Source organism: Balearica regulorum, chromosome 5 (assembly GCF_011004875.1).
Source record: "Balearica regulorum gibbericeps isolate bBalReg1 chromosome 5, bBalReg1.pri, whole genome shotgun sequence".
NCBI lineage: Eukaryota > Metazoa > Chordata > Aves > Gruiformes > Gruidae > Balearica > Balearica regulorum.
Window position 1 is genome coordinate 5143481 of NC_046188.1, and position 70739 is coordinate 5214219.

Below are 70739 nucleotides of genomic sequence, written 5' to 3' on the forward strand. Positions count from 1 at the left end.
TGCTACAAGTTCCAGGGATATTTTTTTAATAAATCAATATGTGTAGCACAAGGCCATCTTTCAAAAGCTTTCCACTTACTTACCCTAGTGTGCTGGGTTTTTTCTAAGCAATACTTTTTTATTATTGCTGTTGAACCCATCCTCAAGGCTTTGAGAAAGCCCGGAGGGTCGCTGCGCTGCTCTGCGGCGAGGTGAATCTAACTTGGATTTGGACAACTCAAAACTTCCAGATTACGAATGAAAAGAGTCAAAAAAATATCTGCCTGGCTCTGACAAAAACAACCAGGGTGTGCATGTCCTTCTTGTTTTGGTCAGACCCCTGGGTCATGCCTGGCGACGAAGGGGGAGTCAAATCTCATGAATTAATAGATTTCTGCTTACAGAAGAAACATGTAAATGCACTTTCCAAAGCGTTTGTGCCGACATAAAGTGTGTTTGTAATCCTGGCCTTTGAAATGGTGGTAGTTATTCAGTAAGATAAAGGCTGTTGTGAGCCTGCCCTACCATATTACAGCAAAGTACTTTGTCACTGGCACCCTAAAAGTTCCAGTTTCTGCATGACAAAGATATAAAACAACTTGCAGGACAATTAAAGAATAGTTTGTCCCTACCATATTATTACCAGCCATTCTTCCACATTTCGATATTCGCCTTTAAATTGCTACCGCCCCCATCAATATAATTGTAATCAGTCATGGTTAACATTTGTCTTTGGATGCCTTTTCCAAGTTAAATACAAAGAAAGAAAAATACTGCAAAGAAAAAAGCCACGCTTCGGATAAAGAGCCTCGCCACCAGCCTGCATTCACACACAGACTGCGCACTTTGCTGCTAAAATTACATTTTAGCAGCCCCAACGGGTGCGGGAACAATGACCCCTCTCACTACCATAGTGACAATGGGCTGGCGAAGGATTGCAACGTATCTTTTTTTTCTCCCCGATGAACCTCAGCCAACAACGGCAGAAACCTGCCAACAAGTTGAATATGTTGAAGCTCACTTGATCACCACAGAGCCAAGGGGTTGCCTTCTGGATGGAAGGCAGCCACAGGGCCCTAGCAGCCGCTCAGCTGGCGTTTATACCCTCACACACCAGTCCCTTCAGGCAACCCCATGAACTTCTGAGCGGGTCGCAACTTCAGCTTCTTCTGCCAGAGTGTTTAAAAAGACCGTCCCTAAATTCCCTTAATACCTTTCTCAGTTTTGGCTTGTGCCCTTTCGGTGTTTTTGTGCCGGCTGTTTCATACAGGGTCCTCCTGCACTAGCTTCTGCAGTCCCCAGAACACGACGCGCGGTTTTTCAGGCGTGTCAATCCTTAACCCTTTTTTTTAATAACGCAAACCTAATTTTCTAACGTCTCCACTTAGATCTAATCCATAAGGCTGTTTATTATCCTAGTTACCCTCTTCTACACCTTTTTCATTTGTATTCAAAAGCCTCTCTTTAATCTGTCTCAATTCTCCAGGTATGGCCTCGCCGCTCTTTTGTACAATCCGATAATGATTTCTATGGATGTGTTTTAGTCTTCTATTGATAAGTCTCAGGATGCTATTTGCCTTAACTACTCCTGCAGCAGGAATTGCTGCTTTTAATACTCTATGTGCTGACACCTTCGATCCTTCCCTTCGCCGGCGTCTCGCGTAACCCTGTTCAGGCCATAAATCTTTATTACCTGTGTCCTGCACACCTGTACACCTGTACGTGGAGGCAGGCCGCGGCCTGGGCCCTGGGCCCTGGGCCCTGGGGCTGGGCCTCGCACCGCCCCGCTGCCTCCAGCTCCAGCAGCACAAGAGGAGCCGCTGGGCTGGGCCTGTGGTGGCCGAGAGCGGGCAGAAGCCGCTGAGCCAGGCTGGGAGCGCGGTAGTTAAATACATTTCAAAGCTGGGCGTTCAGGAGGCCTCGGAGCGGCCCAGGTCCGGGTCCGGGTCCGGCCCATGGGCACTGAGGCACCGTCACCGTGGGCAAACCCCGCCGTGCCCCCTCCTCGGCGCGCCCGGCCCGGCACAGGGCCGGGGTCCCGCTCGGCCACGAAGGGGCCGGTACCGGGAGGCCGCGGGGCCGGTCCCGCTGAGGGAGCGACCGCGGGCGGGCGGGCGGGGAAGGCCGCGGCCCCTGTTCCTCCCCCCCCGCCGCTCCGTGGTGGTTCCGTCCGTGTCGCCCCCCCGCCCCCGCGCAGTGGTCCCGCCCTGCCGCCCTCACCGCGGGGCGCTCCTCCGCCCCGCCCTCTCCGGCTGTACCAACTCCTCTCGGCGAGGGGAGGGCTGAGGAAGAAGGCGGGAGGCCGCGCTGAATCGCCCCAGCGGGCCCGCAGCCGATGTCTGTTCCCTATCCGAGCGTCGCTGATGCCGGATGCTCTGGGGAGGAGGCCCGAGGGGAACGGGAAGGCGGGCGGGGCGGGGCTTCTCCGACACCACCCCCCCCCCCCCCGTGGGGCGGTGGAGTGGCACGGCCCGCCCGCCCCGCGAGGCCGAACCCGGAAGGCGCGGGCCCGGCGGCCCCCATGGGCGCGGGGGCTCGGGCCGGGGCCGGGGCCGGGGCCGGGGCCGGGGCCGGGGCGGGCGGTGCCGCCGGGGCGCTGGGCGCTGCCGTGGCGGCTCTCTACACGGCCACGCTGCCGCCCGCCCTGCCCGGCGGGGATGCGGGTAACGTACCCAGCGCCGCCAGCCCGCCCGCGAGCCGGGGAGGGGCGGCGGGGCATCCCGTGGGGCCGGGGCGTGGGGTCGCCCCAGCGGGGAGGTGGCAGCGTAGGGACGCTCGGCCCGTAGGGGCTGGTGCATCGCAGTTACTGTGTAGGGATGCTCATCCTATAGGGGCTGGTGCATTGCGCCCCATAGGGTTGCATCACTATATAGGGTGCGTGCCCCCACAGGGGCTGGTGCATTGCCAGCACCCCACAGGGTCCCTGTCACCCCACAGGGGCTGGTGCATGGCTGTCACCCCATAGGGTCCCTGTCACCCCATAGGGGCTGGTGCATTGCCAGCACCCCATAGGGTCCCTGTCACCCCATAGGGTCCCTGTCACCCCATAGGGGCTGGTGCATGGCTGTCACCCCATTAGGGTCCCTGTCACCCCATAGGGGCTGGTGCATGGCTGTCACCCCATTAGGGTCCCTGTCACCCCATAGGGGCTGGTGCATTGCCATCGCCACATAGGGTCCCTGTCACCCCATAGGGTCCCTGTCACCCCACAGGGGCTGGTGCATCGCTGTCACCCCATAGGGTCCCTGTCACCCCACAGGATCGCTTGCCCCGTCGGAGCCGGTACATTTTGGTTGCTCGCCCCACTGGGGTTGGTGCATTGTGACCTCCCCACGGGGGCCCGCACCCCGCAGGCGGGTGCGTCACACCCTGCGTCGGACGGCACACCCCCAGAGCTGGGCCGTGGCCATCCCCACCCGTGGGGTGCTCGCCCCACCGAGCCTGGTGCACCGCCGTCACGCCTTGGGGGGCTCATCCCCTTGGGGTCAGTGCAGTGTGGTCACCCCGTGGGGCTGGTGCCCTCTGGCCACCCGGTGCTGAGCCGACCCTCTCCCCCCGCCTCTCCGAGCCTTTCAGCGAAGGATTTAGTCAGGAGCCCCGGGGACAGCTGGTGGCGTCAGAAGGCAGATGTGCTGTCCTGCCAGATGTGGTATGGCTTTCTCTGGCACGTGGAGCCGCAGCCAGCGCAGCAGTGAAATCTCTGGATCTGCCTATCTGGAAGGGACAAACTGTCCGACATTTTGTGTTCTGCGCTGCCGATCCCACCAGACGGGACAAAATTCTCCTGTTTGGTCCTTCTGTGGTTTTGCTGGTTTAGTCTGGTCTCGCTTTAAAAGCGCCTTCCTTCTGTAGTGCGCAGCTGTGATTTGGGAATGGGAGGGCTTGGATTTTCTTGGGAGTGCTTTGATTTTATTTTGATGGAGTAAGTACCCAGAATATTTTCCTCTTTCGTATCCCAGAAGAGCGTTGAGTGGGTCTGTTTAACTCTGTGCCTCTTGGCCATCGCTGGTTCTAAAATTTCCTAGAAATAAACGGGCTTTTAATGGGTACTTATATTTTACAGCTGCAGTATGTGTGGAGAGATATGTTTTAACTACAGTTCTTTGAAATTTGCTGTTATTTCTCCTTTAAAGTTACGTGAAAGACAGTGCTGCTTGGTGAAAGCGGGCTGGTTATGTCTAGCGGGGTTTAAGGCAGCGTGTGTTCAGCGTAGCTCTTCACACACAAATGTAAAGGTGAGCGGGGATTTAAAGATAACGGGACGGAGCTGCGTTTTCATTACACCAAGCTCATCCTGGTTAGCCAGCTCTCAGAGCAGGGATTTTCCCGTGGAGATGGGCACCGGTGCAACCTTGCGTTGTCCGTTTTCCCCGTTCCCGTGTTTGGATCGGAGGCACCTTGTTGTCAGAGCTGTATTAAAAGAATTTCTTTTTAAATCCCTTCTCCATAGAGCCTGCATCCCACATTTCGGACGAGGCGTGCCTTGGCCAGGCTGGCCGGTGTGTTGTCCCTCGTGGCTTTTGCTTCCGCTCCCAAGTTTGTGAAAGGGGCCGGCTTTGCTCCTTCTGGTCGTATCAGTTAATACGTGATCGTCGACATATTTACAGTTGGTACAATTTTGTCTTTTAAGGTGCTCCCTGATGGGAAACACGTGTCTGTACGTACGCAGGGTGCCTGTGCTCCGAGCTGTTCGTGCTGCGCGAAACCTCGGGAACCTGGTTTTTAATTGTGCTCGAGCTTGAGTTTTGCCTCTGGGATGCAAATAACCATTAGCACCCTTTACAAAGCGGGATGCGGGCTCTCCCGATGAGGTGGTGGATCGATGCTGGGATTCGTTCCTTGCTTGACGTGAATTATCCCGGAAAGTAGAGCAAGCAGCCATGGGCTTCCCCCCGCTTTCCCCAGGTTATCGCGGTTATTTCATCGCGTTTTGGAGGCAGGAGGGGGATTGCTCTTTCCCTAATTTCCGAAGGCATCCTGATTCTTCCTAGCGCAGCTGCTGTGCGTATAGAAATGCACATATATACGTGCAGCGTGCATCACTTCTCTGCTAATGACTTTTGTCAGAGGTATCAAGGAGGCTGACTGCGTGTGCGCTGCTAACAGGGGCACAGCAGAGAGGTGCCCCGGGACTGGGGCTTTAACCCGCTTTAGAGGGAATTATATTGGAGGAAGTCTCTTGGCACAGTGTCCCCCAGCTAGCCCGCAACCTCGTTCCCCATGTCCCCTTATTTTATTTTAATTTTTTTTGCATTTTCTTCTAAACCCGCCGCCTGAATTGCACGTGCTTACTGGAGCTGAACAGAGACGGGCTCGTCCCCGCTGTCCTCTCGTGCCTCTCCCAGCCGGCAGCCACCCCAACGCGTTGCGTTAAGACTTTTTGGGTTATTCCCCTGGTTTTTTGTGGCCCGCGGGATGCTCCACCGCTGCCGCCTGGCCGGAGTCCCCTCGAAGGTCTCTGCACGTCCCCGCTCGAGGCGATTAAATTGCCTGTGCCTGAGCACGGGGCTCAAACTTGTGCCATCAAAAGCACTGAAGCTACTTGTGTGAGTAAAGAGGTGCTTAAGGATTTGCTGTATCTGCTTTCAGGCAGGGAGCCTATTATTATATTATTTTTTTTTTTAAGCTATCGGTATATTTTTAATTGTTCCTGAAGTTTGCGGTAATCCTAAAACGTAAAAAGCAATAGGTATTTTCATTGGCAGCTTTCTCGTGTTAGTGTTATAATAAAGAAATGAGAGAATGAATTGTAGAGCTAATGCGGAAACATCCGCAGATGTTAAAACAGCTTAAAAAGGGATCAAATAAACTCGAGTTAAAAGAAAAAAAAAACCCAAACCCCACAACTCAAACCTTCCCTCTGATGTTTCAGACATCAGCTCCCAACCTTGCTGGGGATAAACCCATTTTCAGGCAGCGTTGGGCCCGTTGCCTGAACCCCTTTATTGGGGAATCAAGCCGGACGGTCAGAAACGTATTTACACCACGATTACGCGGGAATAAACTCTTCACGTTGAGCCGGCGGCTGAAGGTGCCGCAGGTCGTTTTCTCCCGCGAGAAATACATTGACATCAAGTTTGTGGCAAAACGGGGATGCTGTAGTCTTCCTGGGTGTGTTTCGCCATTTAGTAGCAGTACTCCGCCCTTACACAGCCCGTATCTTCGCTCGTAAAGCCCAGAGAGACCCTAAGTGGGGCCCAGGCCCGTGGGTGGGAGATGGAGAATTAACCTGTCTGAAGTGTCGGGTGTTAGCTGCGCGTTTTGGTTTTCCCAGTGGAAGTCAACGAGCCTGCAGCCTGGGATTTTATTTTTGCAAGTTTTCTTTTTTTTTTTTTTTTTTACCTTAATTCTTATGAGGCAAAGTTGTGCTGTTGGCTTTCAAAGCTTGGCGATGGCATCCACCAGTATTTTATTCCTTTGTTGTTTTTTTTTTTTTCAGCTTGCTGGTTGGTTTGTGTCTGTTGCTTTGGGGTTATTCTTGCCCACGATCTGAACCAATATCACAGCAACGTGCGTGAACTTAATCTTAATCTTTAGCCGGTTTAGATGCACGTATTGCCGTATCCCAGAAGGACTTTAATGAAGGTGAAGCCATGCCTGGCTCAGGACCAGCATCCCCACGATGGGCGATGGACGTCCGCCGTTAGCCGCTGCGCAGAGCAGCACGTGCTGGGGAACCCCCGCGACGCCGAATTTAGGGATTCCTTTATTAGCATCGTCTTTTGCTGCGTGCAGGGAGGGTCGATTGCTTCCCAACCTCGCCATGCCCTGGAAACATCGGAGCTGCCGACCGCCAGCGGGCTCAGCTCGGGATACGTGGTTTTCCCATTGCATCCGCTTTTTTTTGGGGGGGGGCCGTCTTGCAATAGGTTGAAACTTTCTTAAAATAGAGTAGCAATAAAAATAGCCAGCGTTTTGCAAGCACAGTAAAATCCCCATCTGAGGGGGGGTTTTGTGCAGAAAGCCGCAGGGCTGATCCCAGGCGTCGCGCGGGGCGATAGCTGTGATTTTACAGCGGTTGCCAGCACCAGTAGCGGGTTGACTTGCATCTTCCTTTTAAAATCTGTTGTTGACTGTAATGTCCGTATTTAAAGGTGCCTTTTTTACAACCCTCCTCCTTTGCGTTGGGTGGTAAGGGCGTAATAACCAGCAGAAATTTAAAATACTGTTAATTTAGCATTTAAAGCCAGCAGCGCCCTTCGTTTTGCGTCTTTACCATCTAACGATGGGACAAAGCCACCGTGACTTTGGCACTTGCAAAATTAGCAGGACCACTAAGACCAAGCTCTGCAAAATTGGATCGCAAAATTTGAGGGAAAGAAGGAAAACCAGCCGTAATTCTTCGTTTTGTCGCCCCTTGGTTGTGCCCTTCATCCCTGAATGCATTGTGCCTATTGAATGTATTTAATATACGCCGTTCGGGAGTGTTGCAAAATGCTTCAGTGTCAAGTGCTCTAAAAACGTCAAGTATTATTAACTATGATGCTAACGTGGATCTTTTTGCGGCAGTTATTTGTCTTGGCGTAAAATACAAATGAAATGCAAAATCTAACCGGTGTTTCTAATGGGAGCGGCAGCTGGATGCAGGTAAAAGAGTTACTTGCGGAGCAGATGCTGCAAGAATTGCTTTAGCATCAAGGGAGAGCAGCGTTCCCAAATACGTGGATGCAGATTTGCACGATCGATGATTCTCTTTTCCCTCTTTTAAAACTATAGAGCTTGGGCGGGGGGGGGGGTGGTGGTTAATGAGAAATAACCGGGTTATTTAAGAGACAATGCAGCTTAGGCGTTGCAAGCTGTACTGCTTGAAAGTTATTGAGTCAGTTGGTTTTAAATTAAAAATACGCACGCACAAATGTCTGCATTTTGAATATCTCGGGCCGTTCTTTACCCGAGCCTACCTATACTTTCACTTATCTGTTCATAAAAGTCTCGCGAAAACACACAAAAGATATTTTGTGCAATGACATCAGAGGGAGAAAATATTCTTAGAAAATTTCATGCTGTTAAATCTCTACAGATTTACAGTTTTATCCAGTCAAATTAATGCAAAACCCCAATGCAAGCATTTGGATTTTGAAAACTTTGGAGGAGTGTCATTTCCTAATAGTAATTATTGGTTTTACATTATTTTTTCACAGGGGAGCTGATCACAGCCGCATATGAGCTTGGAGTAAGTATTAGTTTTATTGTTTAATCAATGCTCTCATTAACAGTTTTAGGAATTAAGGAAGTTTAATTAAGCATGGAGTAAAGTAGATTAATTTATTTTCAAACCACAGTTTTTACTAACTTATAAGTACAGCACGCGACAATTTACTTCAAGTTTTAAATCCAATTAAACTAAATTATAAAGCAAAGCCTTTACTGTATATACAGTAGCTGGCTTATTATCAACCCAAATTTTGTATAAGCTGGGGAGAATAAAATAAATCGGGTTAACAATTTTAATAAGTTTTATTATTTAATAAACTTTATTATGGTGCATGATCCCTTTAGGCAAGACCTTAGGACTGTCAGCGCGGTGGTAATCCGATAGCAGTGTGGTCTTTCAACTTGCTAACCAATAAAATAGTTGAGAAGCTGCTTTTTTTTAAAAAAAAAAAAAAAAAAAAAAGAAAAAACAGCCTTTTGAATGACCCTAATATACTGTGAACCCAAACAAGGAGCCCTTTAAGGCACGCTAATGAAAGGTGGCACCTCCTTTTCTCGCCGCCTCATTATTATGGGCGAGGCGTGGAGCCAAATCCACTAAGGAAAAATATTTGCGGAGTTAAAAATTGGTACTAAAGGATGGGTCGGGGAGAGGCGCCGCTCGGAGACACCCCCCCGGCTCCTGCCGCTGGAGCCCGGCGTGCTGCTCTCTTTTTCGATTTCATAGAATTTCACCCCTTTTCAACCCCGTATCGATCTGTCCGTAGGTCGCCCACCCTCCCGGCTACCCCCTGTTCACGCTGCTGGCCAAACTGGCGACGGGGCTGCTGCCCCTCGGCTCCCCCGCCTACCGAGTCAATCTCCTCTGCGGCTTGGTGGGAGCAGCTGCCGCCTCTTTGCTTTTTTACACGGTTTTCAGGTAAAGTCATTGGCGTGATGCCGGCGGGGCTTTTCCCCGTCGGCTCGGGATGTTTCCGAAGGTTCCCTCTGTTCCCCTCTGGCCTTCGGACCGGTGTTCCCCCCTCCCTTTCCGGCTGTAATTAGTTCCTCTGATTAACCTAACAGCGGTTTAATCTGAATTTGACCTTCTTTCCTGCACAAAAGGTCCCTCTTTTTTTTTTTTTTCCTCCCCCTCCCTTTCTGTTAAATAATAATAGTAATAATAAAAAGTGCTCCCTTTCCCTTACACAGACGTGACAGGTTGTTCAGGCTCATTATCACAAATCACCGCTCGGTTTAACTAACCAGAACTAATGAAGTTTGTCGTTCTCGAAAGATGCAGATGGTCTGTTTAAATTAACAGGATGAGCTTCACCTATCGGGAAACCGTGAACTTGGTTTAATTGCAGCTCCCGGCGGAGGCGGATGGGCAGTTGCCTGCCGGTGGTACCCAAGGACCAGGGCGAGCATCGGTGCCGGCCGCCTGCCCCCGGCGTAGGTGCCGCCGTCTGCGGCAGGGGGGACACGCACACACGGATGGACGGGACCGGCCGGAGCCCATCCGTTTTCTCCGGACTGCTAACCTCGGGAGAAAAGGGAACAATCGGGATGTGCACGTGGTTGGGGGGTTTTGTTAACCCCGCTCGTCTTTGATGTGCAAGTTGTGGCTGCTCTTAACCTCAGCCTGACCCATATTTGAGAGGATTATCGCAACCCGTACAAACAATTTCTGATGTTCTTTTGCAGGGAAAATAGGGCATGTTTTCAGGTTGCAAACAGGAAAATCTGAAATGATAGCGGGGCGTTTCGGGATGAGACGGGACGCTTCCTTACCGAGATTATTTTGACAAAAGCCCTTTTCTCCCACCCGTTCCCAGAGCCGCATCGCCCCTCGGGGAAACCTTCCCAGAGAGCGAGAGCAACCTAGAAATAAAAGCAGGAATAAATTGGGGGGGGCGGGGGGGGGACAGATCCTGCACAGCCCGAGACCTCTGAGCTCACTTGAACTTCGGGGTCCGTCTGTCCGGGTGCATCTTCCTCTGCTGAAGCAGAGTTGCTTTTTGCACATCACCGTTCACGTAGCAGTGCATCAGCTTCAAAGCCCACCTGCTTGAGTAATTCCCAAATATTTCTATAGGCGTTTAAAGTGATTGCTTTTACTGTTGGGTAATACGTGTAATTAAGTCGGCGTTATTTAATTTAATATCCTGTATTTTACAGCGTATTTGGGGAGCTGGAAGTGGCGCTGCCCGCCCGTGCACAGTGCCAGCCGCGGCGTCAGAGCGCGACTCATTTTGATTACATTAAAAACTCCTGCAAGGAGTTGCTAAAGGTTTTGAATAGCGGGTTCTGATTTTTTTTTTTTTATTTTATTACGGTTATTCCCATTATTACAGTTACCGTGAAGATCTGCCCCGCTTTTTAATTTTAACACCAACGCGACAGTTCCTTGCGTGCCCATTTTGTGCGTAGGAAACGATGTGATCATCGCGTTAAAGAAATAAGAATACCAGAGAGAAATGACAGGCTAAATTTGGAAATTATTTTTACACTTCTAGAGGTCTAATGTGTTTTTTTGTTGGATTTGGAAGATGTGGCTTCTGTCAAATTTAAAACTTGCATGAAAGAATGGAAAACCTGGAACTGAGAGATGATAGAAACTGTTAGGACTTATAGAAAATTATTTCATAGATACAGGGTGCTGACAGAATCAATTATTCAGCCTAGCAGCGATTGATTTTTTGGAAATGAATTGTAAGTCAGTTTTATTTCCAAATTACAATGTTGTATTTTTCCTTTTAAGCCCCTGAAAACTGATTTCTTTTTTTACGACATTCATTTAGCAAAAAAAGTTTTTTTTCTTTCTATTGCCATCTACTTAAAAAAAAAAAAAAAATTCTTTCACAAAGTGTTTACTGGCACTGTCTGCGTGAAAGCCGTAGATATCCGAAGGCGGCGTGTTTTGGTTTTAACCGGGCTTGTCCGTACTCACAAAGGATCTAAACCGGTCTATCAAATCCCCCCGCATTTTTGTAGTTTAATTAAAATTTAGCTGATGGGGTGACCCCGCAAGGTACCAGAGGGGAGGAAAGGGAAGAAAAAAAAAAAAAGCGCGCCGTTTCCTCGTGCCGCACGAAATGTGGATGTTAATATGAAAATATGTAGATGTTAGGAATACAAATAATTGATGAAGTACACATCCTTCGGGAGCAACACGGTTCAAGTGGCAAATCTCTCTCCTCAAACAATAGCCACCCTTGGCGGGGAGGAAGCCATCTCTATGGTAATGGGGCTGACGCTGCCCTATTGATCGAGTGGAAGAAGACATTATACAATGTCACTTGGGTTGTTACAATTTCATTTGTCGTCTGACCTGAACTTAACCTCTAAAACCTTTCTTTTCTCCCCACCAGCCAGGCAGGGTTGCTATTTACCCTCGCGGGGTTTTTCTGTGCCTCCCAGCATCCCCGTACAGTAAATCTCTCCCATTTTTTCTTTTTTTTTTTCTCCCCACTTTTTATTTAAGAAGCATATCCTGAGTTTATTCCTTGGCGGGTCGGGACAATTTCTTTTACTGCTTCAGGAAAGAGTTGCGGTTCCCTCCGCGGCTGGGTGGTGGTTGGGATGTTACGGCATGTGCGGGATTAGGATTGAATTTATTCCTTAAAACAGATTTCTCCTCTGCCCTGTGATGGCTGGAGGGATGCTCCGCGCAGGCACTGCTGGGGTCGATAGGAAGCAACCCCATAGTCGTCTTTGTTTATTCATTATATTATATTATTCATGTAATTATTATTTTTTTAAAGCCCAGATTGTTCAAACAAAGTTACGTCGACCCGCGTTGATGCAGAAAGCCCTTTTGTCAGTAATCCAGACTATCGCCAAATGAGCGCTTTACTCCTTTGAATCAGTTCTCAAATATGAGGGCCTCCCCCCCACCCCCGCACAGTCTTAATAAATTGCTTGTAATTATCGTAAAATGGTATTTACAAAGAGTTTTCTCGGACTGCTTGTAACTGAGGCAAATAATTCATCTTTGCTTTGAAAGAGGGGGGAGCTGCTTTATGTTTTTAGGACGCAGCAAGTGCGGCTGTAGGATTGTTTCTTTAAACAACTATTTTATTTGTTTTACTGTGGGAGGCAAAGCATAGCAAGTTTACAAAGTAAACCAATTATCTTCTTATAATATGATTGCCAAAGTGTCATTTTCTGCACAGATGATGCATTCTTTGCATTCTCTGTTGCAAAGAGAAATAGGATGCTTTCCCCTGCTTTAAGTGCGTATTTTTTTTCCTGTGTATACCTTTCATAGCTTGGCCACTTTGCTGTATCTAAATATACAAAGTTAATTTATCGCAGGGGCAGTAGCAGAGTAGAAGGTGTCGGTGCCCAAGTACTTTCGGTAAGTTTTTGCCGGTTTTATTCTGGCCGAATTGTACACAGGTTTTTGAAAAGGGGGAAAACGTTGCATTAAATTAAGCGGGTCACATCTCTTTGGTTTGAAGTTCTGGGTATTATGCTAAGTTTTGGACTTCTATATATATTAATGTATGTATATATGTATTCCCTGCTTCCCAAACCTTCCAAGCAGCACACTATGGATGTATATGAAAACTGGAGCCAACTCTTCTCTCACCGCCAACAAAAAGGAGCGTTACGCATGTTTTATAATGAAATCATCAAAAAATAATTTGATCATTTTGAAATCACCAAGGTGTTTTGGAAATGGCACTTGACCATCCTGACGGCCCTGATGTTTCTTGCTCCGGTGCCGTGTGTCCTGGAGCTCTCGTGGGAAGGTCCCTGAGAAGGACCAGGCGTGTTGGAGCACCAGGAGGGTGGTCACCTTCGTGGTCCTCCCCGGAGGGACCTCATGGCCGATGCTCCCCTAAAACTAATTGGTGCTGGGAAAAGTTGTCTGCTGCCTGCGACGAGTGGGGAAATGCTCCGTGTCCCTCGGGTAGGCGGCTTTGGTGGAGCGGGAGTCATCCCCAGATGGTTTGACTCCTTTTTTTGGGGCATGCTTTGGGGAAGACGGAGGAGCGCTCCCGCCTGGCATGCCGGTGCCCCCTCGACCATTGTGGGAAATTGGGCTTTGGGGCAGGCGGAATCTCCTTACAGGGCATATTTGTATTTTTCCAGATTACAGATTATCATAGATTATCGCCGTTGTAGCACAGCACCAAGATCTTGGCCATTTCAAACGCAGCTACGCTTAGTAACAGGCAGTTACGAAGTTTTAGGAGGGGGAGAAGAAGCGAAGGTACTCAAGCATTAATTTGCTTTTAGAAGAATATCTGCCGTGACCTCTGACTAATGTTCATATACAGGTATATTTATTTTTTTCCCCCCTTGTCCCCCATAATGAACCAGCACTGAGTTCAGTCTGTTTGAAGACGTTACCAAATCCGTTCATTTGCCTTTTGCTCTAAAGTAGGCATTTAGGCTGCAATAACTCTGCTTCGTTTTGAAGCGGGGAGGGGGGGGAAGCAGGGCAAAAAACTCTTTTTTTTTTTTTTTTTTTTAAAGACTGAAGAGTCTTTTCTGACAGCTAGTCAGAGTTAGAATTAGTTCAAGGAAATGTTAATAATGCACTGCCTGGCCTAATCCCTTTGATATCACCAGGTATCCTCCTGTTCATGGGTTAATTGCTTTAAAAGCGGAGGCAATATTCTGAGCGGTGGGCCGCTTCACCTTTTCACAGCTGTTACCATTGAGTGACAACTAAATCCCATGTGTAAGATGAGGAAGAGCTCAATCTCCAATTGGGAGAAAATTTATGTAAACCGCAATCCCTTCAGAATGTGCGGAAGTCACAGACTTTCTTGATTTACTCTGCTTTTCCCAGAAAGCTCCATTGTTCCCTTCCCTAAGTCCCATCAACCCTTTGTAGCGGAATATCACAGCGGCGGCAGATAGCTTGAAATATATAAATGCTATCATAGCTCTGATTAATAGCGGCGCTTATGAGTCAAGTCTGATAACGGAGCAGCTCTCCACTCAATTTCAGATACCGCTAATGGAATCTGTCTCCTGCAATTGTAATGTGAGAAGGGCTAATTTGCCATGGAGCTTGGAGCTGTCACCAGCCGGGGATTGGGGGGTCAGATGGGAGCTGCCAGGTTTTTGCCCTGCAGCTTGTATCTCTCGCTTTGAATAGCGCAGCCCCCTGCCTGCCAGGGAGCTGATAGGCCGCCGGGGGGGTTTATGCCACTCCGTACAATAGCGAAGGGCTGCATGGGCTGACTTGGTAATTGTGAAGCCAGCTCATTTTTATTTTATTTTATATTTTATTCTTTCCACCACCACCACCACCACCCCCCCCTTTTTTTTTTTTTTTTTTTCTCCTGCGGATGCATAATTTCTAATAAGGGGTTTTAACAAATGTCAGATTAGGAAAAGTTTCTGCAATTACCAAAAAAAAAAAAAAAAAAAAAACCCACCCCAACTTATAAAGCATTTAAATAGCTAAAGTCAGTTCCTACCGAGGGTTGGGGTTTTTGGCTGCTGGAAGTAGGCAGGGGTTATTACAGGCGCCCCGGATAAAGGCATACCTATTTTCTAAGGATTGTGAATCACATAATGGGTCCAGCTAATATACCCTTTCTGCTTGCAGAGACACCGGGAGAGAAGTTCTCATTTTTAGTGGCTGGAAGCACAATTTTTACAACTTGTTATTAGAGAGGTGCGACGATGGGGGGGTATTTATTAAATTAGCGCAGCTGTACTTGCGTTTTATCGATCTATCATGAGTCGCGCTACTCACCAAACTGCTGTGGGATAGCTTGGCATGGGACATTGAATTTAATTACCAAACTTGCTTGGGAAGGGGCCGCTGCAGGTGGGCAGGTTCTGCTCCGGCGTGGTGCCGGGTGTCCAGGAGCGTGTGAGGTTTGAGGTTGGGAAGTCCTGTTCCTCGGTCCCCTGCCGAGCCCTCGCGGGGTGGCTCTCTCCATCCCTGGTGTCCAGACCCACCGAGGTTCCTGCCACCGTCCTGGGCCACCCCACCGCAGGGGCAGCTTGGTCCTGCCGGTGAGAGGAGCTGAGATGGCACGGCCCCGGGACCCAAGGGGTGGCATGCAAGATGCTTGCTAGTGCAAGATGCTAGGTTGCACGTGCTAGTGACCTCCATGGGCCCGCATTTAACAAGGGGACAGGCAGAGACTCACTCTGATCCTACAGAGATGGTGTCCTCACTGGACGCGTCCATTGTGGTGTCCTTACTGGACGCATCCAGTCCAGGAGGACGTATGCAAGAGGGTGCAAAGACCAGCTCCCCTTAGCCGAAATCCTCGCTAGCTCAGAAGTCCTTAACCAGGCTGGACCATCCGTTCTTCGACTTGTGGTGTTTCCATAGGAGAGTTTTAAGAGGGGTCAATGAGTGGTGGCAGTCCCTAGCGTGATGCGGGGGTCTGTCGAGCGCTGCCTGCTCGCCCCCACCCCGAGACATTGCGGGTCCGCGGGAGCGCTGAAGTCGCGTGATGCTAAACCCCCGTTTGACGCGCGTGACGACAGTCGGTTATAACCACGGTGCCCATCTGGGGGTTCTGGCTTGTGGTTTTTTATGGTGGTCCTGCCCATTTGCTCAGTTCCTATTCTGTCCTTGCGGCCACGAAGACTCGACGGGGCTGGGCGAGCCAAGCCGCGCTCTCCTACCTCCTCCCCCGGCGCCGGGAGCAGAGGCTGCGGGCAGGGCTTAAGTGGCTATTCAGCTCCAGGTCCTTGAGGAAGAATAAAATCTGGTTTTCTATTCCCTGTAGTACCTGCGCTGGCTCTTCAGCGCTGAGAGCAAGAGAAACCGCCTTTTGTCCATGGAGTGTTTGTGACTAAGAGGCAGGCAAACCCAGAGGGACTGGGGTTTTTTTGGGAGGATAATTATTATTACTTAGGTCCTAAACTCATGTTTGGATTTTTATTTGTGTTTTCTTTTTAAATAGTTTTTCTATTTCAGCAGCAATGCACATGCACATCTAAAATTTATCTGTGCAAAGCCTCGTTGTTGAGTCAAGTCCCATTCTTTTTAGCCTACATCAAAAAAAAATTTTTTTTTTAATAAATTAAACAAGTGAAACCTCTTAAGTTAAATTCAAAATGTTAAATCTTTAATGCAATACTTTGTTATGCCATGAACTAAAAATATATTGAAGGGATATTTCTTTGCTACTGCAAAGCGAAGTCACAGCAGTGCGGAGGCAGAAGTTGCTGGTGATGTACCGGGAGCCTGTACAGGGAACCACCGGCGTCAGGGTCATCATCTGCAGATGCAGGGAGAGACTGAAATTTAAAAAAAAAAAAAAAAAAAAAAAAATTAGTTTAGTGGAGATTTTTAAAAGCGAGAGAGTTTTTTCTTATTCCACTGACTAAAAAAAAAAAAAAAAAGATGTGAGGCTGAGATCTGCTACCTGTAAAGTTTTGGAGGGAACAGAAGGCAGAAATAATCCGCTTATTTCACTAGGTACAGATAGGTGTTTCCAGTGTTTAATACATCAGCTTCAAATATAAAACGTCCCGATTATCTTACTTTTCTTCTTTATGAATCCAGTGCACTGCAGATTGCATTTAACGAATTTTAATTAAATTCCAATTCCCATCCATATATAGCTTTATACCAATCATTTAATAAGTTTTTGCAAAATAGAAACTGTCTGCCATTATTTTCTAAATAAAAAGTAAAAGCGCTGATCGAGTTCTTTGTTAAATGCATATAGCTGTAACCTGTGCTCTCGGCTGACAGAAGGTTTTACCAAACTTAGAGGAGACGCTAAATTTTAAATCGCAAACTGATATGTTTTAGTGATTGCCAACAAATGAGAAGCTAAAAACTATAATTGCAAAACCAGATTAAAATACCAAATTTCACTTTTCCCCATTGTTCCTGCAAACTCTTAACAAAAACATGCAGCTAAAATATTCCTGATTAAAGCAAGTTTCTACTGGGTGCGTCCTTGGAGCTGAGGCCCAGCCACACATTCTTTCACTTGGGTGCCTTTTTCAGGAAAACAAAATAATAATTATTTTTTTTTTTTTAGTCTTTTATGTTTAGGGATGTCATGGGAAAATATTTCTCACAAAGGACTGCGTGACCTCTCCTTTGCTGTTTCTGTCCCTTCTGAGTGAGTTTTCAGATGATGGGAATGATCAAATATTGTAGTTATTGGAGCGATAGGAAGGGACCTTCTTCCCCCTTGTTCTGTTTTGAAAAAGTGCTCCGTGTGCTTTGAGCAAGTCTTGCCCCAAACTAGTTATTTTGCAAAATCAAAAATACAAGCTGTTCCCTTGGTTTTTCCTCCGTGTAAGAAGAACGAGCCTAGAAGGTGGCTTTTATTCAGGCTCGGTGCTTCAGTCCTTCTCGAAGTGGACCTGGTGGTGGTAGCTGTGATACCCCTGGGAGAGGTTATGAAGACTTTCCCACTGTTGCGTGGGCTGCAAATCTTTTCTTCTTTCATGAGCTGATTTCTGTGCGCTGAGGTTGTTCTTACAGCAGGGTGTTACTACTCTGAATGCTTTCTTTTAGGTGACCCAGCTTTCTTCTCCAGGACATAGTCCCTACCTAGCCCAAGCCCAGGATCCGCCCCCATCACTGGCCAGAGCCTTATAGCGGGGCTCTGTCCACCTTTTGCTCTTTGTAAAGCCTCTCTTCTTGAGGGAGTCGTTGCAAGATAGCTTTATGCCTACACTGTGTTAACAGACGAACACCGGATGGTTATAACCACTGCCATGGCTTCATTGTTGGAGACCCCTTGATCCTCTCTCTTGTCCAGTCATCTGTTCCTTCTCATCCCAGTTCCAAAGACTGGGGGAGACATGCTGGCTTTGGGGGAGCAGGAAGCTAACCTCTCTGCTCCCCAGAAGCAATGGGAAAAAGCCCTCCTACGTGTTGGTTTTACATGAGACCAGTCAAGGATCCAGCTGTCACGGGTCTTTGCCATGGTTTTTGTAACACCTCAACTGTATTTGAAAAATGTGTTTGAAGACAGAAGCATGAGTAGAAGTCAAGTCAGGATAAACTTCTGCTGCTCTCTGCTCTGAAGCCCTGATGTACTGTCAAAAGGAGAGATGGTGTTAAGCAACTAAACCCCAACTGTTTCCTTCTCCTGACCACAGTGCACCTACAAGCCTCCAGCCAATGTGGTTGGAATAGTGTGGGTCTCCAGGCTGGGTGGCAGAGACTGAAGCATGCGTGCGTGCTCCTTGTCCAGCAAAGCTTCACTGCAGGAATTATTTGCAATGTTTGTGTCAGACATTGGTGTTTGATTTTGGTGAGGCATGTGTCTATATACCATGAGAACAACCCTTCTTACCTTCCACACAAAAAATGGTCTTGTTCCCTCTCCATCTCGACATAGGTAATTGGGTTGTCGAGCTTTTACTGGAGTTATGGGAAGTCGTCTTCACCTCTTGTGCTAACCTTCCTCCACAACATACTCTGTCTTAACCACAAAAATGCTGTCTGGGCCTGTAATTAAAGCAGCTGTTATCTTCTGGCTTCCTAATGTCCTTATGCAACATGTTGTTGCCAACAGCATCTTCAGTTGTAGGTTGCGCTGTCCTTCTTTGCAGATCTTTTCATCCTCTTTCTTGGCTTCAAGCTTCTTGACCTTGGGTCTAGAGCTCTGCTCCATCCTTTTGTTCTCTCACTTCTTCCCATCTGTTTTACTCTCATCTTTGTGCCTTTTCTGTTCTTCTTTATCTGCCTTACCTGACAAAACACCCACCAGTGTCTTTCCCACCTTGAAACTGCCCTTTGGTTCAAAGTGCTGTAGGTGGCTGACCTGTGTTGTCTGTACCTGAGTTGCTTTGTCACCTCCTTGGACAGTGTGTGGGTTTGGGGGCCGTCTTTATGCTAAGGCAGGAGAGACGCAGCACAGTGTCACTCCGTGCTGGAGAGGACCAAGAGGCTGCCAGATGGCAGAGTGCAGTGGCACATGGAGATCCTCGTGTCGATCAAAATGAGCAGTGTAACCACGTCAGCCCAGCCGTAAGGCAGGGTTGATTTAATTTGGCCCCGGCATCATGCCGACGTAGTTGCATGGGATTCATTTCTGCTTGTCGCTAGTTTGCACTGTGAACCGTTGCATTGGGTGGACCTGCTGGACGTGGTTTTTCTTCTGCCGGGTTGTCTTTATCCTCATCTGGAGATACCTGGACTGATCGCTTCCACTTTCCAGAGTATTTCCTTCTGAATCAGCAAACTTGTAAATCCATCATTTTTACATTGGTGGTAACAGAATCTGGAAAAAACTCTTGTTCTCCAGCTTGCATTCCCCAATGCTACTGTCTTGATGTTCTTCAAGAATACAACATGTTTCCATTTGGTCTTTTAGCATCTAGTATACTTGTAGGAGCTTAGTGCTCCATGCTTTTACACAGTAAGCTTGGCCACCTGGCTTTTCCATGAGTTTCACAAGAAACTAAAGGCAACACCGGCTCTGTTGACAGACCTGTGGACCATGCTCGGTGCTGGATCCTGACCCTGCACTGGACAGTAAGCAGAAGTGTGCCCTGCTCCACATAGCTGGAATAAGTCTTTAAGCTTTGGGTTGAGTAGCTTTTGCTTAAGCCTTATTTCATAAAACTTGAATTGTAGGTTTGTGACTTTTTATCAAGAGGACGGGATTTCTTTCATCTCACTTGAATTCCACTGATACGCTCGAGTCTTTTCTGGGAAAGACAAGGAGAATTGGTAAATGATTGGGACGTTTGCTTCAAATGCTGCTTTCCATCCCAAGGTTTTTGGGAAGGTTGTTTTGCCATTTTTTTCTTTTACATAATTTCCCTGCAAGACTTTCAAAGGGATTTATGAAGTTGTTTCTTTCTAACTGAAAGTTTGTGCTGTTTAAAGAGTTTAGTCAAAACCATTCTATGATCCTATGAAAACTTAAGGATGTTGTGTACTGGGGTTTGTGTATCAGGGGATCTATCGATTTTTAAATACTGATGGCCCCGCTACCCTGTCCTGGTATTTTTCTTTAGGAACAGAAGGCACTCCTAACTTGATTCCTGTAAACTCCGTTGCATCTTTCCTTTCTCAGCTCAGGTGCCACGTCTTTCTAGTGACAGGGAGGAGGAGAGCACAACCAGAGCCCTTGAGGCTGAAAGCCTTGCCAGATGGGTGGTGTGTCTTCCACCTCTTCCTTGGAGGTGACGGACTCAGGGAGCCGTGTTCATGCCTGTGAACAACTTTCTATATGCAATTGTGTGATTTTGGAATATTATGTTAATGCAGTGGGAGATGGGTCTTGCCTTGGACAATTTCATGCCAAATACCCAGACCTGTGTTCAACTGCAGTGAAGTTTAGATGTTGGACAAGTCCACCGTGGTGGCATGCATTAGTGAGCACTACAGTAGATACTTCAAAGCTTGCCTGATTTCCCACAGAAGAGGTTCCACATCACCTTTCTTCAAAAGCTTATAGGCTACTTTGTGGACATGGATTTGGTCGGAAGGAGTCCCACCTGCTGTCAGTTGGGAATTCTCAGACTTCGTTTTCCCTTTCAGTGATTTTTCAAGACCCCTTCCTACAATCTTGATGCTGAAGCTCTGTGTCACCCTGAGCTTATCTCACTTTGGCCTCAGACACCTGAAACTTGGTTTCTTTTTTCCCCAGTGTTACCTGAACTGCCTTGCTTCTCACCCTCCAGCTACCTCCTGTAGCTGCAGATCTGAAAACGCTTTACAAAGGAGATAAAAAAACATTACTCCTATTTTGCAGATACCTGGGGTGACAGCAGCAGAGTGGCTTATCCCAGGCCACCCAGGATATCCAGTGTCGGTGGCAGGAGGAGCAGTAGAGACCTGGTCTTCCCAAGCCCTCATCCCAGTCCTCTCATCCCCATACACCCTACTTCCCATTTTTAATGGATTCAAAATTCCCTTTCTAACTGCGCAAGCCCTTCTTTGACATCTACAGAAATAGGTTGGCTTTTCAGTATTCTGAGGTTGTTTTGGGAAGGTGGAAAGAAAGCGTAACTAAGGAGAGGAGCCCTTGCTAGGGAGTGCAGTGCCAGCAGCTCCCTCATCTCTGTTCGTAGGGGCTGTAGGTTTTGTTGACTTGGTCTCCATTTATCTCAGAGTTATGTGAGGAACCCCATAATCAAGTCCTACATGGACTTCCAGTCTGGTCCCTGATGGGCAGAACAAGCCAACTGGGGACTTTGGCTGTGCTAGAGGATATGGCCGGTATTTAGGAGCAAATTACACAGGTAGCTTGATGATGAAGTTGGCTAGCCTATCATCATTTTGCTTCAAACCTGTTGGAAATGTTAGGACTAAATGGAAGCGTGCGTACCTGGGGTGGGAGGGAAAAAATAACCCAATTTGTGGTAGAGCCTGGCTTAGTCTCGCAGCAGGAGGGTGAATGTCTCGAGAGGAGCTTTGATCGTAGCCGCAGCTGTTTCTGTCTTTGGATAAGGCGTAACTGAGCTGGTTGTGGTGCCCTTTTCGGGGTGACTTCCCGAAGGGGAGACCTTCCAAACAGACAGAGCCGGAGCCACCCCTGACACGACCGCGTGGGAAGAGCCACTATTGCAGAACGGGTGTCATAGGTTTCCTGGGCTAAATCCCACCTCGTGGGCTCCCCATTTTCCTTGCTCCTGATCCTGCCGGGACGCCGGGCGTCACAATCCTCACCCACCCTTGAGACGCTCCAACCTTTCCCCCCAGGAGAGCTCTGCTAATGCTGTCCATCACGAAGAGCTCTAATCCGCTCTTTATTCAGCACCTTGATGAATTTAAGGCTGCACACGGAGAGTATCCCGTTAGAAGCGTGACTCCCTGGCTCGGTGTACCACGACCCGCCGGGCCATCGCTCATCGGGGTTTCTGAACCGGATTCAATACTGGAAGTTTTCATGGCGCTTGCGAGAAGAAACCGAGTCTTTGGTGTTGAGTGGCTTGCAAATAGACGGGCTGGCTAACGCCTGCTCTTCCTAATTGCAATGCAGTGCAAAGAAATTATTAGGAAGATATTAACCATATAATGTTTTGGCAGGGTGCTGGGTGGCAGTCATCATTTCTGCTGCTACAGTATGTTTTAAAAAAAAAAAAGAAGAAGGACAATAAAGTAGGCTTTTTTTGTTGGAAAAGAAGATTTCATGTTATCTGTGTTTGCAGGCTTTCTGGCTCATATGCTGGAGGAATCCTTGCTGCGGGGGTGTTTTCATTTTCTCGTCTAACATGGCAGTGGTCCATCGCGGCGGAGGTTTTTAGCTTAAACAATCTGTTTGTGGGGCTGCTGATGGCTCTCACCGCGCATTTTGAGGAGGCATCCACTGCAAAAGAGAGATCAAAGGTAAAACATCTCAAGCAAAGTGAATAGTTCTTTTTTTTTCCAATTATTTAGCACGTGTCTGTTTAATTTCCTATTCATTTAGCGTTGATTTAGTTTTATTTAAATAAAGAAGGCCAAATTTTGGGACTGGGGTCAGCACCAGTGCTGGGTGATGTCAGTCCCTGCCCTACCTGGATGTTTAAGTGCCAAACATTGAAAAACCTGTCTGCTTTGTTTGAGGGTTGAGTTGGGACCTGTTGGATGGGTTTGGGTTGGTTTGTTTAATACACACAGGGTGGAATCAGGAAAAGCAAAATAATTTTCATCTAAATGTTTTAGTGCAAAGTTTGGTTTCGTGCATCAAAGATTCAAACTAGGCTGTGGGTGTTCAAGTTTTTGTTTTCAGGACTGCTGTTTTTCCTTGGGGTAGATAGATATATTTTACAGAAAACTTCATCTAGTCAGAAACCCAGGTTTCTACTGAAAAAACAGAAATGACCAAATTTTCAATCGGTATTTTTGAAATTAAGCATGCCCCTAAAATAATGGCATTGTTAAATACAGAGACTTCAAATTCCATGCTATATTCTCTACTTTATACACAGACTAGGCAGCCAAGTGATATTTTTACTCAGCAGTCTTGTTCTTTCTACTTCTGTTTGCCTGAACATCTGATCTCTTCTCCTCCGACTGACTTGCCTGCTGTGACTCCTGTAAATTGTGTGAATGAAAGGATTTTTGTCAGGCTAGGCTAGAATTTCAGGAGTCTGCAGTGGTAGTTTACTCAGCTTAACGGGTTCTCAAATAACATGTTTTATCAGTGGTTATAGAGACCTTGTTTCACCACTTTTATTTTTTGTTATTTTCTGATGAGTAGTGTCCCAAGATCCCTTGAACCTGAACTCCACAAAGATGGCGTGGGGCATTTTCCAACCTGCTTCCATGTTTCACGTGCCCAATTTCCAATGGGATTTTCAGATGAGATTTTGAGGAGCACTTAAGGAGCTTGTTTCCATGTTTTTTGGGTGTCTAGCATCCCGTGCCTTGAAGAAGCCAGGCAGCCAACAGCAAGCTCACACAGCGCTTTTCATAAATCAGATGGTCGTGCAAACATCTTCAGGGGCTTGCTTGGAGTTCATCAATATACTTGAAAAATTACTGAAGTTTTTCTGGGTCCCGCAGGGCAGCTCTGAAGCCCACAAGTGTTTTTCAGAAGTTATGGCAGGTGTTTCCACGGCCAGGCAGCCTTCAACGTTGGATGCTGGTCAGTCAATTAAAAATTACCAGGTGATCCCATCACCACACCAAGGCAAGACTTTGCATCTCGCACGCCATCCTCACCGGTGACTGAAATAGTAGAGGCGATGCTTTGATGATAGATGGAAGGTGAAGATGGGTTGTCGGCTCCTGTCCAACAATGTCTGTGGGACTCTGGTGGCTTTTTGCCCCCCCCGAGGAGCTGCCCTGGGGCATGGTGTCAGGTCGTAACGTGGACCAAGTGATGGAGGAGGCAAATTCAGAGGAGGCAGTGGCCCTGGACGGTGCTGCGTAGTCTGGATACGTTACCCATTTTATCAGAAAACTCTTTCAAAGATGCTTGAAAATGAGTTTTTAGACTAATTAGGGATATTGCATTTAACTCCCCTTTGCTCAGGAAGTTTGTGTAGCCCTCGCTTTAGCTCTCTGTGCCTGAAAAAGGGGTAAAAAATAATCCCTGTTCTATCAAATGAGATCTCTGTACATAATGGCATTATTTTAGGGTATGGCTTTTGAAAAAATTACATCTTTTGAAGTTAACTGCGGGGCAGTCTCCCCTGCGCGGCAGGGGTTCAGGAATTGGACCCCATCACATCGTTCTGACGTACGTGATGGTGCGACATAGGATCTCTGTATACATGGGGACATAGCTGTTTAGCTGGACACTTCTTAAAGAATGTTTTCTGTGAAACAACTGAAATCTCCCTGTAAATAATCAAAACCAGCCTGTGTTGTCTGTGTTACACTTGACTGGTGCTCACCGATGTCTTTGCCTTTCTCCTGTAAGCGTGCTGACGCTCTTTTGGTCTCTGGATGTTTTTTGCAAACTGTAAGGAATAATTGTGAATGTGTTTGGTTTTTTTTCCCCCCTTTCAGATCTCTAAACTTGGTGCCTTTTGCTGTGGGCTCAGTTTGTGCAATCAGCACACAATAGTGCTTTATATCGCTTGTATTGTGCCTTGGGTTCTCTCCCGGCTTTTCAGAAAGACGGTACGTATTTTGCTGACCCGTGCCTCTGTTTTTGTAAGGCAGCGAGTAATTCTTCTTTCCAAGCACTTGTGCCACTTTTATGTTGATGTACGAACAGTGACAGTCGATGGTTTGTCTAAACTAGTCGGTCATACCCCTCTGAAGCTACGGTCCAGCAGTCTGACACCAGAGCTGACAGCGATGATGATTCAGAGGCTTTGCTCACACCACCAACCTGTGACCTGCCCCGTGTCCTGGCACAGCAGCGCTCTGCCCCACCTGCTAGCAGATACCCCGTACGCAACTACGAGACCGATACTCAGAGCTAAAAGCTGCTCAGTGTGTAGGAAATAAGAGCACGTTCAATGACCGAGCAAACGGGGAAGCAGGTGAATATCTGTTGGTGAGAAGTCACAGGCACGTGCAGTCTGGGCACGGCTTCTCCTGGCTGAGGGCACTGGCTTTCTCATGCCATCAACTCATTTGGAGATGAGTTTCGGTATGTTGATTCCACAATGAAAGCTGTGTCTGCTGGTTGCAGAGCATCTTGCGACTGCTGTCGATAGTTGAAGGCGCAGCCCGAATAAGCAGCGCAGCAGTAAGGGTGCAGACCCTTCTCTCTAGGGGCGAGTCCTCTTCAGCATCACCTTGGGACGTGCCTCCAGCTCTGGCACAGCCAGGACTTGTGAGTCCTACGAGAGATCAGCTCTTGGGTGAGGAGCGCCTGGCTCGTGCCAGCTGGACAAGACCAAAGGAAGGCTGACCTTCGGTGAAACAGCAAGCCCCTGATCTGGTCAAGTATGTCCCTTTCATCTCCTACCAGAGATCCCATGCTCAAGATGTCCCTCCTTCTACACCTCTTTCATTAAGCTTGCTAGTTGTGTAAGAAGGTGAAAACACCTTTTTGCATGCCTGGCTTGTGAAGGTGATATGCATCCATCTGGATGAGGCTCCCAGATGACGTTCAGGGGCCCTGCGATGCTCTTGTCTTCTGCAGGGGATCTTCTGTGAGTCAGCGCATCAGGCTGGATGTAGATGTGTTCCAGAAATTCTACTTTACCCTGAAACCAGCAGGGCAGATGCTCTCATCACTTTGCATGTGGCCCTGAGAAGGCTCCGTCTGCTCCCCCCCAGCTCTCTTTCGCAGCTGGCAGTTGGGCAGGTTTCTGCTGGGCCGGTCCTACCTGTATTTTTCCACCCTCGACCTGATAAATCAGGTGTGGTCCTGGGTAATGGCGCAGGGTATAACTAAACCTGGAGTGATGCGTGCAAGCTGCGAGAGATAAGATGCAACTCAGACAATCTTGATCCAAAATCTCTTCGATGTCTCCAGCAAACCCCTTCCTGACTGTATATTTCCTTCAACAAAATGATGTTTCACTTCTGCGATATATTTGTACTCTTTAAACAGCCTGGTTTTGTTTTTTGTTTTTTTTTTTAATCAGAGACACCTCTGTGATTTTCAGCAAGGACAAAGCTGTCCCAATAATAATATTCCTGGGAAATACTTTAGACAGCCCAGTAGTGCCTGCTGTAGAAAACCACCTGATAAGAAGGATATTTGGTGGAAAACAGTGCCTTCTTCAGTAAAGAAGAGCCAGCTTTCTTCTGAAGGAACTGTGGCCACCACCGTTACCAAGCTACTTTTTCTGCTCCGTAGAGCATCGCTCTGAATGGTGCCTCTTCCCCATAACCCCAACTGCAGAAGAAGTGCTTTGATTGACAGAGCAGTGGCTAACGATAAAGCGAGCGTGCAATATTCTAGGGTGGGATTTTCCAAAGCACTTAAAGGAGTTAGGCACAGAAGTCCCTTTGAAAGACTTGTCTTCCTGACCCCTTAGGCAGTCTTGAAAATCCCACCCCAAAAGTTGGCCTATCCAATTTAGCCAGTGTAATCACGATAAAGTAAATGGCAAAACTGACTCCTGATGATGGTGATGATGTGTGTAGTTGTACTAGAGCAGCGGGGTTTATTTATTTAATTTTTTTTTTTGCCAGATGGAATACCAGCCAACTCTTAATCGCTGCAAAGTGGGTTATCTCAGCCTTGCAGTGCTTCAGCCATCTATGCATGTCATGCCATGATTTAAATGTGAAAGATGCAATGAGTATGATACTCGTGAGTCCTAGCTAATATTATTTGCTTCACTTAAATTTCACCCTGCCATGCAAAGGAGATCAGTTTGATGCAGTTTCCTAGTAATCCACAAAAATCATAAGGTTTAACATAGCATTTTGTAGGGACTTACTATAAATTGAGAGATCAGCTCTGTGTAAATATATTTGATGTTTTTCTTTATCTGTTCTTGAAGTTCCAGCGTGATTAAACTAAAATAAACATTGTTATGCAATATGACATATTTTGGTGCAGGAATTGTCCCTAGGCCATTTGCTGAAGTTGGGTTTATGCTTCTTGGCTGGTTTGCTGCCTTATCTCTATCTGCCGGCTTCGTCCTACCTCAATCAAGCCCGTTGGACATGGGGAGACCAGACGACTTTTCAAGGATTTTTGACCCACTTTCTCAGGGAAGAATATGGGACGTTCAATCTGGTAAATAAGGGTCATTTTCTAAATTACTTTCTTTTAACTTATGCAATAGCAGAACCTTTCCATTCGTGAGGATTAATGGCTTGCAGGGGAAGAAATTGAAAATGGTTTCTTTTTTAAATAATTATTTCTGATTTTTACCTTCTGATCTGTCAGGTTTCCTGGGAGTGGGTCACATGGCTGGGAAAGCAAAGAAATAATTCTCTTTGCCTTTATGGGGTGAGCCGTATTATTTGCTGGGAGCTGTACAGGTGCCTCATATTTATAAGATCCCAGAGAGCAACCTGTGCTAGAGGGAGATGGTAACACCAGTTTTGTGTTTTTCTTGTTTTCAGACAAATAATTGTCTTATTTTTTTAATTTTGAACTCAGCTATTTAAGGAGGTCGCAAGCAGTTCATTGTACCTTTAAAAAAGATTCCTCTTAACTTACTTCTTACTAATATTGAAATGAGTGGTGGGTTTGGGGGGGTCTCAGAATCCTCGGATCTGAGTTATTGACTGGTCTGTGCTCTTGCAGAGGGAGGGAAGGAGGTGGCACATGGTTGCTTGCAGAGCGTGGGGTTTGCATCTGGCTCCTCCAGCCCTGACTTAGATGCTTGGCTCCGGCCACCCAAGGACAGCGAGTGCCCGACACCCTTCTGTCCTTCCTGCTTCAGAGATTTCAGTGCAGAAGGCTGGGGAATCGCACCACTGGGGGGGGAAAAAAGAGAAAAAGGCATGGTTTACGTAGCATGTCAATCCTTGGGGTCCTGAAGCCCCACGTCCTCAGAAACGAAGCCCCGTGTGTGCAGGAGCCGCACCTGGCCGGTGTGATGCGGCGAGCACCGTTGCCATTCCATTCCATCCTTCTCGGGGAGCTGGGTGGCTGTAAGATGTGAAGCAAAAGACTTGATAATTCCTATTGCTGCTACTTAATCTTTCTGAAACTCCTACAGAGATAAGATCCATCCTCTGAAGGACTTCTGAGTTTTTCCCTGTTGTCCTATTCCCAGCCATCTCCTAAGAATGAGACTCGGTTGGGCAGCGCGATACCAAGGCATGCAAATCCCTTAACTCCTTTCTCCATCAAATGCGATGAATTCAAGTTGATGTTCAGGAGGCTTAGGGATGGACTGCGTGTAATCCTGCACCGCAAATCACATTTACGATGAACTTGTCTGAAGCAGGAGCAATAAATGCAGCAAAATCTAAGCGTTTGGTCCCGACGCCAGTTGGGCTAATGCCAGAGCCCTGCCTGGGTGGACAGACAGCCCTTGCGACCCACGGCTGCGTTTTAAAGGCAGGCAGGGTAAAAAAAAAAAAAAACCCAAAACAACAGAGAAAAGACTCAGGAGAGTGTTCCACCTATAAGTCGAGGATCAGAAATGTCATCTCCTTCAAGGGATGTGTCTGGGGGCAGAAGGTGTCAGGTGCCAGCAAGGTGGGGCTTTGCAAGAAACAGAGTGTTGGCAGTGGTGCTTCAGGAGCTGTGGGCTGGCTCTCCATCCTCTAAGACTTCTTGTTGGTGTTTTTTTTAAATTAAATCTTGAATGCAATTAACTATTCCATTTTTACGGAGATTAAATATTCCTTCCAGACATCCTGCATCCATTTACCTTATCTTTTATCTGGTAGCCACCACTTTTCCAACAAGCACCTACGAAGGTAATTCCTCACCTCCACCGAGCAGGTCTTCTTTCCCAGACTCGTGTCATGGATTGCAATCTCTGCAATAAAAATTCTCGTGTATCTCATCTAAATCTCACACAGCTCTGCCTCCGTCAGGGCAGAGGGGACAGGGGCGAGTCTGGTAAGCAAGCAGGAATTGAGGCTCACGTGCTTGTCTCAGCTTGTGGGGAGATGTCCCCAAAAATAAATGCACCGTGCAGATATAGGACGAGAGGAAACGGCCTCAAGCTGTGCCCGGGGAGGTTTAAATTGGATATTAGGAAAAAAATCTTCACTGAAAGGGTTATCAAACATCAGAACAGGCTACCCAGGAAAGTGGTTGAGTCACCATCCCTGGAGGTATTTAAAAGATGTGTAGATGTGGTGCTTAGGGACGTGGTTTAGTGGTGCACTCGGCAGGGTTAGCTTTATGGTTGGACTCGATCTTAAAGGTCTTTTCCAACCTGAATGATTGTATGATGTAGTGGAAATCATAGCTAAACCATATGATGTGCTGAAGTCACAGGGTAACGGGTTGGTAGCACCTTGAAGAAATGCTTATCCAGGTGGTAAACCCTGCACAGTGGCATAATGGAAAACAAGGATGTGGGAGAAAACCTTGCAGTGAAGGTTTGAATAGAGTTTGCTGTCTTTTTGATCGTTTAAGCCATTCCTGTTCCCTGTGGCCACCTTGGTGTACCGCCTGGAGGAGCGCTCAGGGCTCTGCAAAACACAAAATGGAAAGACTTCTTGCCCCGGTGACGTGGCAATCAGCGTGTGGGTTTCTCAGGGGTTTTCTTTCTTTTTAATCTAGGCCAAGTCCGAGACAGGATCCAGTATGAGAGAGATGCTGCTGTGAGTAAAATCCTCACTGTGCCTTTTAGTGGAGAGAAACCTGTTGGTGCTGCTGTCATTTTGGCCAAAGAGGCTCCTGTCCTGCCTTTCCTCGGCTTGGTCCAGAGCTGGGGCTGTGTGCGTCCGGCGCAGGGACAGCATGGGTGACCGTCCGTCTGTCCTCTCCATTGAAGGAAAAATGCTGGATCCCCCTCCCCAGTCATTTTCCATTCAAAATCCTGATATGTAAACGGAGCTTGTTCCCATTTCTGGGAGACTTAATCACAGCAGAATGGGACTGTGTTATGTTGTGCTTATTCCTGGTTTCTCTTGACACTTTGAGTGCAAGGGATGATTTGGGGATGACGCATCCATGCATTAATTTCTCCGCAGTTTTCAGCTGGCGCAGATGAAGTCGGAGCTCTCCCTTCCCGTCCTCGCCCTGGCACTCGTGGCTTGTGTGAGCACAGCACTGCCGTAAGTTGGAGGAGAGCATTTGCTCCGACGTGCGCTTTCTTGCTGGCTGCATGGGCGGCTTGCTTTGCCTTCTGCTTGCTGCTGCAAAAATTTCAGCAATTGGCTGTGGTCATCTATTAATTAAAAGCAAAATATCCCCGCTCCCGGTAACCCTGTGGCTTTGTAGACGGCAAGCTTAAAACTCTTGAAATCCTGAGGGGTTTGTGCTTTGAAAACAGAAGTTTCATAAATTGCAAAGGTAAAGAAAGGCTCATCGGCTCCTTGTTTTAAATGCATTTAGGTATGCAGAGAGAGAGTTGTTTTTCAAGCGCGTATAACTTTTGTCTCCTTTTTCGTCATGCCGCTGGAGTGCTACATTTTTATTTTTTTTTTAATAGGACAAAGCAGCAGAAATCACCTGTGATCTGGCTCTTCGCCGGAATGCTCTGTCTTTATTCCCTTTTCTTCGCTTGGAGAGCAAATTTGGATATTACAAAACCTCTGTTTCTGGGCGTGGTAAGTTCCACTCCAAAAACCGCTCTGATGCATTAATTTTTTGGAAGAAGCCTTAAAACCACCTAACCAGGAGCAGGTGATTGCCTTGAAGCTGCGTAAGGTGCAAAAATACAACTATTTATTCTGTTTCCTTATAGCTGGGGAAACGGAAATGGGGATCTCTGGGATTTTTTTGTTTCCTAGGTGGAGCGATTCTGGCTGCAGAGCAGCGCCGTGGTGGCTGTGCTGGCGGGGCTGGGGCTGGCCGTGCTCGCCTCCGTCGGAAGCGCCGTGCTGGAGGGCAGCCGGGCGCTGCCGTGGCTGGAGTGGCTTTCTGCTCTCGCTCTCGTCGCTTCTCAAGTTTGGGCAAATTACAGGTAACGAATTCCCGCCCCGCCCCCGGGGGCACGTGTCTTGCCGCGGCCTCGCGGGGCTGCGGGGTGCCGTGCGGTCGGGGTGCTGCTGTAACGCACCCCCCCGCCCCCCAGCCCTGCTCCTGGGGGTTCTGTCCTTGGCTTGAAGTGGGAGAGGCAGTTTTCACATCCCACCTGAGCGTGCGTGGTCACAGCCTGAAGGACGCCCTTGTTTGATCGCCCTCAAAACCGCGAAACACCAACACCAGGCTGTCTACGGGGGTGTCGTGTAGGTTGAAGGAAGAAAACTCTGTAGATACGTCAACTTCTAATGAAAGAAACTCATAAATCTGCATTATTTCCTAAGAAGGTTTGCAGAATTCATTTGACCTGAACAGTCACCTTTTTCTTCCCTCGCTTTGCTTCTGCAAACCTTGTGCCCTGGCATTTTTTCTTAATTTTTTCCCATTTTGAAGACTTAGATCTGTAATGTAGGTCTTCCTTATCCCATAACCATGCTGAAGACTCTCCAGTGGCTTGGGTAGGAATCAGCATAGTACTAGGGATGCTCAGGTAGAGGTTGACCAACTGGTGGAGTATAGAACACGCAGAACTTCATATTTGGGAATCCTTCCTTTGCATACATCTTTTCCCATGTCCTGAGCAATGCCATGGAGTGTCCTCTTCTTGAGTCTGTACCTGGAGTGTGTGCACACACAATTGTGTAACAAAAAGAATCTAATCTTGGGTAATGTAAAGCTACTTCTGCATGATGGTACAAATACTTGGCTTTTTAATCTTTAATTAAAAGCATTAAAAGGGTGGGGAGGATTTCAAATACTTTATAGAACCATCCTTGTGCTGGCACTTCCAGCTCCAACTAGTTAGTCTCTAGGTTTAGCCCAAGAAAAAAATCAGAATTAAGGTGAAGGTGTGCAGTGAGTGTGTATTTTGGCAAAACTCGAGTGGCTCATGTCTCTGGTGCTGATTTCTGGGGGACTGTAGTCTAAATGCTTCATTTCTGTATCTTGGTTTCTCCGTATACGGAGATGATGATTTTCCGCAAGATCTGACCAAGGCAAAGGACTTCACCTATTGCATAAAATTGTTCTGAAGATACGCAAAGCCATGCAAATACCTGTTTTTAAGATACTGTTTTTTATCTGTTCTCTTAAGTGTTTGTGATCAGAGCAACAACTACGTTGTCGATAAGTTTGCAAGGAATCTGCTGTCCTCTATGCCGATGGGTGCAGTGATCTTGCTAAGAGGAGACTTACCCGGGAATGCTCTTCGCTACCTTCATTATTGCGAAGGGATGAGGCCAGATATCACCTTGGTGGACCAGGAGGTAGGTTCAGAAAGTAATATTAAAAGAGGCAACAGGCAGATTTAAAAAGAGGAGGCAAATGTTCAGTTGTTCCTTTCTCTCCTCAAGGGGGTCTCTTTGTTCAAATAAAACTCGTGATGCAGAAAAAAATGGGTGATTTTTTTTTTTTTTTAAGGATTGTGGGTAGCTCTGGGATGGAGTGTGATGTGCAAGCCCCATTCAAGCCCAAAAAGGTGACAGGGAGGCGATAGTGGGTAGAAAGAAGGAGAAGCCCAAGTTCTTCATCGTGGCAGATATCCAGATGTGGCACAGGACTGATATTTGCCTTGCTGAGGAAGCTTTGTCCCTACTGTTTTCTGCAATTGCCCCGAAATACAGCTCATTCCCTGCACCCCCTCTGTTATCTTGGTCCCCCAAAGGTGGTTTTGCAGATTTCTGCCTCTAGTTTTTTTACATTAAAACGGAGGCGCTGTGTGTCCCTGGGTGCTGTTTGCACTTTCCTTTTTTCCTGCGAAATGGAAGAAAAATCCCCCTTACAGACGGGTACACCACCACTTCCAGTGCCACATCAGTCCTTGCACTTGTTTGTGCCAGGGTTTGTGACTTGTTGAGAAACCCAAAACCCAATGCTTCATATTTAACCAACCCAAAACCTTGTTGTGTCTCTTCCCAGCATTTCCTTCACCCCCTCAACAGGGAGGACCGTGTGCCGCTGATCAGAATCCACTGGTGACCTGGTCTGATGGTGTGGTCCCAGGCAATTGCTGAAATGGGGGGTGACCTTACTGAGCCATTCCTCCTGCAGAAACCGTTTTCTGCAGCTTCTAGATGTAAAATGGATGAAAACTTTGTTTCTTGTTTTAATTTTGCTTATATTTTTGGTGATAGATGATGACTTATGAATGGTATTTACCCAAGCTGGCAAAGCATTTACCTGGCGTTTATTTTCCTGGGAACCGGTGGAATCCTGTGGAAGGAGTATTACCCGATGGGACACTTGCTTTTAATCTCCATCATTTCCTCCAAGTAAATAAGCAGTAAGCATTTCTTTCATATGTAACGGCTTTCCTAAAATCTTCAACTTTTTTTTCTTGAAATTGTTTATGGAACAGCTTGGTACTGCATCCAAAGGACCAATTTTCTCCACCGACTTCCTCTCCGGTAGTGAGATTATTTTTGCAATTAAAGCGAATATCTATGCAGAAGTAACTCCATCCAGATATAGTGTTGCTCGTTGTTTTGAGGTTGCTTTGGTTTTTAGGAAGGAAAAATAAGAAGGTGATCAACTGAGAGTATTTCCTGATTATTTTGTTGTTGTTGTTGATACAATTCACCGCAAGAAAGTAACATTCCTGTGTACTCAAAATGATGATGGTTGGAGAGCAAATTGCTGCTGCTTCTCCTTCGTGAACATTGTGGCCAACTGATTAGCATAGAATGAATGTATTCCAGGAATAATCATCATATAAAAATAGCTTAGTAAGAGTGGAGGAAGGATTAGATACTCACATGAATAAGAATAGCATCTGCATTTAGACTAGCCAGGGTGAGCCTTGCGAGTGTGGGTGGGCAGAAGAGCATTGCCAGGTGCCGTCGGGGAGAAATGGGCTTCTCCGACAGCTTCTGGCACGTTTGTGAGGTCCGACGTAGGGCAGAGGATGTGTCTCCTGTGCTGGTCACACAAGATGTGCCAGCTGGAGTATTCGCTCGCAGCGGGAGGGCTGTTTTGCAGACCGACCCGAGGATGTGCCCTTTCTGATGTGAAATGATCCGGACAGGTATCCGTGCTGCAGAAAATGTGCTGCTTAAGACCTGTCTGCTGCACCGGGGTGGGGTGGCCCGGGGTCTCTGGCGTGGCCTCACGGTTGCTCTCTCGGGTTTTTTTTTTGGCAGTAAGGAAGTGTTTGTCTGCATAGGCCTTCATGAAGGGGACTCGACCTGGAGAAGGAGCTATTCGCTCTGGCCATGGGGTACGTGCGAAAAGTTGGTTCCTTCCAACGTTGTCTTTGACCCAGAGGAGTGGATTCATCTTACAAGAAATCTCTATAACTGGACTGAAGACTACGGCAGGTACGAGGCAGAGGTGACTCTGCTCCTTCCTGCTCATCGTTCCTCTGCCAGCAGCATAACCATGTCCGTTGCGGTGTTAGAGAAACTAAACATGAGCCGTAATCATAGTATTTTGTGGTTTGGAATATATATTAAATATGCATGTGGTATTTTTATTAGTATTAAAAACAGAGAGGATGTTCCTAGTCAGATATCAGGTCCAATTCTAATCTTAAAACTTGATCAGGAGCCAAAAAACATTGAGGACTTGGGACATCCAAAGCTTTAAATGTCATAGACTGTACTGTGAGGGATGGTAAAAAGCACCTCTCACTTTTTGAGCATAGCCAGGATGCTGTGAAACACCAGAGGCTCCTTCTATGGAGAGAGGGGAATGAAGTTTTATGAATGACTGAAGATCAGCTGAATTCCTTGCCGTCAGAGCCATAGGCTTCATGATGGGTTTTCTCCTGCCTGGGAGGTCTGTATCTGCTTGGGTTAGAAGGGCTGATTGCACGGTGGGCGAAACACAGGATCTGATGGCTGAATTTTGTTCTCGTTCCCATTTAGTTTCAAGCCCTCTTCCTGGGAAGCTGTCGCCAATGAGGAGATGTGGCAAGCCAGGTGATGCTCCTTTGCTCCCTTCCAACAGCCGGTGGGCGATGCCAACTCACCGGTGTGGAAATACACACCCAAGTGGGCAGCTTGGTGGTGCGTGGCCTCGTTGGAGCTAAATGTGGAAGGAAAAGGTTGGCAGAATGAGATGAAGGGTGCATGGCTTCCGGCAAATCCTTCAGGAAAGCGATGGGTTTGTTCACCAAAAGGTTCTGCTCAGAGTATCTCAAAGGAGCGGAGAGTAGTTTGGGCATAGGGTGAGAAAATATATTGTGGAGAGAAATTTGTGTTGCTGACAATTAAATGGAGAAGCTAGTGTACTGTCCCATACAATGAAAGAGCTGTATGGACGTGGTGAAGATGTGTGTAGCCACGTGATGCGAGCTGGTTACGTTAAGCAGTTGTTATATGGAAGTTTTTCTTGTTTTCCTAGGATGAAAACAGCTTTCTTTATATTTGACCTTGCAGAAACTGCCAGTGTGACTGCAGAAATTAAATCACAACTTTACAGATTTGCATACAGCGTAAGTCCGACATTTTGGTTATGAATGATCCCTGCAGTCTTCATCCTTTTTTTTTATTTCTTCTTTTTTTTTTCTTTTTTAATGTCTCGACTCCATGGAAGTATAGTGTTTCCATATAGGTTGGCAGTCCTATAATATGCATTCTCCCTCATTCATCCAAACCACAGATTCAGAGATTTGTTCAGGGATTTTACCCATTCCTACTTGCCCCCTCGGTCAGGGAGGATGCCAAAAGCTAACCAGTCGATACCCTGCTTTTGCTATAATTATGTTGTCTGCGCTGCGCTCCAAACCCATGCCAAGAGCTTGCTTGTCCTCAAGTCCCCTCTATGCACTTGTCCTCTCTGTCATTACACAGACATGCATCTGAGCCAGCAAGTGTAAAATCCGACAGTCTTATTGCTGCAAATTAATTCTGCTGCATTTCACACCGAAGAATAACACGCATAAGCTGGTGTAGGTATCTCTGGAAATACTTGACTGCCCAAGATGCCAACAGATGCACAAAACGATCAATGTGTGTCAGCAGAGAGGAGGAGCGTTTCATACCCCAGCAAAGAGTCAACAAACAGTTTCCTTTCAACTCCTGCCCATTTCGCTGTGATTTTTGCTGTTCTGCAAAGTTCTTGGGCAGGTGAACTTTGAGCTTATGCATATTCCCACTCAAGTCAACGGGCTGCTTATGTCCTGTGGAAGACGTCGGGATCTCCTGAAATACTGAGCCAATGTCTTTCCAGGCGCAGCAGTTAAATCTCTTTTTTCCCCCCAGCCTGGTGTACCACCTCTCTTGGGGAAGCACATAACGTGCGGTGGGGTGATCACCATCGCCTGTAACGTTTCTAAACAAACAGCTGCCGTAGGAAGGGACACGTTTCAGCCCTCCTTGGCTATCTGAGTCACGCTATTGCACATCGCATGGCAAACACGGAGTGAGTTACAGAAATGCTCCGACTCTGGACTCGGACATCTAAATAGCATCTGTTCTTTTACAGACAGTTTTGAAGCACTGTTAAGAGCTGTTGGTCCCCTTCGTTCAATTAATTTGTCCCCCTCTTTTTTTTTTTCGTCCCTTTAACAGTCATACAAAGAAATTGTCAACTCTCATCCAAATCCCCCGGTGAACTGGCACAAAAACTACGCCATCGCCTGCGAGAGGATGTTGCGTCTCCATCGGGTGGATGTGGATCCCGAAGTGTTGCTCTCCGAAACTGTGAAACATTTCCTTCTGTACACCGAGAAAGCGGAGGACGATCCCCAGCGGCAGGATATTCTGCAGGCTGTGAAGCACCTGAAGAAAGAGCTGCAGGGGCTGAGGAAAATGAAAGAAGATCTGAGGCGGCGAGCTGGGTAGTGCCCGGTCCTCCACCCGCCTGCTGAAGTGCAGAAATTTTGAAGTCAGGACTTAAAATCTGAATTAGTCCTTGCCAACATGAGAATGGTTTTGAAAGGCAACAGAAGTGGCAGCAGAGAAGAAATCAAGCGTGATTGCCTCTGCAGGAACGTACTGTTGTTTGGTCTTTGATTGCTGTTGCCAAATGAACTGTTTGTATTGTTTTGTGTATGGGGAAAAAAGCTCATTGCTAAATAAAATACTGGGTTTCAAAAATGAGAGTTTTCTTTTAAAAGAAACCTGTGAATCTGTTGTACTGTGAAGATCTTTTTTCTTTTTTATGAAGGCAGCATCCTTTATAGATGCAAAAAATATATTTAGCCTTTAAATATTTCTTCTGTTACTGAGCCAAGATGTTTTCTAGAGCCATTTTTCTTTAGCTGTGGTGTGTCTGTGTGTTTCTGTAGTCCCGGGGCAGGGTGGTTGGGTGGTTTCCATCAGGACAAGCACATGGGACGGTGCCCTTCGCTGGAGCATGATTGTTCGCTGTTCCTTTGCTGCGTCTGTGCCCCGGGGTGCTGCAGACACAACGTCCTGTCGTGGGATGGTGGGCAAGGACCCCCACACACACTTTGCATTGCGGGGACAATTATTTTCATTACGCTGGGATTTTATGCTGGGATAGACTTTATTCCTACTAGTTTTCCAAGATGCAGCAAGCAACTTGTTTTTTCCCTTGCAGAGCACCGTGACTAGGCAGCAGCGTGGCATCTCCTGCGCCGCGTCCGCCTGGGGTAGAGGGACCGTGGTGCTGAGGTCCTGCCTGAGGACACGAGAGCAGCTCCCCTGGGACTCCGCTCTCCCCGTGGCTCTTGGTACCGGCGCCGTGGCACCTCTTTCCGTGTGGGCCCACAACGTTCTTCTACTCTGCCACGTCCTCGCAGGTGCAGGGGATGCCAGAACTGCAATTTTAGGGATATCGGGGGCTTTAACCAAAAGAACAGAGTGTGAATCCATCTTGCTTTTCAATTGACCCCAAAATCCAAGTGACTCAGTTAACAAGAGCTCAGCTACTTGTTTTCAAAAAAAAAGAAAAGACATAAAATAACATGTTTTTCAAAATACTGTTGATTGATGTGACCTTCAAATGCTTAAAACAGACCCAAAACTCTGGTATTGTTACTGGAAAGTTGTGTTCATCTAAATTTTCATACTTCACTCTCTGGTTCTGTGAGATCTCAGCCTGGTGTTTTATAGGAGAGAAATTGCTGCCAGTCCAGGAATTCATTCGAACTAGTAAAATTTTCAGAGAAGAAAGAAGTACTTCTGTAAAGATCACATTATCAAGCAGCACCTCTGGCAGGTTCCCATCCGGAGCAGGATGCGTGCAGGAGCGAGGGGTGCTGCGTGTGGATGCTCTGTCACTCTAGTTTGGGTACCATGCATGATCTCTGCTGTGCACGCACGTAGGTGCAGCTTTAGGTTCGTGCAGCTACTAATCCTAAGAGATCCCTTTAAAAGTATGGACTACTTTGTTGTTGTTCTCTCCAAGTGCTGAATTTTCTCAGGTTGACTTCCACTGGATGCTGCCTGTATAAAAATCAAACCACCATCTAGGAATCGCTTAACTCCGGCTGCAAAAAAAACCCCATCCTTTATTTTTCTGCCTCTCGCTCTGATTTATTTTCATGGTGCGATTTCCATGGCAATTTCCCCTATTCCTTGTATAAACGATTTCTGTACAAACAGCAGATGAGAAATGAGCAATAAAAAGAAATTAAACTATGGCTTCTGGGTTGCAAAGCCACAAAGGAGAGGGGAGAGAAGGAAGAGGAAGGGTTCAGGGGTGTCATTTTAACTCTTTGTGTTGTAATTGACTACATTTCAGGTCGACGGTGCCTCACTTAAATCTCTTCCTTTTTCTCAATCCCCGCAGAAGTGTTTGTACAGAGTGGGGGAATATCATACATTCCTCCGTGCAGCTTTCTCAGGGCTGGCTTTCTTCTCCCTGCTCAAAATCAGTCCTTCAGCCTAGCAGAAAAGCATTAGGAATCCAATTTTTCAATGCTTTTGTTACCTGCATTATTGAAAATCCATTCAAGCAAATATACTGAGCCGAGGGTTTTCTTTATCTTGATTAGATGCCTCTCCTTAGCTGCATAGTCTTGAAATAATTGGAAGCTTTTGTGGATTCCACTATCTACTCGGGAGAAAAGAGGGGCTGGACAAAGGTATCCCAGCCCGCGGCCCGCGGCGAGTAACGTATCTTCATATATTGTAATAAGCAGCAGTGTCAACTACAAGGAGAACTTTCCCACCAGCAAAAGCTTTCCCAGGTGTGAAGAGCGGTGGAAACGTGATTTTTTTTTAGGGAGAAAAGCAAAAACCGGTTGCAGCCGTGCCGTTCACGTGCGCCGTGTCCGTGCGACTGGTGTGCACGTGTGACAAGAGTGTCCGTGGCTGTTCAGCTTGAAGATATCCCTGATGGCCGATCGCGAAGGGGAGAAGATTTAACAGCCATGGAAGTCAGAAAAATTCCTCCCCCTGAATCTGTTCAAATGAGATTTGCTGGTGCTTGTAGACGAAGCAGTTGCGTGGATGTTTCTGAGCCTGTTCGCTAAAAGGCGGTGCTGAGGGATGCTGGCAGAAGTTTAATTTTTATCAGCTCCTCTTAGGTGGCACCCTTAAGTTTATCAAACAAGCAAAGCTGATTTGCTCTTCGTTAGTCTCAGTTGCATGAATCGGTTGCCAAGTAAACAGGATTTTGCATTTTCCTAATTACTTTCATATTTGTGTTTTACCTCTATTTGTTCTCTTGTAAAACTGGTCCCAATAATTAGTCAGGCTCCTGCTGCCTAGACCTTTAAAAAAAAAAATAAAATAAAAGGGGAGGGGGAGGAAAAAAAAAAGACTTCTGAGGGGTTTTTCTCCCTTATAAATTCATTTTTGTTACAAGCATCTTTTATACATATTACTAAAGGGAGCGCACTAAGAAATGCAAATAATAGTTCTTTATTTTATTATGACAGTTAATTAATAGCAACCTGTTTTAATGAATAAAGTCACTCAGAGTCCTTCAGCACTTCCTAAGTAGAGGCCAGAATCTGTAGGGATTCTTTTTTCCCCCCCATTGTATAGCTCCGAGACTCCACGCACTATATAGGGCCTGTATAGAAATGCTCGCTAATGAAGAGGGAGGGCGAGGAACTTGTCTGCATTCAAAGATCACTGGTGAGTCATTCAGCGAGAAAAGGCCCCTTGCTAGGAATAGTCACAGTTCCGCGGCATTGTGCTAGCAAAAGGGTTTGATCAAAGGTCTCCTGCCGAGCTTGCATGGTTTCCTTTCATACGACGACCATAATTAAAACCACTAATTCTCTTTTAAAATGCTGCAGGATGCCATGTAGGCATCTGTCTGGAGTGTCCTTTGTGCTGTCGGGAGCTGTTAAGGACCAGCGCCGAGGGCTTTTCAGCGACATGCCAGTCAGGAAGGTGATTCGACATAAGGGTGCCTCTGAAGGCTTGACAGGGCCTTGACTACACAATTCCAGCTGAATTTGCCCCTTGTCAGCTGCCAGTAAATAAATCTCAAAGAGAAGTGAGGTGGCGGGGGTGGGGGGGGGGAGGAAAGCTGAAGTTTCATTACCTGATCCCCGGGGCTTTGTTGGTTTTGGCATCGCCCAGGGGGAAGCCCTCGCCCCTCGGGGGCCGGGGAGCTGGAGATGGCCATTGGAGACCCCGCGCCCGGGCCGTTTGAAGACCGTCAATACTTGTAACAGTTCAGCTGTTAGGAAGACAAATAAATGGAAGAGCCCATTAATCCCCTTTGGGTACTCGGTGCCTTTTGCCCTTTTATCGCAGCCTTATTAGGTTCCTACTCATCTTGAACCAGGAGGGATGAATTGAAGTTGTCGAGCGCTAATTGGCAAAGACTTTTCATCGCGGGCCAAGAACTTTCACTGACTTGAAAGTAACTTCGCCACGGGGAGGATCAGCAAATTCTTGCCTCGCCATTAAAACAAAACCCCAAAATCCCGTTGGGATTCAATGCGGTGTTTTAAAAAAAATAGGGGGGGAAAAAAAAAAGAGGCAACTGCTAAATTGTTGGTCTTGTCCATCATGAGGATGTTGGCAATTTATATTTGCCACAGAGCCAGACGCGGCAGAGGGCGATCCATCCCAAACTGCAGTTGAAATACACGTGTCTTAGATGTGTACGTGTGCATTACCAAAACCTGCTTGCAGGCCAGGATTCCCAAAAGCAACCTGGTAGAAGATCTGTAAGGTGGCACCATCATACTTGACAGTTTGCAAACACTCAAGGGTTGAGCAGAGCGGTGCTGACGTTTCTGTATGCCAAGGGACAATCCTGGCTGTCCTCAAGTCATCCCTAGGTTTGGTGATGGGATCTATAAACGGGAAATATTTCAGCATGGAGGCACTTGGATGTTCTCATGTGAATTGTTTTTAATGTTCATTTTGGTAAATGCTGCATTAATTTGAACGTACTTATTGCCTTCTCTCCCCACGTCCCCCATTGCGTATTTTAAATAAAGAATCAAACTTTTGCCAGGTCGTGAAAGCATCTTATACGTGGTAAGTGACAACATCATGGGCCACCTAAGCCTGGAAGACATCGAGCTGGGGATTTTAGAGCACAAAATCCTGTTGACATATTCCCCAGCCTCTGCATTTGGAGGACTCAAGAAATGAGGTGCCCACGTTAAGGATGGCATCTCCCACTGGGATGCCAATGCGTGTACCCCGGCAAAGCCCACCCATGCCGGAGCCCTCATCATCTTTACAGAGACTTCCAGGACCGGGAGCTTGGCACGGTGCTATGTGAGCAAACAGGCGGCTAGAGCTCCTGCACCGCTCGCGGTAGGGAATGAAGACATCATTGTCAGTACCCTCCGAAAAGGGTGTCTGGTTTGGATCTGCCTTGCGGCGTTGCCCCTGCCAGATGGCTGCGAGATGCTGCCCAGCTCCACGGCCACGAAGGGCCACGCAGTGAGGATGGAGGGTGCTGGTGGCACCATGTGGTCCGTGTGTTGTCCCTTCTACGGGAGAGTTTGAGTGCTCTTGGGTATTTTAGAGTTGTAACACATCGCTGCTGGTGAGATACAGCAGCAGCTTGCGGAACTTTGGGGGAAAACACGTAAGAGTAGCATGGTTTTGGATGGGTTTGGGGGCCTTTTTTGTCCTGTGCTTTGATTTAGCAGTAAAGCCACTTAAAAAAATTGCATCTGAAGGACTCTGCTGCTCACAAAGCCTCCCCAGGGAGGATCTGCTGCCTGTTTCCAGGCCAGAAGAACGACTTGCGTGCCCAAATCGTTGCCATTTTTTTCCTAAAATTTATTATTTCTCCCTTGCTGCCTCTTGACACTCCTGTTATATTCAAACTTGACATTTCAATAAAGGCTTTCTTGAAACAGAGTGAAAACAAGGAGAATGAGTATAAATTGGAATAACTTTATTCAGATGAGTGGAGCTGGGGGAATTTGTGCCGGCGGAGGGCTGGTTGGAGATGGTGCGCTGTGATTGACAGCCTCCATCCATCCAGCGATCCTTCACAGCCTGCTTCTAACAAATCCGAGGTTTTGTCGGGTTGTACAAACCCAATGCAAACATACTGGTTATCAGTGAATTTTATCAGTAAATCCTTGTTGGTCAAACTACAGCAAAAGTGGGGTTTGCTGGTGAGTGAGGAAGAGATACAATGGCCTTGAAGAAGATGAAGGTCAGTCCGGATACTTGGTGTACAAGAGTGTTGTCATTGCTGGTTAAAAACCGAGGGGCACAAGATACTTCTCAGAAGTTCTCTGTAAGTGATTATTTCCTGCCAACATTTGGGAATGAAGAAGTAAGAATCTGCTACTTGATTCCAAGCTGTGGTTTGGCATCAAGAAAACTGGATTTATTTTTTTAAAAATCCACAATCATAATTTTGATCCTTAGACTTAATTGAGCTCATGTAATTAGACTGTGCCAGTCTTGCATTTGATCGAAGACTGCAGTTTGGTTTTGCTAGAAGGTAAGAGTGAACCATGAATAATTCTGACTAGATACGAAAGAGGATTTTTCTCTCTTGGGGGGGCCCAGGAGGGAGGTCGGAGCCTCCTTTGGCACAGCGTATCGCACCGCCCCAAAGTGCTAAGGTAGTTTTTGCCCAACTTACGCTGATATTTGGTCAATACACCCTGCTCATCCACCACATCGACTCTCCTCCAAACCTAACCAGTCCTATTTTCCATCACGTAAAAATCAGAGTCGATGACATGGCGTGAGGGGGATCCAGCTTCTTTTATTTAGGGCTGTTTGGGTAACTCTCACCTTCAAATAAACTTAATTACAGAAAATGTGAGAAACGTGGGCAATACGGGCCAGGTGTTTTGTCCTCTGTTTCGGAAGGCAGTGTCCTGTCGAGGTCCCCAGCACATGGGTGACCTCGAATATCATTGAAAATATTGGGGATTTTTTGTGTTTTTTAATTCAGTGACATCATTTATAACATTTTAATTCTTCTTCTTGTCCCTGGTGTTAAAAGCGACTAGTTTTAAGAAACCCCGGTGACCCCTAAATACCCTTTTTTTCTCCCAACCGGGATCTAGCTTTTTACCATTTCCTTAATGTTTGCAGCTAGAAATACAGCTTAAGTGGCATTATGCTAAGTAATTATTCTTACAGGATGTGAAATGAAACAAATTTTGCACAGCATGAAATTATTCCTGCCACGTATGGTGTTTGGTGGCAGATTTTTTCGTTTGGACCGTAAACAAGGCTCGGTGGCAACGAAACAACACGGAGCGGAGGAGGGGGAGCGGGGAGGAAAACACTACCAAAGGTAAGTCCTTGTAGCAAAAATATTTTTGGCTGGATCAAATATTAAACCTGCTACTACAAATTTCACGCTTTGCATTCCTAAAGCAGATGCCAAGTGATGATGCCAAAAATTAATTGGAAATAATATTGCTTGCCTTGTGTGCTCTATCCAGCAGAGGGCACAACGGATAAATGATGCGTGCGTTGCAGAATTCGCCGCCGCTGATAAGGCTGTTTGTAATTATTTCTGTAAAAATATGTAGCAACATGCTTGTGTGCTTATTTACATTCGGGGATGTGGTCTGGAATGGAGGGTTTAGATTTAGAACTATTCCACCCCTCCCCATCAATACATAGGAGACTTCCGTGTTTTGCCCGCTTTATGTTTAGTGAAATTGCTGGGTTTGCTCGTTAAAGTACAGTGAGCTTGTTCAGTGTTTGGGTGATATCTTGAATTAAAAATTCAAACCTTGGCTGCTAACAGGGAGACGATGCATCTTGTAGTATCGGGTTCTTCCAGCAGTATTTTTACATGGCTTTCTGTGGGTAAATAAAAATATCATTACAGAATGAAAAAAAAATAAGGTTGATGATAATTATAAGGAGGGGAATGTTGTCCCTTTTATTTATGGAAAAATGTGAGTTGCTTATTTATGTCTAACACAATATTAATTGGGAAGAGAAAGTTTCCCATTAGTTTCACATACTGTAGCGTAAAGAGTCTATGATTGCATTAGGCAGGAGAGAGATGGGGAAAAGATGTAAGAGAAGTTTAAAACGAGAATTTTTTTTTTAAAAAACCTGCTATTATTTGCATTCAATGAATTGTGCAATTATCAAAATGGACTAGGACATTGGTGCACAGCATTGTTTTCACTAGTGCAAAATGGGTAGATATTTTTCTTAAGTACAGTCCTTTGTATTAGCAAACACATCAACCAGGAACAAGCATAGCCCTCAAATCATCTGTCTGATTAGGGAAGAATTTTTTTCATAAATGATACGGATCAGAAAAAAATGTTACGTGCTTCCCATCCAAACCTTGCTCAGAAAACAGGATACTTCAAATTATTCCCACTGCTTCTAACCCCCTTTGCACAAGTACAGACGAAGTGGGCAGGAAGGGAAGGAGAGGGCAACGTGCCCTAGAACAAATGCAACGGCGCAGTCTTTCTGAAACAACTGAAAAATATATTTCATGCTGCTTCCTTCCCGTTTCACAACATATAAATAGATGCTGCCTTGGAACAAGTCAACATTTGATGCAAACAACCTCAGAGCTCAATCTGTGCAAGTTTAAAAAAAAGGTCTGTTTTCATGTTCTAGTCTCTCCCTATCTTGTTTCAGGGTTATTGTTTAAATCAACACTTTCCAACTGTGTAGATTTTAGCTGGAGGTTTTTTTGCTTGCTTGTTTGTTTTGGAGAGGAGGGGGTTGTAATTTCCCAATGTATGGGAGATAAATGAGATGTTTAAAGCGCCTCAGTGGAGTGGCATAAAAGCTGGGAAATCAGAGAGATTGTAAATCTATGTTTGTCTTAGAAATAAAATAAAATAAATCAAGCAAGAGCAGGTTAGAGCTGCTAATACTGAGCTGATTAAGAGCAGCAGTTACATAAAAAGCAGCTAGAGTCCATATTGTAAGTAAGTATTACTGCAGCCATGAGAAATGCAGCTCCAAAGCTTTTAAGGGCTGGTATGGCCCTTTTTTTTTTTTTTTTTTTTTTTTTTGGTGAATTAAGTGCTGATGAAAGGTATGGGATTGACAGCTTTGCAAACTTAGTGCCGCTGTTTAATCGCATAACCCATGGTAGTGCCTACAAGACCTGCAGGAGCAAGTTGTCCTGGACCTCTGCTGACTCTGCCTTTAGGGACAGAGATGGTGGAGTCCCCCAATCCAGGATGGGGTCCGAGATCTACTTGGAGATCAAAGAGAAAGCAGCCAAGAACTCTTGCGATCTCAAGCCATTGTGTGATCGTTGTTGGGTTGGCAAGGTTGTCCCTCAGCCCCCAAATGCCTCCCACGCCTTCTACCGAGCTTGAGACTGGTGAGAAGTTGGAACCCACAGGTCTAATGAGGCAGGAAAGCAATGGGGGCTGCTATTCTCTCGTGACCATTACAGGTCCATTTTAAAATGGAAACTGTCCATGTTCAAAATGAGAAGTCATACATTTTGTTAAAAAAAAAAAAAGCAAACAAAACCAACCCTGAATCCCTTCCAACCCAAACCATTCTATGATTCTATGATTCTATGATTCTATGATTTTCAGACCTCAATTCTGAAAATATAAAACGATGATAACTACATGCTGGCTTGCGCTTTTTTGTACATTTCTGATGCACTTCTTGTGACTGAAATGTCCTGAAATCAACCTGAATACTGAAATGGTTTTGGTTTCTTAGGACTATTTTTGATTTAGCTAGTGAAATGGCCTATGTACCTTTACCTACCACTGCAAACAAGGTCTGAGGTCTTCGCTGGGGCAGGTAGATTTATTTCCCAGTCCTTTATTACTAGAGCAGAGAAATACAAAAATACAGGAAGAATAAAAAAGAGTTTACTTGCCTTGTGGTCTTCTCCAGGGTCACAAGCGTCATGCTGGGAGATGGTGGAGAGGATGAGGATTTTGCTATCACGGCTTGTCTCCGAGCTGCCATTGCTGGCCCACACTTCCCCAAATTGCCTTTGTGCTCCTGTCTGCTGGGACCCCTCGATGTCGCTGCTCTCCCCCACTCCTGCCCTGACCCTGAGGTACAGGATGGAAACGCTTCCATGGTTCCCAGTCGTGTCCAGCTCGGGTTGGAAGGTGACTCCGGAAGGTCAGCACATCCCTGCAATAATAACTGAACATCTCTGCAGGCTTCCCTTGAATTTCATGTGGTCGCCTCTGTTTTCTCAGCTTTACTGATGTCTCATGGAAAATGGGACGTATCCTGACCTACTTCCTGACTGGATCTCCAGGGTGGGAGCAGTGGGACAGGAAGGCACCTCTCCAAATCCCCCCCTTGCACCATCCCCTTCGCAACTCAGCCTTCTTTCTTCCCAGCAGCCCAAGGAAGCCTCTCCTGGCAGGGGACCAGGCTGCATCCCCACCGGCACAGCGCGAGGTGATTCATCACATCCCGAGGCAGCGATCCCAGGGAGATTGGGGGGATCGGGTGGTCGGGGACCCCCTTCTCTCGGTCAGCGCTGGAGGGAGCCCAGGTCACCAGCCCAGGGGCGGGCATCTGCAGTGTAGGAAATCCCACACAAGGTGGCAAACCCTTCTGCAGCTGCAATTTGCATTTTCTGACCACAAGCAAATAACACTGTTTAGGTCTCTTGGCGTACGAGGTTGTGAAAAGCCAGGCCTTACACAGACATGTGTATAAGCTAAATATTGAAATATGACCGAAACAACATTTTAGAGCTCAGGCCTGCTGGTATATTCCACTCAAAACAAATGTGCAGCATCAATTGGCAGCTGCCTAGAAGAAAAGATATGAATAGAGACAGCGGGAATAAGTTGCAATGGACCAATTGAGCTGTTTTTAAGAGGAGAAAATAAGCGCAATTGCTGATTTCTTTGGCCTTATTCTCAACTGCTCTGTGCCATGGCAAAGCCTTGTACTAACTTTGCGTGGGCTTAGCTGCTACGCAAGGCAAAAAAAAAAAAAAAAAAAAAAAAAAAGAATCTTCCCCTATGTGATTTTGTTTTAGTGGCACCAAGAAACTACTTTCTCCTGTGCGAGATGGTGCCCAAGAGTAGAAGAAAGAGGAGGATGCCTGGATGCCTGCCCTGAGCAATGTCACAAGCGGCCAGAGCAGAGGCTGAGCAGGAGGGAGCGATGCACAGAATGTCCAGGGAGGGAAAGTCTTAGCTAATGCATAAGAAAGGTAAATGAAAGGTCAGTGATGAAGCAAAGGCAATTTTTGTGAGTCCCTCCTGCCCCACACGACTGCCTCCCGGTCCCTCTGAGGAAGGCTTGGTGTGCCGAGAGCTGCCCAGCGTTATGGTGAAGGCGTGCGCTGAGCAGGCAGCTGCACAAGCCAGCTCCAAATTCCTGGGAGAAGCGAGTGGCATGTCCTGGTTCATCCTGGTGGCTGAGAAACAGAGGAGAAAATCAGGAGTGGGTGTGTAAATGCTCCTCTGGTCTCCTCCGGAGGTCAGCTTTCACCAGGTGACAGGAAACACTTTCCAAAATTGCACGTTGCTTTCTCTTGAGGTGTGTTGCTGTAGCATTAGCCCGGAGGAAATTCATCAGCTATCCCTGCAGATGCAAAGGGGTGTCCAAGGATGCAGGGGTGGAGCAGAGCTTTGTGCCTGTGAGTGGTACCCAGGGGTGACGAAAAGCGTGCAAGGATAAACCGCACCAAAAGCCACGCTGGGAGGTTCGTCTTTGCCTTTGTGCAGGTGGGCATCCTCCCCCGCGCGTTGCTCACGCAGCCCGTACAGCGTGCTTCCGCGGCTGGTCTCACTCGCTGCAGGCAGCGCTCATGGCCAGTGTTTCCCTGGCATCTTTGGTGTTTGTACATCTCTGAGCTGACATCACCACAGATGTCAGAGGGGACGTGGAGCCAAAACATAGAGGGGATGGTCTTAAATCCAAAAGCCCAGCTCAAGGCATCTCTAAAGCACTAATTGCTGGAAGCTGAGGGATGTGGCTGGGGAACATTGCTCTGTGCTTCTTCATCACCTCATTTCCCAGCTGAGGCTGGTGGTGGAGGTGGGACAACACACTAGCTGGACCCAAGAGCTGACCCAGTACAGACCTGACCCTGTTCTTACAGCCGATCTTACCTTTTTTTGGTCTAGGCTTCAGGGTCAGCGATTCCCTGCGGGACTGCCTGTCCCTTGTTGTTTGACCCCTGGCCGGGGAGAAATCCCCACCTTTCCCCCAAGCAGAGGAGGGGACAGTGAGGTCATTTCTCCCACGAGGGCCAACCACCACATCCCTTTCCCCTTTAATTTCAAACAGGACAGGACCAGATTGGAAGAGCCATAAGCATATCCATGTGTCTCAAACCTTTTTGGCCAAGTCTGAGCCAACTTGGCTACATATACTGGAAACCTTGGAGCGAGGGGATGCCCCTTATCCTTACTTTGACACGACCGATGCTCTGCGGGATGAGAGGAAGGGCTGAAAACGGGCAGAAAGCATGCACCAGCACTGCACGCTGTTCTTCCGCTCCTGCCTTTAAGTACCTGACATATAATCTTGGTCCTGATTTGGTCTCCACCTCATCTGGCTTGTGTAAGCTGCTTCCCGTGACCTTTCCTCGGCAAAGGGAAGAAGGGGGAGGGATGGGGGGCATGTTAATAAAGCCAGACCCTCCTGCCAGCGGGCAGAGGGTGCTCTTGCCTAGCATATCCCGCTCCCTCCGGATAGCCGGGGCTGTTCCCCTATAAAGCAGCCCTTCCCACGCACTCGGGCCCAGGGATGCCCGAGCATCCCCGCTGGTCCAGCGTGCCGGCGACGGATCTGCTTCATTAATATTCCTGCTCTGGTGGGTGGGTGGAAGGAGCGCCGCGTCTAACCTACTTTATTTAAATAGAAAATGTGTGTGGTGGAGTGAGAGGGAGATACAGGCTCAGCCATAATTCCAGATTTAATTGGAAATTTAGTAAATCTGCTAAAATATTTAGTGGTTTCAATTTTTTCCCCTCTTCTGTAAGAAACAAAGGATCCTGGTTTATCATGTGTCTTTCAACAACTTTAATTTCATTTGTAGATTAAGGATGGAAGTAGCATTTCCACTCGATTGCATACTGGGCATTAAGAAGACAAAAACGTTCATTGTTTGCCCGAAGTCGGAGGGTTTTTTTGCAGACATTAAGCTGTAGGTGGCATTCTTTATACCTGACATCAGGACGCTTTTGTCAGACGTTCAGTTGACAGGATTTTCTGCTGACCCGTCAGAGGTGTGTGAAGCAGTGAAAACAACTAAACCGTTTCTGCCAGGTGATGGGGACCCAGGCAGGAGCGGGACAGCCGCGTCCCAACCCACCATGCAACGGCTGCTCGCAAAATCTGTAATTTATGGGTTTTTCAGAGAGTATCTGAGGGATTAAAGAGTAAAGATGTGGGGGCCTATCCCATTAGATAGTCAAAAGCAACCCTTGCCCAGGAAGTGGTTGATGGGACAGGCTTTTTCCCAAAACCATGAATATCTCCTGAGGTTTTGGATCCCAAAAAAGGCTCACTTCTGCCTCCTTGGGTTGGGGTCAGAGGTGAGGTGGAGGGTGGGATCCTGGGCTCAGCTGGGTCAGCCCAAAAGAGCCACTGGCTTATGGTTAAAACCAGCATTGCGCCCATTTCAGGGTGATGTTTTGTACCTGTGCAGGACTGGGAGCGACTACGCATGTAACGAAGTTGCACTTCCATGTATGGTGATAGAAATAAGCTCCTGTTTTGGCCTTAAATGTCCACCTTGGCCTGAAATGCCCACCATGCATGGAAGTAGTCTCCCACCCGAAAGCCCAGAGAAGTGTTTTTGGGCTCTCTTGCAAGTTTTGCTGGTTTTTTTCCCAGCACTGACCAAATTGCTCCCGGGAAAGTTAGTGGGAGTTTGGCCCTTGGCTCAGATCGGAGCAGGGCTGGACAGGGTGCCTGTGCGAATCCCATCTCCTCGGTTTTGTTATTACTATTTTTAAAAATAATCCTTTGTTTATATTTTCTCTCAAAAACTCAGCCCAGCCTCTTCTGAAGCCATCTTTCTGTAATTCCCCTAACTACTGTAATGCAAACTCACCACAAAAGCTCCTCAAGAAATCAAGGCTTTTGTGAACACCAGGCAAAAGGAAGAAAATTGTCGCCTAACCTTTCAGCTATCCTCATTTTCAGGGGAGCAAAGGACAATCTCTGGAGACGCAGGGGTTTTTATCTGTGGCAGTTAAATCAGATTTATTAACATGCCACGTTATGAAGGTGGGAAGTAACATTTGTTTTCCTGGGTCTTTAGGGAATTTATCCTGCCATCATTAAACTGGATTTTAAACCACTTTTAATGTTTTGTTATTTTTCTAGGGTGGTTTTTTTAGCATCTAGTGTTAATCCTGCAATTGGAAACCACAGTGGATAAAAGTACTGTGTAACTTGCTTCCAGAACAAATAAGGTACAGCAGCTAATTTTAGTTTTAGGTTTCAAGGAGGGGGAGAAGAAGGGGGTAAGGCAGCACCTTCCCTTTATACTGCGAGACAGCCTTCAAGAGCGAAAGCAAAAATTCCCAAGCTGAGATCTGGTGAATGTAGAAAAGGTTCATTTTCAAAATTGCAACAGCCTGTATTTAGGTGATATTAGAAGACACCATGACAGTAAAGTAGTTTTATGCATAGCGGCTTAGCTAACATTTTGAGAACTAGTTTAGTGAAGCTATCAGGTTTAAAAATACCAAGCCACAAAGTTTTAATGAAACTATGCTTGGATCAAAGTACCATAAAGAGCATCCAAGAACTGCTTAAAAGATCCTTGAGTGGAAATTAGAATGGATCTTCAGGATTTATTCTGTAAAGCCTGTCTATTTTGACCTTTTTTCAGTCTCATATTAAGGCTGCTGAAAGTGTGTTTTGTTTGGCTAATGCTTGGGACTTGCTCTAGCTATTAGGTCTGTTAAACTGAGGCTGCCACTAAAGTTTTAGTATGCATTAATTGACTGATAAGGACTTGGGAATCAAATGGCTGAAGGAAAGGGCTATCACAGATTTTTTTTTTTTTTTGCCTTTGCTTTATTTCTCTTTGCACTTCATTTACATCCCAAGCCCTATTGGTGATCCAGATTTGAATAAAGCCACAGCTTAAGGAGCGATTAGATCTCAATAGCTTGGATTTTCAATGAAATTGTGGCATCGTTTTTTACCATGCGTATTTAGTAAGAGGTGTGAAAACTGACACCTGGTGCAACTTTATCTTTTAAAACACTGCTTCATTTTATGCATATATGTACACACGTGCACAAAACATTTGCAGACTCGCATAGATATATGTATATATAAAATCCTCCTGAAATTAGGGTATTAGTTGATAGGCCTTTGACTCTGTCAATGTCAGGGGTTAGTGGGAAACAAAGACGAGGCTAAGCAAAGCTTTGCAAGAATGGAAAGAGATAAGAAGACCTCCCCCTTCTTCAGGTTAATTTTTTGAGCATGTCATCCAAACATTCAAAGCAATGATCCTGTAAACGCTATTAAAAGAAGAAAGCCATCAAGAATATATAATGCAGTAAGGGGTTTTTTTTCATTCAGATGTTATTATCATTACTGTTATTATTATTATTTGGAAGCAATATGTTTAAAGTTCACCTGCTAATCCTTAAGCTGTTGATATGACAATGTCAAAAATGATGGGATTTGGTGATTCTCATTATTGTTATGTATTGTTCTTCGCTAGCATTCCATATTAATATTTATAAATGCCAGGAAAAGTAGTCTTTTTATAGACATGAGAGCTCCCAAACTCCATTTTTATTTTCTTTTTAACAAACAAATGTTGTATCCAATATAGATGATTACATTTTGGAACAAAAATTATTTCCCAAGCAATCTACTTGATGCTGATTGTAGTTTTTTTTAAACTTATTTTTTGTATGAGCAAGATGACAACCTGTAGATGTGATCTTTCTTTACCATCATTCACAGCAATCCTTGTTCAAATTCAAATAAATACTGATTGCGTGATATTGATATTGATTATATATTGATTATGTGATCAAATCTACATGAATGTTGAAATGGGTTTGAAATTTCTCCAAAAGGTACTTCAAGCAGCAGTGAAATAAAAACAATGACTAGGAAGAAATTTGGTGATTCTTGGTCACCTTCTTAATTTGAAGCCTTGCATTTCTAGGGGTCCTGATTTTCTCCTGCATGAATAGTCCCAAGGGCGAAGCCCTGAGGACCAGCTCCCTCCTGCTGGGTAGTTTGGCTAATTGGCCATGGGAATATCGGTCACAGAGGAGGAAGGTGCTTAGGACGGCCTTCTAGGTCTTGGAAAGCCCATCTTGATTTCTAAACCCTATCCCAAATTCATCTCCAACCTTGGGAACTCATCTGGGAGGCTCAGGGTGTTCCACCTAAGGGGACTAACTATCCTATGACTGCTGTTAGTCAAAGGACAGTGAGGAATGGGATTCTTGAGCGGGAGAGACACGGGTCCTGACGGCAGGTTCCCACCTTGAGTCCCCTGCCCCAGGGGCACCTTGTTCCTGAGAAACGGAGGGGTGCACAGCACTGCTCTGCCTGCCTGTGTGTTGCCCTAGCTGCACCCAGTGCTGACTGGTGGCTCAAGATGGCCCAAGCTGGCAGGCTGAGCCCAACGTGCATGCAGCCTTGGCGAACACTTTCGGATGAAGCATGCTAGAAGCGTGCCTGAAGTGCTGAGTGAGGAACATTCATTTCCTGCAGTGGGTTTACGTAGTTATTTTTAACCAGTGCCTCCAATACTACAACAAAAGGGAAAAAAAAAAAAAATAGAAACATGAATTCCTGCTGACCTGCACAGCTGGCTTATTTGGGGCTTTGTGCCAAGTGGAAGAAAAATGTGTGCCCCAATTACCAGGTGAGCAACCCAGATCCAGACTACTTGTGAAACTCATTTCCAAAACATTTACAACGAGAGCAGCAATCACCTGGCCCAGTTTAAGAGAGTTTCCCAAAATTACTAGCACTGTGTGAAGCAGCAACATTCTGCAAAGGATGAACATCTTCAAGGTTGCATTCGGCTGGTATAACCATCCCAACATCTGGAGGCTTTGCAGATATCTGTCCACCCCAACTTCATCTCTGCAATGAAAGACACGATCTCCCTTTTGCAGCGCACTCTGCTTTTTTAGATAGATCTTTGCTGACCTCCTTTGGTGCACTGTCTGGGTTTGAGACTGGGGACATCAGATAGGAACAGAAACAGGGGATTGTTTTGAACTTAGGGCAGGAATGAAGAGAGGAGATGGGCACAGCCAGGATTAATCATGTGTGCTGAAGGGGATGTGGCTGCTGGTTGTGTGTAGACTGGTTGTGAAAGGGATGAGGCTGCCCAGCTTTAATGGGCCGTGCTGCTGTAAATAGAGAGAGACATGAACTGATGAAGAATATATTCAGGCTGGATATCAGAAGAGAGTTTGAGACTCTCAGACAACAGAGATTTGGGAATGGCCTTGGGGCAAATGCTCCAGCTCATTTGAAGATGATGCTTGTTCAGCCTGTGAAATGAGATTGTATGACTTGGTTGCCAGGGAATGTGATGGGAAGGACTTGGTGATTAAAGGGGGTCCTTCTTGTCCTCGAATGGGTTTTAGGGTGTTTTAGTTTCCTGTTCGGTGCTGGAGGTGCTTCCCAGAAAGTCCTGGAGCTGCTGTCATGTTTTGATGACCATGGCAATTTACACCGCTTTTCAGGCTTTTGGCATATTCTGGCAAACACAGATGAAGGGTGTGTGTCCTGGTTGAAGTGCCTGCCCTGGAGGCATTGTTGTACTCGTGAGATGAAGGGCTGTGGTTTTGGTATAATCAAATGTTCTGTCTTGACCTCTTGGTGGTCTGCAATGCTTTCTTATCCTTGACAGACACGAAACTGGTAACCATTTATTTGAGCCCCTTCCTTGAACTGTAGTCTCTAAGGTAATATCACATTGTGGTGGGTTGACCCTGGCTGAGGGCCAGGTGCCCACCAGAGCCGCTCTATCACTCCCCTCTTTCATTAGACAGGGGAGAAAAGCTACAATAAAAGAAAACTTACGGGTCGAGATAAGGACAGGGAGAGATCATTCTCTAATTATCATCACGAGCAAAACAGACCGAACTTAGAGAGGGAATTCATCTTATTTATTACTAAGCAAAACAGAGTAGAGGAATGAGAAATAAAACCAAAATCTTAAAACACCTCCCCCCACCCCTCCCATCTTCCCGGGCTCAACTTCACTCCCGGCTTCAACCTCCGCCCCCCCCAGCGGCACAGGGGGAACGGGGAGTGGGGGTTACGGTCAGTTCATCACGCGGTGTTTCTGCCGCTTCTTCATCCTCAGGGGGAGGACTCCTCTCATCATTCCCCTGCTCCAGCATGGAGTCCCTCTCACGGGAGACAGTCCTTCACGGCCTTCTCCAACGTGAGTCTCCTCCATGGGGTGCAGACCTTCAGGAGCAAACTGCTCCAGCGTGGGTCCCCCACGGGGTCACAAGTCCTGTCAGCAAACCTGCTCTGGCGTGGGCTCCTCTCTCCACGGATCCACAGGTCCTGCCAGGAGCTTGCTCCAGCGCGGGCTTCCCACGGGGTCACAGCCTCCTTCAGGTGTCTCCACCTGCTCCGGCGTGGGGTCCTCCACGGGCTGCAGGTGGAATCTCTACACCCCCTCATCCTCCCTCCATGGGCTGCAGGGGAACAGCCTGCTTCACCATGGTCTTCACCACGGGCTGCAGGGGGATCTTGCTCCGGCGCCTGGAGCACCTCCTCCCCCTCCTTCTTCACTGACCTTGGTGTCTGCAGATGTTCTTACATCTTCTCACTCCTCTCTCTGGCTGCAAAAGCGCTCTCTAACTGTTTTTGTCTTTCTTAAATATGTTATCACAGAGGCGCTGATTGGCTTGGCCTTGGCCAGCGGCGGGTCCGTCTAGGAGCCGGCTGGCATTGGCTCTATCAGACACAGGGGAAGCTTCTAGCAGCTTCTCACAGAAGCCACCCCTGTAGCCCCCCCGCTACCAAAACCTTGCCACGCAAAACCAACACATTCCACCCCTCGCCTCTGTGAATCACATATTTAAGAATTATCATTAAAATATACATTCAACACAAAACTTCACAAACACTAATCACATCAACAAAGGAAAAGAAAAAAGAATTCCACACACCAACATCAAAACAACACTATCACAACACCAAACAGGAGTGGACAATCTACACACAAAATCTACCTCTAGTCCCTTCACCACTATATCACTCTCAAGTTACGTTCAGTCAATGTTTTGCCCGTTACCTCTTCCCATTACTATCCTTATCTCGATTTTCTCGTGCCCCACGTTGGGCGCCAAAAAAGACTGTGGTGGGTTGACCCTGGCTGAGGGCCAGGTGCCCACCAGAGCCGCTCTATCACTCCCCTCTTTCATTAGACAGGGGAGAAAAGCTACAATAAAAGAAAACTTACGGGTCGAGATAAGGACAGGGAGAGATCATTCTCTAATTATCATCACGAGCAAAACAGACCGAACTTAGAGAGGGAATTCATCTTATTTATTACTAAGCAAAACAGAGTAGAGGAATGAGAAATAAAACCAAAATCTTAAAACACCTCCCCCCACCCCTCCCATCTTCCCGGGCTCAACTTCACTCCCGGCTTCAACCTCCGCCCCCCCCAGCGGCACAGGGGGAACGGGGAGTGGGGGTTACGGTCAGTTCATCACGCGGTGTTTCTGCCGCTTCTTCATCCTCAGGGGGAGGACTCCTCTCATCATTCCCCTGCTCCAGCATGGAGTCCCTCTCACGGGAGACAGTCCTTCACGGCCTTCTCCAACGTGAGTCTCCTCCATGGGGTGCAGACCTTCAGGAGCAAACTGCTCCAGCGTGGGTCCCCCACGGGGTCACAAGTCCTGTCAGCAAACCTGCTCTGGCGTGGGCTCCTCTCTCCACGGATCCACAGGTCCTGCCAGGAGCTTGCTCCAGCGCGGGCTTCCCACGGGGTCACAGCCTCCTTCAGGTGTCTCCACCTGCTCCGGCGTGGGGTCCTCCACGGGCTGCAGGTGGAATCTCTACACCCCCTCATCCTCCCTCCATGGGCTGCAGGGGAACAGCCTGCTTCACCATGGTCTTCACCACGGTCTGCAGGGGGATCTTGCTCCGGCGCCTGGAGCACCTCCTCCCCCTCCTTCTTCACTGACCTTGGTGTCTGCAGATGTTCTTACATCTTCTCACTCCTCTCTCTGGCTGCAAAAGCGCTCTCTAACTGTTTTTGTCTTTCTTAAATATGTTATCACAGAGGCGCTGATTGGCTTGGCCTTGGCCAGCGGCGGGTCCGTCTAGGAGCCGGCTGGCATTGGCTCTATCAGACACAGGGGAAGCTTCTAGCAGCTTCTCACAGAAGCCACCCCTGTAGCCCCCCCGCTACCAAAACCTTGCCACGCAAAACCAACACACACATGCATTGCAAAAGACCATTTTTAGCACTTTCAGCATTTCAAATTTTGTGTCTGAAGTAGCCACTCCAACGGCTGCCTATTCTACTTTCTGCAATACAAACTGGCATCTTAGCACTTGGTTTGAGTAAGGGACCGTATGACATGACTGCAAACAGGAATTTGGATTTGATAACTCAAAAGATCCCCCCCCCACACCTGATACTCATTTTCTGCTGCGGGCTCATAGGAAGATGTTCCTTTTTCCTGTCATCTTCTCAGCTCCTCCTAAGCCACTCACTTGTAGGATCTTGCAGATCTTTTGCTTCCAAAAGGTTCTGGGTTTTCCCAGAGGCTTACACCCTATAGTGCATTATATACAGACACATATACACCCTGAACCCAAAAGATTTCTTTCTGAATTGGTTTCCCTGTTCTCTAGATATCTGTAAAATCAGTGTGTTGCGCACACAGCCATCAGTAGAAGAAATAATGCATTAGTTAATGCTGGGCACTTAATTCACACACTATACTACTACTACCCAAGCAGACCTTCTGGACTAGCGAGCACTGTGTAGGCATTTGTTTTCCAGATGCTGCTTGGTTGCTAACAGGTTTGTCAAAAAGGAGGAACTCCTCTGTACCCACGGGTTTGGTTTAAGCAGTTCTCAACAGACCTGTAAAACCAGCTGATGCTCAAGTAGAAGCAATTGCAGCACACTGAAGACTTGAACAAAGTGGAACTGATCTTTGAAATGGCGCTGCTGTCTGTGTGCAATGAAAACTCGGGGTTGAACTCATCTCTGAAATGGTGAAACCTTCTCTGAGAACCTGTACAAAGGTATTTTCCCCCTGCATATTAACAAATAAGTACGCTCTTGGGAACAAAAAGGATGCCCAAAGCACACAGCTCAGACAAGTGATGTGTTGTCAGCGGTCACTGCAGGATCAGGCAGCCTCTGCTCTGCTTTGCATCATAGCATCAGCTCCGCTCTGTGTCAGGGACCCCTTTACAGCCTAAAGCTTTGAGTGTCCTTAGGACTGATCTTTATGCATTACTGATGGCAAATGCAGCCAACTGTTAGCAAACCAGCAGCAGCACCAGGTGATTCACTTCCCTAAGGGAGGACAGCAAAGTCATTTCACTGCAGGGGATCCATTTTGCCACTCATTTCCAGCAAAAGAAGTCTTTTACTCCCTCCAACCTGCAACTGGAACTTGTTCTCCAGCACAGCCAGCAGCTTTGTGGCAGATACTGCCTGCCTTTTTCTTCCCTGCTCTGCTGTTTTGAAAGGGTGGTCTGTAGCACAGAAAAGACATCCAACTCACAAGCTTTTATCAGAAAAGAATCTGAAGATCTCCTGCTGGTGCTTTTCTTCCAAGGGACGCTTCTGCCACTGCTCTGCTAACGGAGGAGTTTCGGAAGCCAGCCCGACCACCTTGTCATTGCCCATGGCCTGACACAGCCTGCGTGTGCTGCAAGGCTGCAAGGGAGGAGATACGTGTAATGGGAAGGGGAAAGACAGTTGACACAAGTGGAGAGATGGAGGGAGTCGATGTCCAGGTTGCTCAGCAGAAGACTCGCTCCCGTCCGAGCAGGTCAGAGGGGAAGGGGGGGGTTGGAAAGCCTTTCCCTTGAGGGACACTGATGCCCCGTTTGGACAACTTGTCTTCCTGCTTTCTGTGCTTATCATTTGTTCCGCCTATTCACAAGAGAGACTCAAGCAAAACAGAGGGCTTTGTGTTCCTCCCAGCCTGCCTTAACAAGGGGGGAGTTTCGGGGCTGGCAGTGGGGAGTGTGTGCTCACGCACCATGGAGAGGAGACGTGTACCACCAGGCTGCAGCACCAGGGCCCAGCTACCAGCCCGGGTGGGGGACAGCTGGGAAACTGAAGGGGAAAAAAAAAAAAAAAGGGAATGTTGTGGTCAATCTGCATCTTCTGAAATGGGAGTTTCTTCAAGATGTTATTGGGAAATACTTTCTGCTTGTGAAGGTGATGAAACTCTGAGCCAGCCCCAAAGGCTCATGGATTCTCCTTTCATCAAAGGTTCTGTGCAGCATCCCCCAGGGATGCTCTAGAGACATTTGTGTCTCACAGGGGGGTCAGTCCCCTTCAATCGCACTTGTTTATAGCCAGTATGCCCACAAATCCCAAAGGCACAGATTGCCAGAGGCTGGAGGCTTATTCTCGGGAAGCACAATTACATATTTAGTCTCTTCTTGTTCTAAATAGTGGCCAAAAAGTCATTGATCTGACCAAGAGTTGCCTGACCCAGAATGGTTGCTGTTAAATAGGTAAGGCCATCAATCCTAGCAAACAAAAATGTGTTTGAAATCAGAATCACTCTGGGTGTAGGCAGACCTGACAGTTCAGTCTATAGCAGATTATCTTTAACATGTTCTACTAGAAGACCAATGGGTTTTTTTCTGCCAGAGGTTCTGACTTGTTGCGTCAGAACATTTTGCTCCTGCTGCTGACAATGGACATTTCAAAGTAAACAATGATGATTTCTGGGAATAAAATTTGCTTGTAAAAAGAAAAAAATCTTAGAGCCATTTGCTGAGCTTTTATCCTCACGCTTGGCTGTAGGAAGGAAATTGGCTGTATGCTGCCTGTGAACAAAGTGCTTTTCACGCCCTTCTTGAAATGCACCCATGTTTGGCCAAGTTATCGGTAGTGTGCATGTTCTTCAGAGGTTTGTTGAAATCTGGCTGCTTCATTTCTGTGAAGGCATGGTCTGCACAGCGCTGGCTCTGGCTGTTGAATGGAAGAGGAGCAAGGGGGAAAAAAAACCCCCCTCCTTAACTCCTTCACATTGACTGAACACATCAGAGGTTAGCCAGCAAGTGAGCCGCTGAAGGGCCCAAGGACTTTGTTCCATATGAACAAACTGCTCTTCAGTTTTCCCTCCCAAGTTTCTTTTTTTTTTTTTTTTTTTTTGTAATATACAGAAAAACAGTATCTTGGATAAAATCTGGCCGATTACAAATCTAGGTTACGAACAAACTTAACATGAGTGTTAAAGTAGCAGTGTTGACCACTCAGTAGCTGAGGAGCTCTCAGAACTCATGCTGCCTTTGCAGGCTTAATTTGCCTTCCTACTGCCTATGGCTTATGATAATTTTTAATTACCCAATCACACAATATCTTTTCCCAGAGGATCTTTCCTTCTTTGCCACACAGGAAGGACAAAGATCTCTTAACAGGTACCCAGTTAGTTTTTCTTTTCATACTTAACCACCACATTACCCAAAGCCAGAAATAAATATAGATCTACTAATTAAAAGATAGATTTTAAATGGCAAAACAATTTCACTTCTGAATCATACCATATTGTAAGGAGGGCCTACCATGGGAGCAGGGAAGAGAGAAAGCAGCTGTAAAATCTGACTTTGACCAGAATCTTAGCAACCGTTTGTGCTGTAGATGGCCTTGACACTGTTTGCCTTTAATCATTTAACTTTTTATAAAACTGGAATGACAACATACCACTATCTGTCTGGAAAAAGTCAACTTTTTTATTGCTTGAGAAGTGTTGCAATACAACGGTGATGGGCTCCTGTATAAACCAAGATAGGCAGCAAAACTCATGCTGCACATGCCCAGCACACAAATAAAATGTGAAAAATGTTTCATTTTGGTCTTTAAGTAACAGAGGAGGAGGTAGCAGGAAGCTTAGAATTGGAAAGTGATAGCTTTGGCAATGCAGTGCAATGATTGAAAATGACATCTTCCATACACCCAATTAAAATTCATACCTTTTAACCTTCGCAGCCATCTGAGATATGTATCATTAAGACTGATTCAACAAGATGCCTTGATATTCTAAATTATTTGTATGCCTGGTATTCCAAATAAACATTTGTGAAATTCATTTCAAAAGATGTTAACACTCGTGAAACCCATGTGCCCCAGAGGGATTATATAAATTTCCATGTCAAATATTTGAAGCAAAGCACTTGTACAGAAACAGTGTTTTTTGTGTTTTGATGCCTTTCATTTCCATAAACTAGATTACTTTCTGAAATTACTTTCACACAGAGAACAGTTTCTATTGAATTCCAGTCAGTGAGCTCCTTAGAATGTGATGTGAATAAAATATTACCGGGTTATGTAGCTTCCAGGCTGCATATGCATCTGTGCTGTATAAGCAGGGCAAACCAAGTTTGGATTTTATCTTGAAGTGGGTTCACACACAGAGATTTACTGTCTTAGAGTAATTGCTAAACAACTACTTCATTTATAGCCTAACAAGGAAGCTCTCTAGATCTCTGTCCCCAGCCCCTCTACCTGGCTAACAATGACATGATCTCCCTCGGTAAGTAGAGATTTGCTGGCAGGCAGCAATTCCTGGTTGTCAGTGGTTCTCGAACAGAAAAGTTTTATCTGCTTCTTGCAAACACTGATTCTGCCAAAAATTCACACGCACACATACACACAAAAATAGATCTGAGCAAACATTGCCTCCATTGTGCTTGTTTTGCCAACCCTGTGAAATGATCAAATGCCAGGTATTTAAATGGGAGATGGAAAGAAAATTTTTGCCAAGGGTGTAGGGGAGGGAAGCAGCTGTGAGATTAAATGTTTTTACATAAACTACACACACAATCTCCATTGTTACATAATATCCCCTGTGCGGGTGTCTTAGGTCAGCTTCTGGACGTGCTTCTAGAAAAGAGGGTGAAATGCTAACTTTGGTGAAAAATTCAGGGTTCAGCCTTGGATCCCGTAGCAAACTCTCTACTTACTTACTTACTTACTCACTCCTTGGTAAGAGCACAGCTAAAACCAGGTGGGCTCTCTGAGCACCCAGAAGAAACACCTTACTCCTCAGATTTGTATTGTGTTTTGCAGTTGTTCAGTATATGGAGCTCCCTCATTTACATCAGCAGAAATTTCACACGTGGAAATTCAGGACCCAGGTCACTGCAGCCAAGACTGAATGCTGGGTCTGAGCTGTTCTCTCCTGCTGTGGCAGCTGTCCCTCTGCCCAAAAAGCAGATGCACGCCCTGGTTTGAGGCATGTAAAGATTCATTCGCAGGCCAGTTAGCATTTGGTTTGCTTGCCTTGTGGTAATCCTGGGTTCATATCCTCTAACCAGCAGCAAGGAACAGATTCCCTTACTTTAGCCTGGAAGTGCAGAATTGTTGTGGGTGGCTCTTACGGGTGCAGACGAGGAGTTAGCTTGTGCATGCCAGGCTGGGCTTTGCAGATGCCATGGCTGAAATAAATAACCTGCTGCTTTGAGCTTGGATGCATGCATGCTCATGGGAAAGGAAATTTGCTTTCAGCTGGAGAGAGAGGTGTGAGGTTTTTCATGTTTTTCTGCTTCAAACACTACAGTCCAGAGTGACAAGTGAGGGAGGAGTGAGTAACGGGACAGGCAGAGACGTGATGATATGGGCCACTGATTGAACCAGTCACAGCCATGACGAAGCTGTGGTTCTCTTGTATGGAAAGACTGACTGTTGTTGGGTTGGGTTTTTTTTTTTCTTTTTTCACTTTATAACAAAACAGAAACCTCCTGGTGTCCTTGACAAAAAATTAGGGGGAAATGGATTTTTTTTGCCTTTTAATGACTTCTCCTTCTTTCTATTGCCTCACTGTTCAGGGACATGGACACCAGAGCAGCACTGGCTCAGGACAGCATCATCTTATTTCCCCACTCATCATCTCCTATTTTATGTTCCCTGTTGGCTGTGTTCCGACAGATCCTTGATAAGGAGAATGGAGGTGAGTGAATGCTGTACATCTCACAGCTGAGGTCAGCAGAATATAATGTTCCTGGTTTGGGATGTTTTACACATTTTGTTAAATATGGCTTCTGTGTAGTAAAAAACCAGTAAATGTTGAAGGAAAAGGAAAGGAAAAGGGAAAGGCTGAAACCAGCAACGCTGAAAAACAGAGCCTCATAGAAATGTCCTAAAAGACTTCAGGCTTGATTCCCCTCTGAAGTGGCTGTATATAGGTTTAAAGCAGCACTGAGAATGCCCAAGGTCTGCTCCAGGCACAAGCCAAGTGGGTGGTTGCACCCACAGCAGGGAACAAGATGTCCATGGCTCTGCTGTCTGTTTGGCTTGGGCAGGGGCTGCTCAGGGAGGGTGAGAACAGAGAACAGGAGCAGGAAATCCAGCTCTCAGGTGTCTCCTGGCTCTGCTCCTCCTCCTGCTCCTCCCCGTGCCTGCAGTCCTTTGGCTCTGGTAGCAAAACCTGTTTTGCCTGAGCGTGATGAAGTCCATATCGCCCAGAAGAAACATCTGCCAGAATGTCACTGCCGGCTCCCATGCACATAACTGGGTGAGAGCAGGTGGAGGGATGCACCACTGCACCACATATTCCTTGAGGAGACCAGGAGAAAGGTCCCTGGTTTACATGTAGCCCACAGGGCATTCTGCAGCCACCTGGGTTCCATCCTTTTCAGACTGCAAGACTTTCATATGTCCTCATCCTTTTCCAGCAAGGACCTCTGACTTTATCAGGACAAGATGCAGCTCTGCTCTTGCTCAGACGTCAGTCCACAAACTCGCCACTAATAATTCCTTATTACACGAGGCTGACAATGCAGGGAGCAGAGCATAGGAATAATGGGGAACAGAGTTTTGATGTAGGAATACATTAAATACAGCCTTCTGACCCTTTCAGAGATCCACCAGTTCCCACTGATGCAGCTCACCTGAAGGAGCTGCAGAGAGAGAATTTTTTTCACTGGTTAGTGAAAGATAAAAAGCTGATTCCCAGCAATTTCCAAAGAACATCAAGCTAAGAACTAAATAGGGTAAAAAGAAATGGACTGCAATATATGCTCAGTCTTTGGTGCATCTCCTTAATGCCAGTCTTTAGGGGGAGACTTTGCAAAAATCCCCAATTATTTTAGCTGGTTAATCTGGTCCAAAGTAGGCTGTTGGCCAGCCTGTATGCTCTACGTATGATCTGGCTTAGCTAATCTGATAAATTCCAATTTATTCTCTGGGTAGGTCCTGCAAATCCAGGACTATTTTAATTAGAGAAGCTGGACAACGACAGTTTATTGGGCAGTGGAGGTAAATTCGCAAGTCCTTGGGTCAGCGCTCGCCAGAGATGCAGGTCATTTGGGTTAACGAGCTGCCACTGCCCTAAATGATGGCTTTTCCTTCATCTCACTGCTGTTAGGCTGTTTTTAGCCTGTTTTTACAGATGAGCAGGCCTGACAATATTACTGACTTCAGTCTTGGTCTGTGATTCTAGCACAAAGCACTTTTTTGCTCAGCCCTTTCTATTTTCCAGCCTTGGTTATGCTGGCTTCTGCACCTCTTTGAACCTAAACACAAAATGAGCATTGATTTCTAAGAGAGAGGATTTGGATCTTTAGTTTTCCTCATGTTATTTCTTTTGCAGTAGAGCCTGCTGAGATAAAGCTTCCGGCCTGTAAGTACTGTATTCCCCTAGCAGATGAGAGCTTGGGCCATGAAGATCTGCGGTCAGGGGAGACAGGACAGACAGAAGGAACCTCCATGCCGTGGTTGCTTGAGGAGAAAGTCGGCTGCAGAGCCGCGGAGTGCCTGGCACGAGGCAGTAGAGCTGGGATGCTCTGCCTTCAGCCACCCTCTCTTCCTCATCGCAGAGCAGGCAGCTTCTGTTACACACAACATTTTTATTGGCAAGGGCCAACCATACACAATAAAGTCTCTTCAACCCCATTTGTCATTCTTTTTATCTGATGAACTTCATGCCATTAAAATTGAGGATGAGGTGCACAGAACTTGCCAATTTCCACTGCAGATCATTTGTCAGAAAACAAAAGCTTTTGTTCTTTTTCGTCAGAAGGATAAGTGAAATGTGCCTATATTGGGACAAGAGACTATAAACGAAGCTGAAATAATGGAAGATCACTCAAAAATTCTCCACACTTTGGAAATATTTCCACTTGCATTTGTAACGCTGAAGAAAGTAGAGTTTTATGTAAGAAACAGGCTGCAGAATAAGGACATCTTATATCCTAATGCTATCTCTGCCCCAAACTTCCTGCAAAAAAACCCCTTCCTGGCTGGTCTCAGTTTCCTCTCTTGTGAAATGAAATTCTTTGTCCTCCTTTCAGCAGAGCTACTTGTTTTTGATCTGTGTGTGCAAGGTGCTGCTGCAGGCATGAAAGAGCAGGCGGGGAAATGCTGGAACAGGCTTCCCAAAGAAAGTGGAAACCCAAATGCAGCCCAGAGCACTGAGAGTTGTGATTCCCTGGGTACAGAGACGATGTCCTTGTGTGAAGGATGTGGGGGGGCATCTTAGGCCCATTGCCACCCCTGAGATCGGAGCACAGAGCCAGGCCTGCTCCTCAGCATGTCTCAAACTACCTTTTAAGGACAGTTGAGAGGAAGCCCCGCTGGGGTTTGTTTTTCTCTCCTGACTTTGTCCCAGTGCTGGGGTATTTTGCTGATGTGGTGGAGGACGCTAACACCTTGATGGGCCCCATCTGTTCCAGCGAGAAGAGTACAGCTGAATGCTTCAAGGGTGCCCGGGTGCAGCTTGGGAACGCTCCTTGCTTTATCCATGGTGAAGCAGTTGGCATCAGCCTAGTTCCCTGGCACCCGGAGGGGGGAAATCCTGAGGTAAATTCGAGTAGACGTGATGTTAGAAAAGAACTAACCGTTAGGGCAAGTCGGGGTCGCCAGGTCTCCCAGCAGGGACAGGTGCCTGCCACTCCGCGCTTGGCCGGCAGCCAAGGACTTAGCGGTGGGACTCATGCCAGTCACGCATGAAGAGCAGACACAAGACTGGATCTGCTGCGACTCCGCTCCACCGCAGACAATAAGTAGTTTCCTTAGCCTCTCTCATGCGTGCGTGTTTGTGTGCAAACGTGGGGTGGCTGGTGCCCAGGTTGCTATGTGGCATCTCCAGGGCGAGCAATGTCGGCGCGGAGGATGCTGGAAGATGCTGTGAAGTCGGCAGTGACCCTTTGCAATGCTTTGCAGCGTGGAGAATATTCTGCATGTCCCCGTCTGGCGAAGCGGGTGGGGGCAGCAGGAGGAGAGTGAAAACGGGCCTCTGAAGTCAGAACTGATTTCTGGGCTGTGTGCAGCTATCTGCACGTACAAACCAGTATTTGCATATGCAAGTATCCAGCTGTGCATTCAGTCACTTGCTATGCCAAAGCAAAGGCAGGCGTGTGCATGTTTAATGGATCCTGCTCAGAGCTCGCTCGCTGAAATCACGGTTGCTGTGTCCACCTAACTCTGAGTCCAATCTTCACAGAAAGTATCTGAACATCTAGCTGGCACATCATATGATAACTGGAAGCTTTTTTCTCTAGCTCTGTATTTTTGAGGCTGTTTGTTTTCCATCCCCAGATACTTAGAATGTACTTTTTAGTACATTCTTTTTAGTAGAAAACACTGAATATTTTTTTGCCATGTAACACAGAGCATCTCTGTGAGCTCCCTGAAAGTTGTGCCCCATGTATTTTGGAATGGTACCGGCGAAAAAAAGGCAAGTCTGTTCAAGTCACAAAGAAAAAATTATTTTTTTCCTCTTCATACCACCTCTTTTCCCCCTTTTCTGCCTTCCCTTCTCTCATCTGCTAAATGAGATATTTCCATAGTTTCATTCAACACAGGATGGCAGTGGTAGAGCTTGGCAGCGATGGGAGCAAATGACTTACAACCAAAGGACAGCTTGAAAGACAAACATGCGATTCACCGAACGTCTGGCAATCCAGAGTCCATCAGTGGCCCTGTCCAACTTGCAGCATAGGAGCATTGGACAGTGCCTTAAATAAAATGTATTTTGCTTTAGCGTTGCAGCTGACCATGCTGACTTCTGTCATCTCTTACATCTTCTCCTATTTTCTTTTGCGTTTTCCATGTGTGTTGTTCTGCTGATCCCAGTTCTGAGGGGAAGCGTAGCAATACAGCTGCTGTGCATTTCTTTGTTATTTCCTTTCCTGCCTTGGCACCTGTAGCCACTGTAACTAAGCACTTTACAGTAATCTTAAAAGCCTTCCAAAAATACTGTGACTCATTAAAACTGACTCAATAATAAAATCGATGGCAGCCTTCTATCCCTTCTGGAAAACTCATCTGCCCTGCAGTTCCAGACAAAAATAAACTAGATGATAGTTTTTAGTTTGGTGTTGTTTTTTTTGTTTGTGGGGTTTTTTTTCCCCCAAAGCCTGACTGAAGAAACAAATAAAGTCTTATGTGATGTCAGGATCACCAGACTTTTAACTTTTAGGTGTTATCCCTGTGCACACATACACTATTTCTGTGCTTCTTCTCTATTGTCAGTCCTAAATCCAAAATTGTGGAGTTTGAGAAAAAGCACTGAGCCAGTGTTGCAGCAAATATTTAATAAAAGGGAGTGATAGGGAACAGCTTTGTCACAGCAGCATTTACTAGACAAAGAGCTGCAGTCTCTGCAGGTGGAATGTGCACAACCACATGCGTCATCCGTAAGTGTGCTTGCTCCAGGCAAAGACACACGCCTGGAAAGCATCGGGACAACTGTATGGTGCCTTTAGCTCTACTTCTACCCCACCCTATGACCTGTGGGGTGAACATAAGCCAGTTGCTGGTAATAAGTCTACCCAGCATGGTGAGGAAGAGGAAATGAGAATAATCACTATATTTTGTGACCCACGCACGCCTCTTGTCCATGTTGCCAAGCAGTGAGTAAGGCACAAAGCATCTGCAGCATGCTAAGAAAGAGCTGGTCTTATGGTGTCTGCTGATGGACTTAGACAGGGCAAGCTTAGCTCTGCTGGGGCCCAGCTGGTCTGCCCACACAGATGCACAGGCTGGAGGTGCTGTGCTCTCCATCTGCAAGAAGGGGTGAGCATAGCCTGGATCTGCCTCCAAGCAGAAAAAGCAGCTCCCGCCTCTGCTTACCTGGCAGTGTGGCCGCAACTCAGATCTGCACACCTGTGTGCATCAGCAAAATAGGATCACACTGCTGACCTCCTTAGCAAAGATCTTTGAGATCAACAGAGAAAATGTTCTGTCTAAGAGCTGGAGATTATCTGGTTTAGAGTGTCTCTTTCTGCAGTCCAGAGGGGATGGAGTTATTTTAAATCTTTTTTGTGCAAAGAAGAAACCAGAAGATTATTTTCTTTCTTCAATGTCCTAAAATTCCTCAGGGCTGCTTATCTCCAATTGTGCTTGTCAAATACGCCCTTCTGCTATGCGCTCTTCAGGGGAATGCATTTAAGAGCTTAGAAGATCCAGCCAGGAGAGGGGACTGGTGCCCATATGACTTAAGTGACAAATGCACACACAGTGAGACAATACACACAATGGTGGACTAAGAAAGACTTGTGCTACTCGTAAAACCAAAGAATAAGGCTCAAAAGGCTTTTAGGAAACTATTTAGTCCATCTCCCAGTCCCAGTACCCAACAAAACCGAAATCACTCCTGCTAGCTATTTCCCTAACCTGTTCTTAAAGATCTCCAGTTTAAAAGAAACTGTACCACCACCAGTCCAGTTCACCGCTTCACAATTCTCACTCTGCAGAGATTTGCCTACTGCCTAATTCATATTTTCCTTTGCATCTTAATCCTGTTGCTTCTTGTCCTATCCATCTTGGAAACGCACAGCAGACCGGTCCCTTCTACAAGCTGCACACAAATGCCTTGCATGGAACTGAGGTAATGTCAGTCACAGACATGAATTCCAAAAGGTTTGTAAATTAGTTTTTTAATACTGACGTGGGTTTTTGGGGTTTTTTTTTGGGGGGGGGAGGGGGGAAGAAAAAATGAGCTCAATTCCTCCTCTCTATATTTTTATCAGCTATTAAACTTTGACTCTAGCTTCCTACCCGCCTCCCAAATTACTAGCTGATTTGCCAGGTCAGCCAGCAGACAGGTGTAAGTCCCCTGTCCTTGACTGCAGTGCAGCTGACCCAAAGTGCTGGCTGAGACCTCTGGAGACGCAAAATCCTCCTGAAAATTTGAGCAGGGAGTAATGCCTTGATCCAACAGTAAACTCAGGTGCTGTGGCTGCCAATGGTTTCTATTACTGCTGCAGGCTGTAAGCAATTAGAAAACGCCTACCATCAAAATGAGCATTTTTAGTAGTAAACTTTGTGACATGAAGACAAATGTGGAAATCACAAGACCTAATTACATCTAATTGCGAATCCATGGGAAACACTCCAGTGAACTGGCACTCTGCAAAGGGAGGAGACAAGCAGCATTGTTTTAAAACACAAATTTACCAAACATATAATTAGCTAAATACCCACACACTCTTCTAGCCACTTCTTTTATTCTGAATCAGAGCTCCTCTGAGTGCTAAACGTGGGGAAGGCATCCTCAAATGGCAGCTGCTTCTTTGTTAAAAAGGTTTTAAAGGACCGTGTTAGCAGGTAAAGATCAAATTAAATATACTTTGTGATTTCCTCAAAGGTTGCCTTGAGTCACTGGTCTTCCACAGGCATTCCCAGGCTCCGCTGATGTGGTGGTGTTAGCAAGAAAGCTTGGCAAGAGCTGTCCTAGCAATTTTTAGAGAGCAGCTTGTTTCCAAGTGATGGAGCATCTCCTTCCTGTTGGTGGAGCACACGTGAGCACATTATTTACCTTGACTCTTCACCTGGTTTACAAGCTTTGAAATATTTGTTGTTTTAAATGTTGTTTGCCCAAAGTGGGATTCACCTGCGATGGTGCTGACACCGCTTCCCCATGAGTTGGTCTTAAATCCCATGTGCAGAAGGGTTTGATCCTGGATTGCTCTGGCTGTGGGACAGTAAGCATGTGGCTCAGCAATACCAAGGTTAACCCAACTTGTCATACACAGGGTGAAAGCACTAGAAAACATTTCTGCAAACGCTGACAGCCTCCCAGGTGCCTCCAGACAGCTCAAACAAACCCAGGTCTTATTTTAGCCTCCTGTTACTCACAATCCCCTTCCTCAGCCAAAATATCTAGTCCAAAAGATTAAAAAAGCCTTTTTCCCAACAAGACCAAGATACTACAAGGCATTTGATTTCCTTTAAGGAAGCAGCTGGGTAAAGCCATTCCTGTGAAGCGTTCACCCCTGATGGCCTGCACTCTGCCAGCACTGCTCTGTGCTGAGCTGGAAGCTGACATATAATCTCCCTGCAGCATATGAGTCAATCTAAATGTTAGAATATATTAGAGGTATAATAATGTAGGCTATTATATTATAGTATATAATATATACTATTATTAAGTAATAATACCGCTGGTCTCCAGGTGCTGTTCCCTGGGGGCCCGCCATGCCAGGAAGCTCCACACAAAATGGCTGCTGCTCCTTGGCCTTGAGGGGAGGCTTCACCACAGCTCCATAGTGGAGGATGGGCTGTCAGCCAGGGCCTTTCCTCACCAGGGTCTGACCCTGCTCTGCTGCATGAGGAGCCATGCTGGCCGTTGGGAAGACAAGGAGATGAGGGCTGAGCTGTGACTGAGAGGATGGGCTGCAATGGAAGGGGCTCGTGTACCCCACTGGCGTGGCTGTATCTCCTGTGTCCTCCATGGTAAGAAGAGCTGCGGTGCTTCAGTTTACCCATCCGTGAGGGAAATGATGCTATTTGCCACATATTTAGATGTGTACTGATGATAAATACAGCCCAAAAAGCTCCACAGTGAGCAATGTGTGGGTTGTCTCCCCATCTGTCTCCATCTTTGTCTCCGTTTTCTCTTCAGTTGAGCCATAACAAACCCGTGGTGACACTTGCCTGGCCGAGCTACTACCACGTGCAGGTGAGAGGACTGAAACTGGGGCTGAATGCCCTTTTTCTTTTCTTTTTTTTTTTTAAATCTTAGCAGCCCCATTCTCTCTATGGCACAGTTACATCTGGCTGGTTTTGCTCATTCTCAGTTTAATGTAAATACCAGCCCTGGAAGTCATTTGGGAAGCTTGCATATGCTAATAATTTGTAGCTGAATTATTATTATTTTTTTACATTAAACAATAATATTGATATTTTCAAACTTTGCATGCCAAACACTGAAATTGAATTAAGTATTGTTTAAAATAACAATAATATAAATTTGTTTTAAATGAATTTAGTGTCATTTCATTGTTTGAAATGTAATGTGGGAAAATATTACTGCTGGGGCAAGAGTAAATATCTAAGTCTATTAATTTTATTGAAGTAGTGGATAGA

At 46.5% G+C, this 70739-nt stretch overlaps 1 protein-coding gene across 5 annotated transcripts; it reads left to right on the forward strand.

Annotated features, from left to right (window-relative positions):
• The first annotated feature begins 2471 nt into the window (after window positions 1-2471).
• Window positions 2472-37024, forward strand: TMEM260 (transmembrane protein 260). Of its 5 annotated transcripts, none has more exons than XM_075753268.1 (16): window positions 2472-2642; window positions 8121-8152; window positions 8901-9052; window positions 22186-22363; window positions 24476-24589; window positions 26940-27119; window positions 29580-29620; window positions 29993-30076; window positions 30454-30571; window positions 30755-30927; window positions 32080-32251; window positions 33119-33267; window positions 34124-34300; window positions 34850-34903; window positions 35328-35418; window positions 36497-37024. In XM_075753268.1, the coding sequence occupies exons 1-16, from the start codon at window positions 2501-2503 to the stop codon at window positions 36767-36769; spliced, it is 2130 nt and encodes a 709-aa protein (XP_075609383.1). In that variant the 5' UTR covers window positions 2472-2500; the 3' UTR covers window positions 36770-37024. The 5 variants fall into 5 exon arrangements, with proteins under 5 accessions (XP_075609383.1, XP_075609384.1, XP_075609385.1 ...); XM_075753272.1 differs by lacking the exon at window positions 2472-2642 and adding an exon at window positions 15834-15895 and having other exon boundaries at window positions 8137-8152; XM_075753269.1 differs by lacking the exon at window positions 29993-30076.
• The last annotated feature ends 33715 nt before the right edge of the window (window positions 37025-70739 follow it).

What these genes read in the sequence shown, in the direction of transcription:
- TMEM260 (XM_075753268.1), top strand. Translation starts at nt 2,501, where the DNA reads ATGGGCGCGGGGGCTCGGGCCGGGGCCGGGGCCGGGGCCGGGGCCGGG. An exon ending in CTTTTTTACACGGTTTTCAG is followed by an intron (nt 9,053 to 22,185) that starts GTAAAGTCATTG and finishes CTGTGTTTGCAG; the next exon opens with GCTTTCTGGCTCATATGCTG. An exon ending in AGTATGAGAGAGATGCTGCT is followed by an intron (nt 29,621 to 29,992) that starts GTGAGTAAAATC and finishes ATTTCTCCGCAG; the next exon opens with TTTTCAGCTGGCGCAGATGA.